We start from the raw sequence: 62723 nt of genomic DNA, 5'->3' as shown, positions 1-62723 counted from the left end.
CTGGGATTACAGGTGTGATCACCCGTATACTAGGCCTGAGTGTACTTTACTAATCTAGATATTTCTTCATCAAATTGACAATAAGGCTTAATCATTACTATACTGGACATAAGGGCTCAAGCAGTAATATAGTTGACTAGCAAACATGATGCATTGAGTTCAAATTCCACTACTGTCAATAACTAAAAAGTAAACATTAATCATTATAAACTGGATATGCTGTCTCACATCTATAATCTCAGCTACTTGGGAGGTTGAGATCAGATTAGGTCTGAGGCCAGCCTGTGGGAAGTTTGTGAGTCTCCCTATCTCTACAGATGGTGTGTAGTGGTATGTGCCTGTTATTCTAGTCTAGAAGTGTAAATAGGAGGTTCACTGTCCAGGCAGACCTGGGCAAAAAGCAGGCCTGTTTAGCAAGCATGGGTCCCTCCCTGATTTCAAACTCAATTATTAGCACCATTCAAAAAAATTTAAAAGAGCCAGGAGCCGGTGGCTCACTCCTGTAATCCTAGATATTCAGGAGGTTGAGATCCAAGGATCTCAGTTCAAAGCCAGCCCTGGCAGGAAAGTCCTGAGACTCTTATCTCCAATAAAAACCACTAGGAAACCGGAAGTGACGCTGTGGCTCAAGTGGTAGAGCACTCGCCTTGAGCGCAGGGACAGCGCCCAGGCCCAGAGTTCAGGCCCCATGACCGACTCTCCCCCCGCCCCACAAAAAACCATTACAAGTGAAGATCTTATTGTGTTCTTAGTCTAGGAAGAGAGAAGTAATTGGTAAGAGTTATCTTTTTTTTTGTCTTTTCTTTTTTTTTGGTACTGGGGATCGAACCCAGGATGTTGCACTTGCTAGGCAAGCGCTTTGCCACTGAGCTACATCCCAGCCCGGTAAGTTATCTTAATACATTTGAGAAACATACGAATAGCCAAAAGTACTCAAAATCAGCAAAATACAATTACGTGTATACATAAACATATGTACAATATATCCTAGTTGGTACTTTTGTTTCTTCTATTTCTTTCCTTTTGTATCCACAATTTTTTTTTTTTTTTTTGGTCCAGTGGTGGGCCTGGGCGCTGTCCCTCAGCTCTTCAGCTCAAGGCTAGCACTCTACCACTTGAGCCACAGCGCCACTTCCGGCTTTTTTCTTTTTGCTTATGTGGTACTGAGGAATCGAACCCAGTACCTCATGCATGCAAGGCAAGCGCTCTACCACTGAGCCACCTTCCCAGCCCTCCTTTTATTTTCTTACTTTGACATTTCTCCCTCCCCCTCCCCCTCCCCCCCACCCTTGGTCAGTACTAGAGTTTTAGATTGCTAAGGCAAGGATTCTACTGCTTGAGCTTTGCAAACCTTCAACTTCAGCCCTCTCTCCCCCCTTAATTCTTTAAGGGTATTTTGGGAAATAGGAGTTGGCAGTACTTTCGTTTCAACATATGAAAAATGTGCGGCCTCTTATGGGCTCCTTGGTGGTATATATATATATTTTTTAATTTTGTCAGTCGTGGCTGGGTGCTGTCCCTGAGCTGTTTTCGCTCAAGGCCAGCACAGCGCTCTACCACTTTGAGCCACAGTGCCACTACCGGTTTTCTGGTGGTTAAGTGTAGGTAAGAGTCTCAAGGACTTTCCTGCCCAGGCTGGCTTTGAACTGTGATCCTCAGAACTCAGCCTCCTGAGTAGCTAGCATTATAGGCGTGAGCCACCAGCGCTTAGGTCTCCTAGATTTTAGATGATAAACCCACTGTAATTCAAACTGTTGTTTCCGATGGTCAATGCATTTTTTTTCTTTTTAGAAATATAGTCATGATGGAGTTTGTAATTTTTTTGGGTCCGTCCTGGGGCTTGAACTCTGGGCCTGGGGGCTGTCCTTGAGCCTCTGTTTATCAGGGAACCTCTGGATAATCTAGAAGAATTAAAGAGCTAGAGTTGCTTGAGCTGACACATAAAGACTAAGTTGAGAGGAGCTACCGAAGTTAGGGTGTGAAAGACAGCCGTGCTTCTCTCCTCCCTCGGTGGAGGGCGCGGCGCGCTCAGAGGCGTCGGGAGCACACGTGACGTCTGGATCGCAGCGTTGGCGCCATCACGGAGGAAAGCGGGGCGCGAGAAGCTCCAGGGCGCGAGCACCGAGCGTTCCGGGTCTCGGGAAGGCTTTCACCTTTCCTCGAGAGCTACCCGAAGTCCCCAGGCCGTGCTGGCAGGCTGACCGCCGCAGTCAGGGAGCGGCCGGGTCCGGGGGGCGTGGCTCCGCCGGCCCCGCGCCACCAAGGCCAGCGCCATCAAGGCCAGCGCCCAGGGCGAGCCCCGGAGTCAAAGTCCCCGCCCCGGCTAGTCGCGGGGCCGCCGCGTTTCCGCCCCTTCCGCAGACGGGGCCCGAGCGTCGGCGGCCGCGGGTCACCCCCAGGCCGGCAGACACGCTCGCTCAGCGGGCATCGCTCACAGACCCGTCCCCTCGCCCTCCGGCCGCAGTGGCCTGTGGGAAACGCCGTCGAGTCTCGCGGGCTTTTGTCTCCGTGCGGTGGCTGCGGCCGCACGGCATGCCGGGAGATGTAGTAGGCGGCTCGCGCGGTCCTCCGTCAGAGCGGCGAACCCGGAGGAGTGCGGTGGTCGGGTCAGGTCGGCGGATCGCGTGGCTTGCCGCGGACTGCGGTGGGAGGCGCCTCGTTGCCCTCGCCGCAGTCGGCTCTGGGAAGCGTGGCCGAGCGGCGTGGAGAGCGCCGCGGCGCGGAGGGCCGCCCCTCGCGGGGGCTCTGGGAAGTGTAGTCGGAGGCCTGCGGCCTGGGGGCGGTTCTCGCAGGAGTCTGGTGCTGGGCCCCGGAACGCTGCGCGCGCGGGCGGCGCTGTGAGGGGACGCTCGTGGCCGGCGCTGCCAGAGCGGCCCCGGCGGCGCTCGCGCCCGCGAGTGGTCGAATCGCGGGCCCGCTGGCGGGTCCGCGGCGCCCTGCCAACGCCGCCTGACGTCCTCTCCCGCCCCAGATCGAGTCATGGCTCCGGTAAGCGTGCCTTTCCCTCTCGGAAGTGCAGGTTTCGGGAGCTGGGGCCGGCCAGGCGCTCCTCAGAGACCCCTCCCCGAGGGTCGTGGCCCGGCTGCTGCCCGGCCTCTCCCTCCCGGGCTTGGGGCTTGCTCGTTCCCACGCAGCGCCCTTCGCGCCCCTCGCGCCCCGACCCCAGTGTCGGCACCGCTGAAGAACTTCGCAGAGTGCGCGCGGCCCGGGCCCGCGGCGCCCGCGTCCCAGACTCCCGGCGGCTCTCCAGAAGCATGCTTTTAACCTGCTTTCCAGGTTCTTCAAGCTCGTGCCCCAGACTGCCTGGGGATGCAACCGTTGCGGGCAAAAGTTTTGACCTCGCAGGACTCATTTTTCAGACATGACATAAATTTCCTTAGCAAGAAAACCCAAAATATTGGTTGGAATACTGCTTATCTTAGGTTAGTGTTTCCCAGAGACCAGCATAAAGGCTTCAAACCATTCTTCAGTTTCCTTTCTCTGTTCTACCATTTGAGTTCTTCTGGGAAATCTAATTTTCACTTTTGCAGATGTTTAGGAAATCACTTCCTTTGTTATAATTTTTTTTTTTGGGGGGGGGGTCCGGTCGTGGGGCCTGAACTCTGGGCCTGGGCACTGTCCCTCAGCTCTTCAGCTCAGGGCTAGCACTCTACCACTTGAGCCATAGCGCCACTTCCACTTTTTTCTTTTTGCTTATGTGGTGCTGAGGAATCGAGCCCAGGGCCTCAGGCATGCAAGGCAAGCACTCTACCACTGAGCCACCTTCCCAGCCCCTCTTTATTTTTTTTTTTTTTAGTGGGTTGTGGGGTTTGAACTTTGGGCCTGGGCACTGTCCCTGCACTCTTCAGCTCAAGGTGAGCACTCTATCACTTGAGCCACAGCGCCATTTCCCTTTGTTATAATTTTTAAGATTGTAAAACATAACTGTGGCACATCTTATGGGGTTTACTATTAGTTGGGACATTTTACATTGCTCTTTTTCTTTCTTTTTTTTGGTGCTGGTACTGGGACTTGAACTCTCCTTGTGGGTACTGTCCCTCCAGCTTTTGTTGGTTAATTGGGGATAAGGGTCTCACAGACATTCCTTCCAGGAACCTTGATCCTCAGATCTCAGCCTGTTGAGTAGCTAGGATTAAAAGTGTGAGCCACGGCACCTGCCTGGTTGTGTGGCTCATTGAAGTATTCAAAACCATGTTGTGAAGTAGAATTTTGTTTTATTATTTCCAGTAACCCTGAGGCAAAGAGCTTTAGGTTCCATTCGGAGAAACATTATGTTTCTTTCTTGAGAAGCATGTGCACTTTATGTATTGTTTGTTGCTCGTCTTTTTTATTGTGATATTTCTAAAATTGTCACTATGATTTGTTGGAGGTTGTGTTAGGGTATCATTACTGATCCCCCTAATACAGCCAGTTATTACCACAAAGAAATGTTGGCCAAACCATAGACCCATATTAAGGAAAATTTGCAATGTTTACTAAACACAATTTGCACTGTTTACTAACTACAAAGGAATGGTGTCTAGTATTCAAAAAATGTAAGTTATTAAGAATTTTTCCAGTTATATAGGTGTGCTAGGCAGTTAATAAAATATGCATAAGTTTTAGATTGTTTAATAATTTTTTGTTGTTGTTTGTTTGGTTTGGTGTTTGTAGGTCGTGGGGCTTGAACTCTGGGCCTGCGTGCTGTCCCTCAGCTCTTCAGCTCAAGGCTAGCGCTCCACCACTTGAGCCACAGTGCCAGTTCTGGATATTTTGTTTATTTTTTGTCTGACATGGGCTTGAACTCTGGGCCTAGGTGCTATCCCTGAGCTCTTCAACTCAAGTCAAACTCTCTGGTCATTTCTGGTTTTCAGGTGGTTAATTGGAGATAAGAGTCTCACAGACTTTCCTGCCCAAGCTGGCTTTGAACTGTGATCCTCAGATCTTAGCCTCCTGAGTAGCTAGGATTACAGGTGTGAGCCAGCAGCACCTGGCTAAAATTTATTTTTGTGATATTTATTTTCCTTATTTGAAATAAAATATAAATAACAAAATAATATAGAATAAAAAAAGAAGAATTTTCCCAACCAGAACAGGAAGTCTGTGTTGTTCTCATCTATAGCCCTAAGTTGTGAACAACTGCATGTCATTTCTGGGCAAATAATCCATATCCTTTTCTACTTCTCCTCTGTTGTGAAATAGAACAAAACAAAAACCTAGGATCTTCAGGGTATCAGAATTACTCAGAATTCTGGAAACTCTTATTACCCCCACATCTACACACTGTCTACTTTCCATGGTGAGGCTCTAGTCATTCCTTAATCAGGCATTGTGAGGCATGGGGACTGGTTGTACAGATGCCTGTATGTTATTTCAGGGTTCAGTGACATTCAGAGATGTGGCCATAGATTTCTCCCAGGAGGAGTGGAAATGGCTTCAGCCTGCTCAGAGAGATTTGTACAGATCTGTGATGCTGGAAAATTATGGCCATCTGGTTTCACTGGGTAAGTATTCCTCATCTCCTTCAAGTCATAATTAGAGCCTTAGTATGGGCCTTTCGAACTCAGGGCCCGTGTGCTGTTCCTGAGCTTTTTTGCTCATGGCTAGCACACATTCTCTCTCTCTCTCTCTCTCTCTCTCTCTCTCTCTCTCTCATATAAAATATATATATATATATATATATATTGTTGTTGTTGTTGTTTTGTTGTTGGTTGTGCGGCCTGAACTTTGAGCCTGGGTGCTGTCCCTCAGCTCTTCAGCTCAAGGCTAGCACTCTACCACTGAGCCACCTTCCCAGCCCATTTTTGTTTTTCAATTTTAAGAGCCTCAAGGACTTTCCTGCTTAGGCGGGCTTTGAATTGAGGTCCTCAGATCTCCTCTCCAGTAGCCAGGATTACAGAGAGAAGGCACTGGTGACCAGTTATAGTCTTGATTATCTGGGTGAACATTCACAAAGGATATATGAATTTCTTTCTTTCTTTCTTTCTTTTTTTTGTCCGTTGTGGGGCTTGAACTCTGGGCCTGGGTACTATCACTCAGCTCTTCAGCTCAAGACAAGCACTTGAGCCACAGCGCCACTTCCAGCCTTTTCTGTTTATGTGGTGCTGAGCAATCAAACCCAGGGCCTCCTGCATGCAAGGCAAGCACTCTACCATTGAGCCACTCTCCCGGACCCATGAATCTCTTAATCTTATTTTTAAAAGATGGTGAATTAATCTTTGGGCATTTTTCCGTACTTCTACTTGTAATTTATTTTAATAGCCTTTCTTAGGATTTAAAGACTGATTTTGAACTCTTTTTCATTTCTTGTAAGCAGGTCTCTGCATTTCTAAGCCAGATGTGGTTTCCTTATTGGAGCAAGGGAAAGAGCCCTGGCTTGGGAAGGGAGGTGTGAACAGAGATCTCTTTTCAGGTAAGTGAAATACAGGCTGAGAGAGACAGTTGTTCCTTCCCTGCCACCCCACTCCCACCCCTCACCCTACCTTGAGACTTTTTTTTTGTTGTTATGGGCTTGAACTCTGGGCCTGAGTGCTATCCCTGAGCTCTTCAGTTCAAGGCGAGTGCTCTACCACTTAAGCCACAGCACCACTTCTGGTTTTCTGGTGGTTTATTGGAGATAAGAATCTCATGGACTTTCCGGCCAAGGCTGGCTTTGAACCATGATCCTCAGATTTCAGCCTCCTGAGTAGCTAGGATTACAGGTGTGAGCCACTGGCGTCCAGCTAAATGTATATTCTTATGAAAGTTCTACAACCTTTATAGTTTGTCAAAGGTTGAATTACAGAAATTGTGCAATATGTGACAAGAGAGACACTTCTTAGCTGCCCTTGGCCTATCCCTAGGCCTGTCTGCCTGTCTTTTTTTTTTTTTTTTAGGTCCGGTCGTGGGGCCTGAACTCTAGATCTGGGCACTGTCCCTCAGCTCTTCAGCTCAAAGCTAGCGCTCTACGGGTCCCCCACTCCTTCCTACTTTCCTTCTTTTTTGTCAGTTGTGGGGCCTGAACTCTGGGCCTGGGCACTGTCCCTCAGCTCAAGGTGAGCATTTTTACCTCTGAGCCACTTTCCCATCCACTTTGTCTTTTTTTTAATGTATCAGACCTGGGTGCTATCCTGTGCTTTTTTGTTCAAGGTTGGCACTCTGTCACTTGAACCACAGCTCCGCCTCTGGCTTTTTGGTGGTTAATTGGAGGTAAGTGTCTCATAGACTTTCCTACACAGTTTGACATTGTGGATCTCAAGCCCAGCTTGAAAGTAAAACTGTCTCAGACAAAAAGAAGAAATGGCCAGGCGCTGGTGGCTCACGCCTGTCATCCTAGCTACTCAGGAGGGTGAGATATTAGGACTGTGGTTCAAAGCCAGCCCAGGTAGGAAAGTCTGTGAGACTCTTATCTCCAGTAAAACCCCAGGAAACTGGAAGTGATTCTGTGGCTCAAGTGGTAGGGTGCTAGTCTTGAGCTGAAGAGCTGAGGGACAGCGCCCAGGCCCAGAGTTCAAGCCCCCCAACTGCCAAAGAAAAAAAAAGAAATGATTTGGTGCTACTGGCTCATGCCTGTATATGTTGTTACTTAGGAAGCTGAAATCTAAGGATTGCAGCTTAAAGCTAGCTGAGGCAGGAAAGCCCATGAGACTTTTGTCACTAATTAATCATGAAAGAGTCAGAGTGGAGTTGTGGCTCAAGTGGTAGAGTGCTAGCCTTCAGCAAAAAAGCTCAGAGACAGCACCCTGGCCCTGAGTTCAAGCACCAGGACTGGCACCAAGAAAAGAAAAGGTGAAATGGCTTTTAGTTTACTCAATACACGAAAATTTCTTACTTAAAAAAATTGTATCTTTCAGTGTCAGATGGGAAGATCAAAGAGTTTTCTCCAAAAAATGCCATTCTTGAAGGTGACTCATCCAAGTATTTGATAATGGAAAGAATTTTAAGCCAAGGCCCTATTTGTTCCAACTTAAAGAGAAGCTGGAAGTGCAAAAATGGTACCCAGATGCTACAGAGAGACCAGGGGTTTATCAGGCAAGTGACAGTCTCTCATCAAGAATTCCTAGGTCAACATATGAGTATCAGTGATACAGAGAGGCCCTATGGATGCCATGAATGTGGAAAAAGTTTCAATCGGCGCTTCTCCCTTGTGTTACATCAGAGAACTCACACTGGAGAGAAACCATATGTGTGTAAGGAGTGTGGCAAGACCTTTAGCCAGATCTCAAATCTTGTGAAACATCAGATGATACATACTGGAAAGAAGCCCCATGAATGTAAGGACTGTAATAAGACATTCAGTTATCTTTCATTCCTTATTGAGCACCAGAGAACACACACTGGAGAGAAACCTTTTGAATGTGCTCAATGTGGAAAGGCCTTTAGTCGTGCCTCAAATCTTACTCGACATCAGAGAATTCACCTAGGCAAGAAACAATATATGTGTAGGAAATGTGGGAGAGCCTGTAGCAGTGGCTCAGAACTCATCCGACATCAGATTACTCATACTGGAGAGAAACCTTATGAATGCAGTGAATGTGGGAAGGCATTCCGCCGTTCCTCACATCTTACTCGACACCAAGGCATCCATACAACCAAAACCCCCTATGAATGTGATGAGTGTAGCAAAGCATTCCGTTGTCACTCATTCCTCATTAAACACCAGAGAATTCATGCTGGAGAAAAGCTCTATGAATGTGATGATTGTGGTAAAGTTTTCAGTTGGCACGCATCCCTTACTCAACATAGGAAAATTCATACTGGAGAGAAGCCCTATGCATGTGTAGAATGTGATAAAGCCTTTAGTAGAAGCTTTTCTCTCATTCTACATCAGATAACTCATACTGGAGAGAAACCCTATGTATGTAAGATATGTAATAAATCATTCAGCTGGAACTCAAACCTTGTTAAACACCAGAGAATGCACTCTTTAGAGAACCCCTATAAATATGAAAATTCACTTAATTACCACCCATTGTTTAATGAACAGCAATGATTCTCTCTGTAAGGAAGGCCTAAAAATTTATGGATAAGTACAAACCTAAAATCTCCAAAATAATGCCTTACTTTTACTTCAGAGAACTTTTGGGAAAGAGCCTTATATGAATGTGTTGAACATGAAGGAGTGCGGCCCAGACCTATTTTACATCATGGAAAAAAACTCCAGGAATATGTATGAAAGCTATTAGTAGCTGCTCATTCTTTATCAATATCCAAGGAAGAGATCAGTATTGAGAAGATTTTTCATTTAAAAGGAGTCCTTGCTCTCTCTATTTTTTTTTTTTGGGGGGGGGGTCCCGTCGTGGGGCCTGAACTCTGGGCCTGGGCGCTGTCCCTCAGCTCTTCAGCTCAAGGCTAGCACTCTACCACTTGAGCCACAGTGCCACTTCTGGCTTTTTTCTTTTTGCTTACGTGGTGCTGAGAAATCAGGGCCTCAGGCATGCAAGGCAAGCGCTCTACCACTGAGCCATCTTCCCAACCCTTGCTCTATATCTGTAAATTCCTTCCAGGAAAGTCAGTATGCAATAGATATGAAGAAGCTTTTAGTTAGAGACCAGCCCTCATTCTGCATCTGTTGGCCTAGCCAGAATAGAATGCTTGATAAGGAAGAGCTTACTAAGGGGTACTCTGTCTGCATATCAGAAATTTTTTTTTTTTTTTTTTTTTTTTGTCGGTCGTGGGGCTTGAACTCTGGGCCTGGGCGCTGTCCCTCAGCTCTTCAGCTCAAGACGAGCGCTCTACCACTTGAGCTACAGCGCCACTTCCGGTTTTCTGGTGGTTTATTGGAGATAGGAGTCTCACGGTCTCTCCTGCCCGGGCTGGCTTTGAACCGCGATCCTCAGATCTCAGCCTCCTGAGTAGCTAGGATTACAGGCGTGAGCCACCAGCGCCCGGCTCAGAAAATTTATAGTGAAACAAAGTGACACAAACAAAGTCACTTGAGAATTTATTTGCCAGATACTATTTATTCTAAATTCTCTTGAAGGAGACAAAGCAACTTTTAAGTTAATGAATTGTGACTTTTCACAATACTCCAAAAGTTTATGAGGTAATTATATTAGGGAAACATATCATTGTGATGAGTTAACTGAATTTTCATATTTCTATGCATTTATTCAGAGCAGAAACTGTGGGCAAGGGTCTGATTTCCAGAGGAGATGGGATATTTTTAGGTGAATTCATAAAAGAAAGTTATGAATAAATCTGTTGGCTTATAGTAAACTAATTTTGAACTTGCTGGTTTCTTCCGCAGCATATTTTAATCTGAAAATGTATCTACCACATTATTGACATCAACTGTGCATAATGCTGTGCTTTTAGAAATATTCTATAAGGTAGGTGCTGGTGGCTCAGTCCTATAATCCTAGCTACTTAGGAGGCTGAAGTCTGAGGATTATGGTTTGAAGTCAGCTTGGGCTGAAAAGTCTCCATGAGACTCCTGTTTTCAATTATCTACTCAAAAACTGGAAGTGGCAGGCAGGCTGCTGGTGGCTCACACCTGTAATACTAGCTACTCAGGAAGCTGAGATCTGAGGATCGTGGTTCAAAGTCAGCCCTGGCAGAAAAGTCTGTGAGACTCTTACCTTCAATTAACCACCTGACAATTGGAAGTGGCACTGTGGCCTTGAGCTGAAGAGGTTAGGGACAGCATCCAGGCCCAGAGTTCAAACCCCATGACCAACAAAACAAGCAAACAAAGTGGACGTGGCATGGTGACTCCAAGTAGTAGAGTGCTAGCCTTGAACAAAAGAGCTCAGCAATATTGGTTAGGTCCTGAGTTCAAGACCATGACCGAAAAAAGTATTCTATTAATATTTTTAGTTATGGTTTGAGCCCGAGTTTTGCTAACTTGTTCAATTTTGAATTGACATTATCTTAGTCTAAAATAAAGGCAAGATACATAACAAAATGCCGATGCAGTTTCCTGAGTTTTATTCATTTTCCAATGAGAAGAGGTTTTTTTAAATCCAATGCATATTTAAAACTGGCCAATATCATCTTCCCAGCTGGCATAACTCACCCTAAAGTAAGTTTGCTTTCATCAGGAGAGCAAATTTATAGAAAGAATTACAGAATTAGGAATAACTTGGGCTTTAATATTATAGTAGCTGTATTGAGGATCATGTCTATAGTAAATATTACTAAATACTTTGTAAGTGTTTTTTTTTTTTTTTTTTTTTGGTCAGTCATGGGGCTTGAAATCTGGGGCTTGGGTGCTGTCCTTGCGCTCTTCAGCTCAAGGCGAGCGCTGTACCGTTTGAGCCACAGCACCACTTCAGGTTTTCTAGTGCTTTATTGGGGATAAAGTCTCACGGACTTTCCTGCCTGGCTTGGCTTTGAATCGTGATCGTCAGATCTCAGCCTCCTGAGTAGCTAGGATTACAGGCGTGAGCCACTGGTGCCTGGCTTTTTACATGTGTTTTTGTACATGGTGGAAACTAGAAATCAGTTCCAAAGAGCTTTATTTATGTGTTACAGGGTTCTAATTGCATTACTGGAAGAGTTGTAGTTCAAGTCAGCATTACATATGCTACTTTACCTTTACTAAGTATCGTTTAGAAGAAGTAGATTAATTGTAAAATAGTATATAGTCTTCCCCAAACATTGATGAGAAGCATACCTTGATATAGATGGGTGTCTAGTAGTCTAGTCTAGATGGGTGTCTAGTAGTCTAAGGTAGTAGTAAAATCAGAGTACTCTGAAGTGTCAGAAATACTAGAAAGATGGCTCTAGGTATACTCTTGAACCTTGTAAAGAAAATCAAATAACTGATAACATGAACATTCTCACTTAAGTTGATACCTCTTTAAGGGCATACCAGATACTTTGTATTTTCTGGTCCAGATCTTGTTCTTCCTTCCTGCACTGAATAGAATCTGGCTTGTATCAATTACTAGTCCTGCATTCACAGGTAATGCATTCCAAGATTCCTGGTGCGCCTGGAATAGCATACACTACTGAGCCCTATTTACAAGCACAGTAATACCTTCACAACTCATCAACACTGAGTTGGTATAGGTGGACTGTACACACTGATAAGCTAGAGAGATGGCTCTTCGTGTTCTGGAGGGGATAGACAGGCAGAGCAGGGCCTCATCGGGTTCTTAGAACAGTGTGCCACTTAAAGCAGGTTGCTTATAGTTTTCCATTTACTGTTTCTGGGCCACAGTTGATAGTAAGTTATGGGGCGCACAGGTGAGATAGAGAAGGCCCAGTATTTCAGGCTGTACGGTGGGTCAGTATTCATCTGTAGACCTGCCTACGGGGCAGGGTGGACTTCTGATGGAAGTCTGGTGAAGGATACATTTGCTCACGTGGGGCAAGTGCTCTATCCCATGCCCAGAGGAAGCGCGGCGCGAAGGCACGCGGAAAACTGAAACTCAAAATTACCAAAGTGAAAAAGAGCACTGTGTGTGTGGTGATGCCAGCTTGTGATTGGATGCCTGCCCCGGAGCGGGGAGGGAGAGTATGCGTGTGCCTGCGTGTGTGCTTAGTCCAAGGCGCCTCCTAGTTCCCTGCGTGAGTCGGGCGAGCACCGACCCCAAAACCAACCTGCGCCCGCGCGCACGCTCACCCTGAGCGAGGCGGCGGCGCGGCTGGGACTACATTCCCCACAGTGCACCGCGGAGGCCGCCCGGCCCCGTGCCGTCAGGCCTCGTGCCGTCTCCAGAGGTGGGGGCGGGGCTCCCTGCGAGTGGACCGCGTCCGCCGCGGCGCCTCGGTCGGTGCGTTCGGGTGGCGCGTGCCCGCGGCCGCCCCGTGGCCCTGGCCGCCCCTCACCCCTCGCGTCCCGGCGTTGCCTCGGTAGGTCGTCTGCGTGCCGCCCGCCCGGCCTGTGGGCTCGCTGCGGTGCCGCGCGGGGGACGGCCGAGAAGCGCCGGCGGCGTGAGGCCGGCAGGAGCCAGGCACCGGCCGCGCCGCCGGCCGCCTCCGGTGCTTGGGCTCCGCGCGGGCGTCTTCCCAGCCTCGGCTGGAGGGGCCGTGTGTGGAGTCCCGGCCGCGGCCTGCGTCGGTTCCCTGGCGCGCCGCCTGCGCTGTGATCCGGTGCGAGGGGGACAGGGGGACTGCCATCTCGTGACCGGTCAGTACTCAGATGCCGAGGCCGGCGTGCGGGCTGGAGGCTGAGATCTGAGGATCACGGTTCGAAGCCAGCCCTGGACAGGAAGGCTCGTGAGACCCCTAGCTCCGTTTAACCCACAAAAAGCCAGAAATGGCGTTGGGGCCCAAAGTACCAGAGCCCTAGCCTGGAGCCGCTCACCCTGAGGCCGGTGCTCAGGCCGGAGACAAGCCCAGGACCGCACGCAGAATCAGTGCTTTGCTGCTTCTGGAAGCGAAGCGGTGTTTCCCCCAAGTAGATCTTCTCATCAATGCTTTCAGTTAAGAGCACGCAGATTTGCGTGTTGTTTTTATTAAGTCCTTAGTCTCCTTGCGCGCGCGTGTGTGTGCGTGAAACTCTTGAAACTCTGAAACTCTTGCTTGAGTTTCTGCTCACTACTGGTTCTTTACCATTTGAGCTGTATCTCCAGTCCATTTTTAAAAATTCAGATTAACTGAGGGATATCTTTGTTGGCCCTCTTTTATTTTTTGAGGCAGTGCATAAGTTTAATTTGTATAATTTTAATTTTTTCCTCAACACTAGTTTTCTTTAGTGCATTTTGATAACATATGTCACTTAACATCTAGTGTGACTTTTTTTTTTTCTTTCTTGGTCATGGAACTTGAACTCAGGGCTTGGGCACTGTCCATGAGCTCTTTTTGCTCAGGGCTAGTGCTCTACCACTTTGAGCCAGAGCACCACTCCCAGTTTTTGAGTCGTTAATTGGAGGGAAGAGTCTCAAGGGGACTTTTCTGCCCAGGCTGGCTTGCAACGGTGATTCTTCAATCTTAACCACCTGCGTAGCTAGGATTACAGGCATGGGCCAACAGCACCCAGCTCTCTAACTTTTTTTTTGGTCTGGTCATGTGCCTGAACTCTGGGCCTGGGCGCTGTCCCTCAGCTCTTCACTCAAGGCTAGCACTCTACCACTTGAGCCACATACTCAGCCCTTTTTGCTTCAGTTATTTTTCAGGTAGGGTCATGTTTTTTTTTTGCCTGGGTAATCCTCAGACTAGTTGGAATTAGAGTTTTATACTATAATTCCTGGTTTATTTGTTGAGATGAGTTTTTGCTGACTTTTTGCTCTGTCTAGCCCTTAGCTGTCTCTTCTTCCCAGTATCTGAGATTATTGGCATGTACCCCTAAGCCAGTCCTGGTTTATTTGTTGAGATGAGTTTTTGCTGACTTTTTGCTCTGTCTAGCCCTTAGCTGTCTCTTCTTCCCAGTATCTGAGATTATTGGCATGTACCCCTAAGCCAGTCCCTCCATAACCCCTTTAAACCACCTCAGCATTAACTGTTCACTGTACCAGACCTACTTCTCTTACGTTTTGTTACATGTGTTTCTCTATCTTGTAGAGTCTCCTGAAAGGTGAATTTCACATACTCCTGCTTTTTTTTTTTTTTGGTCAGTCATGGGGCCTGAACTCTGGGTCTGGGCACTGTCCCTCAGCTCTTCAGCTCAAGGTTACCATTTGAGCCATAGCAGTACTTCTGGCTTTTTCTGCTTCTGTGGTGCTGAGGAATCGAACCCAGGGCCTCATGCATGCTAAGTAAGCACTCTACCACTGAGCCACTTTCCCAGTTCCACTCCTGCTTCTTTTTGAAAACTGGTTCTTTGTTCTTTATTTCTTTTCTTAGCACGTATTTTGAGCCCTTGGCATTTTCCAATCACAAGGGCAGAGATTTTAGATGTACATCGTAAATTAAGATCTGCTTATCAAGATTTAATATAAGCACTATCAACAAATTCTGCTCAGGACAATACTTAAATCCATGTGAATCAAATCTTCTGGAAACAAAGGAGGCAGAGTTATCAGTATTAAATCACCAACATGTGGGGCTGGGAAGGTGGCTCAGTGGTAGAGCGCTTGCCTTGCATGCCTGAGGCCCTGGGTTCGATTCCTCAGCACCACATAAACAAAAAGTAAAAAGCCGGAAGTAGCGCTGTGGCTCAAGTGGTAGAGTGCTAGCCTTGATCTGAAGAGCTGAGGGACAGTCCCCAGGCCCAGAGTTCAGGCCCACGACTGGACCCCCCCCCCCAAAAAAAAAAAAGGCTAAATCACCAACATGTATGAGAGATTTAATAACTGAATTTTTAGTGAAGTCAATGAGAAGAAAGAAATACATGTTAACATATTGCCTTAAGTTACATTTGTAAAAACAGTCAAGTCACTCCGGGCACTGGTGGCTCATACCTGGAATCCTAGCTACTCAGGAGACCGAGATCTGAGAATCACATTTGAAGCCAGCGTGGGTAGGAAAGTCCGTGAGATTTTTTTTTTTTTTTTGGGTCCGGTTGTGGGCCTGAACTCTGGGTCTGGGCGCTGTCCCTCAGCTCAAAGCTAGCACTCTACCACTTGAGCCACAGAGCCACTTCCGGCTTTTTTCTTTTCGCTTATGTGGTGCTTTGGAATCGAACCCAGAGCCTCATGCATGCAAGGCAAGTGCTCTACCACTGAGCCACCTTCCCAGCCCCTCCCCCCCTCCATGAGATTCTTATCTCCAGTTAACCACTCAGAAAAAGCCAGAAGTGGCTGGTGCTGTGGCTCAAGTGGTAGAGTGCTAACCTTGAGCACCATGAGGCTTTGGGATAGTGCCCAGGCCCTGAATTCAAGCCCTAGGACTAGCAAAAAAAAAAAAAAAAAAAAAAAGAGTCCCACAGGGACTTTCCTGTGCTGACTGGCTTTGAGTCAGCCGCCTGAGTAGCTAGGATTACAACTATGAGCCACTGGTGCCCGGCTAAAAGCGTTTTTTAAGGGAAAAGAATTTTGTCATTGCTAACATTTCTCTTCTGCTGGCAGCAACTCCTAATTTATTTTGCAGTACTCTTTCTTTTTTTTTTTTTTTAATTTTTTTTGGTCCGGTTGTGGGGCCTGAACTCTGGGCCTGAGCACTGTCCCTCAGCCCTTCAGCTCAAGGCTAGTGCTCTACCACTTGAGCCACAGTGCCACTTCTGGCTTTTTTCTTTTTGCTTATGTGGTGCTGAGGAATTGAACCCAGGGCCTCAGGCATGCAAGGCAAGCGCTCTACCACTGAGCCAACTTCCCAGCCCCTGCAGTACTCTTTCTAACATGTATCTTGTTAGCTGTGGCTTTTCAGTCTCCAGCTGCAGATATGTTACAGAGTCCCTTTGACTGTGTAGGATATGTATTGCTGACTTGGAACTCACTTTCCAGGGCATCATCTTGACTTCTTTCTGTTTAGTACCTAACTGCTGCTTCGTCTTCTGTGTCCAGAATTTTGATGAAAGTTGATATAGCTAAATCAAAACTTTTTTTTTTTTTTTTTTTTTTTTTTTGCCAGTCCTGGGGCTTGAACGCAGGACCTGGGCACTGTCCCTGAGCTTCCTTTGCACAAGGCATTCTACCACAAGAGCCACAGAGCCCCTTCCAAGTTTTTCTGTTTATTGGTACTGAGGAATTGAACCCAGGGTTTCGTGCATGCTAGGCAAGCATTCTACCACTAAGCCACATTCCCAGCCCCAAAAGAATTTTATGATGAATACTTACAAAGCCCCTCATATAGACCCTACCATTAATATTTTTCTATGCCATTTTTTATTTTTAGATAAGGTCTTGTTGAGTAGCCCAGACTGGCAGCATACTTAGGGTCCTCATTTTCTTCCTGCCTCAGCCTCCTGGGTACTGACTGAGATCACAGTCATGTGCCGCCATGCTTAGTCCATCTGTCTATTTTTTTCCCTCATCAATCCATTGTGTTTTTTTGCATTTCAGTGTGAATAGAAGATATCAGTATACTTTCTACTGGAAATTTCTAGCAGATACAGTTTATATAACTCCTGTATTTTGGGAGTTTGAGTCATTGTAGATTTACTTATGGAATCCTTCTGTTGTTCCTCTCTGTAATTGGTATCTTGTGTTTTAGCTTGCTGGTATGAGAGACTGACAATTTGGAGAGCCCCTCAGCACACTTTCCTCATATCCCTTTCTTTCGTTGCTTCTCAGGACTCTCCTGCCATTCAAGGAAGGCATGGAACCTGTGTTGCTGTCTGCCTATTCCCAGGTATATTGGACTGTTTTCCTTGTTACCCAGCTAGATATTCCTTTTCACTTCTATTGTATCAGAACTTCAGCAGTTGTATCTCAAACAGCCCTGTTTTGTTTGCTTTATTTGTAGTGTAGTTTTATTTTCCTCAATTCAAAAGAAATATAGGTTTAGCAGTAATATAGGCAAGTAAAGTGGGTGTACTTAAGGGTTTTGATGACCTGTGTTTTAGCCACACAAAGGCATTAAGCCCATAGCTGTTCACCCCACCCTTGGATGATGAGAAAGCTAGAAATTCTGGTATCTGTCAGGGACCTCTGTGATGGTGGCTGTGTGAACTGTGCTTCCTATGGGGATATCTGTCTGGAGGAGCATGGTGAGAACTTAGGTAATTACTAAGGGTCACTATACCAAGACACACAGTTCTGAGGAAGATAGGGTCCTGGTTGCAGCGCCTTCTGGGAATACCCAGGTGGGAAATATTGCCTCTGCCTCCTTCTTGAGAGGGTACTTCCTGCAGGCTTGGACAGGAAAGTAGGGAAACAAGTTGAGAGAGAGCTAATGTGACATGGCTTGTGCGTGGAAGCTCAGCCCACAGCAGGAAGCTCTGTTACACGACCTGTGTAACAGTGGCATATTGTGAGCAAGTGTTTGGGGTGTGCGTTTAACAGGAGTTAAAACTAGAGAAAACTACATTTATCTTAAAACATAAAATGATGACTTGTAATTTTCCATATAAGTATGAAATCTGGATTTGTGAAGTTTTGAGAGCACCAGGGCATTTTGAAGAATTCAAAGTAGCTTAAGTAGAACTGAGGGAGGTGTGGGCACTCTGGATCTGACCACTGCCTAAACAATGTGGGGGTGAATGAGAGGTCTGAAGAAGTCACAGAGACAAAGCTAAGCAAAACTGAAAACAATCAGGTTGGTAGAACTGATAGCTCATGAAGGTAGCTGAGCCAGAGCCTTCTACAAAGTAAGACTGAAAGCCTGTTAGAGTGCAGCGTACCAAGGGGGAGAGAGTTTTTCAGGAAGGAGACATGCAGCTGAGAAGTTACCCCAAACTGGCTGAAAAATGAGTTAAAATGACGCTGGGCACCAGTGGCTCACGCCTGTAATCCTAGCTACTCAGGAGGCTGAGATCTGAGGATCACTGTTCAAAGCCAGCCTGGTAGGGAAAGTCTGTGAGACTCCTATCTCCAATAAGCCACTAGAAAACTGGAAGAGGCACTGTGGCTCAAGTGGTAGAATACTCGCCTTGAACTGAAGAGCTGAGGGACAGCGCCCAGGCCCAAAGTTCAAGCCCCATGACCGACAAAAAATAAATAAATAAATAAAATAGTTAATATGAAAGAGAAATCACTTCTTCTTTGATTATGGACCATTTCAAAGATACATAAAAGTAGGAAAAAATTGGGTATATCCAAGTGGAAAAATCTACATGACATGATCTAAAATGGACTAGGGACTAATATTTAAAGTACAAAGTGTCTCTTGATAAACACTAAATTCAGAAACAAATCAACTTATTTTTAGGTTGTGTTAAACTTGTGTTCATCTGAGATAAAAATGCAAAGAACAAATAAGTAGTGCAACTCAGAGCTTATTTCCAGCAAAAGAATAGCACAAAAGAGATTTCTGAACAATTATTGAAATTATGATTCATAGCTGGGTACATGCCTCTGATCTCAGCACTCAGGAAACACTCAGAATCATGACTTTAATGACAGCTTAAACAACACGTGAGATCCCATGAGAAAAAAAAAATGCTATCTCTTTACTACAGTGTGGTTCTGTTTGGTAGCATAATGTAATCCTCTGAAGTAGCTAGTATCGTATAGCTAGGAAAACTTGACTTGGTGAAGTTAATTTAAATGAGCATTTTTTTCAACTCCAAATCTTAAAAAAATCTTTATTGTAAAGGTGATGAACAGGGGGTTACAGTTGCATAAATAAGGTAATGAGTACATTTCTTTTTTTGGGGGGGGGTCCGGTCATGGGACCTGAACTCTGGGCCTGGGCGCTGTCCCTCAGCTGTTCAGCTCAAGGCTAGTGCTCTACCACTTGAGCCACAGCGCCACTTCTGGCTTTTTTCTTTTTGCTTATGTGGTGCTGAGGAATCGAATCCAGGGCCTCAGGCATGCAAGGCAAGCGCTCTACCACTGAGCCACCTTCCCAGCCCATGAGTACATTTCTTTCTCCTTTTTTTTTTTTTTTGGTTGGTTGTAGGGCTTGAACTCTGGGCCTGTGCACTGTCCTTTAGCTCTTCAGATCAAGGTGAGTGGTCTACCACTTGAGCCACAATGCCACTCTGGTTTTCTGGTGGTTAATTGGATATAAGAGTCTTTAGATTTTCCTGCCCGGGCTAGCTTTGACCTGTGATCCTCAGATCTCAGTCTCCTGAGTAGATAGAGCCACCAGCGCTTGGCATATTTCTTTTTAAACACTGTAATCCCCTCCCTCATTTTCTTCCTCTTACCCCTCTCTAAACTGCCCTCCTCAAGTTGTATAGTTCATTTCCAACATAGTATCAAGTGAATATAGTAGTTGCATTAGTTCATCCTTTGTCCTGCTTTTTCTGTGATTCCCTTTCCCTTCTACAGATTGGATAAACTTATATACAAGACAAAGAGTACATAAAACTGAAACGGGGGGGGGGGGAAGGGAAGGAAATAACTGAATACAGGACATAATAAGAACCACTTTTTTCCAATTCTTGGAGTTCATGTTGATACTTCATTATGTATGGGTCTATGCACTTAGCAATTGGCTATCGAAATCCCCTGTTAACAATATCATAGAAGGGGAGGTTTGGGGCGGGGGAGGAGAGGGAAAGTAAGAGAAAAGTAAGGGAGAGGGTAACAAATTCAACAAGAAATGTACTCCCTACCTTATGTAACTGTAACACTTCTATACATTACCTTGACAATAAAATAAAGAAAGAAAGAATATAATAGAAATATTGTACTTATATCAAATGAGGGAAACTGTGCAACCTACTTTTAATTGGGCCTGGTTTACTTCACTTAATGTAATTTTCTCCAGGTTTTCCATTTCCTTATCAATGAGGCAATGTCATTCTAATGCAAGCATAGAACTCCATTTTGTATATATATCACATCTTGATCCATTCATCTACTGAGGGGCAGCTGGGTTGGTTCCATATCTTAGCTATGGTAAATAATGCTATAATGAAAATGGTTGTGCTGGTAGCTTTATAATGGCCTTGTTTGAGGTCATTTTGGTAAATGCCAAGGAGTGAGATTGCTGGGTCTATGTTTAGTCCCTTTATTTTTTGGCCAGTCCTGGGGCTTGAACTCGGGGCCTGGGCACTGTCCCTTCTTTTTTGCTCAAGGCTAGCCTTCTACCACTTGAGCCACAGAGCCACTTCTGGCTTTTTCTGTTTATGTTGTACTGAGAATTGAACCCAGGGTTTCTTTTTTTTCTTTTTTGTTAGATTTATTTATTTGCCAGTCGTGGGTCCTGAACTCTGGGCCTTGGCGCTGTCCCTCAGCTCTTCATCTCAAGGCTAGTGCTCTACCCCTTGAGCCTCAGCACCACTTTTCTGCTTATGTGGTGCTGAGGAATCAAATGCAGGACCTCATGCATGCAAGGCAAGCACTCTACCACTGAGCCACCTTCCCAGCCCCGTGAACCCAGGGTTTCATACATGGTAGGCAAGCACTGTACATTAAACCACATTCCTAGCCAGGGCTAGCACTCTTTTTTTTTTTTTTTCTTTTGTGTCTGGTCATGGGGCTTGAACTCTGGGCCTGGGCGCTGTCCCTCAGCTCTTCAGCTCTGTCCCTTCTTTTTTGCTCAAGGCTAGCACTCTACCACTTGAGCCACAGCGCCACTCTGGCTTTTTTTTTGTTTTTGCTTATGTGGTGCTGAGGAATTGAACACAGGGCCTCAGGCATGTAAGGCAAGCACTCTACCACTGAGCCACCTTCCCAGCCCATGGGCTAGCACTCTTGAACCACAGCTCCACTTTGTCTTCTTTGAGAGTTAAGTGGAGATACAAACCTTACAGATTTTCCTGTTCAGTCAGGCTTTCAACTGCAGTCCTCAATCTGCCTCCTGAGTTGCTTGGATTATAGACATCAGCCACCAGCATCTGGCTTTGGTTTTTTTTTTTTTTTATTTTTTTTTAATATTAAGGCATAATTGACCTGTATTTCTCCTTCTGTTTTTCTGCCACGAACAAGATTCTTATTTCAACATGTTATAATCACGTGAATTAAGTTTTGGTGTGAGATTCTTCCTTCTGTACATGTTTGGCATAAACTTGATTTAAATGAAATGCTTCTCATAGTTCCTTAACCTAAAGCACTCATGGACCTTGTTTTTGGAAAATATATACCTAGGAGTCATTCATTTTCAACTTAAAAGTCCTTAAACATAAACATGACACAAGTCATGGACCAGATTCTGGTCCATGGCTGCAAGCCCACCCTCTTTTCTGTTGGGGATCATGAATGGAAAGGCAAAAGTATGTATGTGGCTAAGTGCAAACTTGTTTGATATTTTAGACATTAGTGACCTTCAGGGATGTGCTGGTGGATTTTACCAAGGAAGAATGGAAGCTTCTGGATGCTGCTCAGCAGTTCATATATAAAGATGTGATGTTGGAGAATTACAAGAACCTGGTTTTCTTGGGTAAGACTGACCTTTGTTTTGAAGAAGTCACCGTAGTGACCTTCACTGGTACAGAGCCTGAGACCTGTGTCAAATGGTGGACTTTTTGTTTAGTGACCTGATTTTGTTAGGGCATAGAGCAGGGTTGTATTCTCTGCTTTTGTGGAAAAATTAGTTTCACTTTGTGTTTTCTTTCTTTCTTTTCTTTTCTTTTCTTTCTTTTTTTTTTTTTTTTGGGTCTGGTCGTGGGGCCTGAACTCTGGGCCTGGGTGCTGTCCCTCAGGCTCTTCAGCTCAAGGCTAGCGCTCTACCACTTGAGCCACAGCGCCACTTCCGGCTTTTTTCTTTTTGCTTATGTGGTGCTAAGGAATTGAACCCAGGGCCTCATGCATGCAAGAAGCGCTGGACCATAGTCAGTTTTCAGAGTAGCCACAAGACATGTGCAGTGGTGAAGATGAGCTGAACCTAGAACTCCTGTTTATTTCTGCTCTGAAGCCCTCCCACTCTTACACAGTCCTTTGTCTCTCATATGAACAGGGTTTCAGCTTCCTAAACCAGATTTGATTCATTGTTTGGAGAAAGGGGAAGAGCCCTGGCTGGTGGAGAGAAGGATTTACCGTGAGACCCAACCAGGTAAGGACCAGATGGGAGCTGTCAGACAGTGATCCATGTGGCCCTCCAGGGGCTGGAACCTCTTGAGATAAGGTCATGACTCTCTAGGTCCTTGTTTCTGAGAGGGGTTCAGGGTAATCTACTTTCTGTTTCTCTTCACTAGTCTTTTTTTCTGCAGTCTTAGCACACTTGGTTTGCATTTGGAGAAAAAGGTATCTTATTTCTTCATTAAAATTCGTTTTTCTTTTTTCTTTTTTTTTTTTCTTTTGGTCGGTCGTGGGGCTTGAACTCTGGGCTTAGGTGCTGTCCCTGCGCTCTTCAGCTCAAGATGAGCACTCTACTGCTTGAGCCACTGTGCCATTTCCGATTTTCTAGTGGTTGATTGGAGATAAGAGTCTCATGGATGCTGGGCGCTGGTAGCTCACGCCTGTAATCCTAGCTACTCAGGAGGCTGAGATCTATCTGAGGATCGCGGTTCAAAGCCAGCCCGGGCAGGAAAGACCGTGAGACTCCTATCTCCAATAAACCACCAGAAAACCGGAAGTGGCGCTGTAGCTCAAGTGGTAGAGTGCTCGCCTTGAGCTGAAGAGCTGAGGGACAGCGCCCAGGCCCAGAGTTCAAGCCCCACGACCGTCAAAAAAAAAAAAAAAAAAAAAAAAAGAGTCTCATGGACTTTCCTGTCCAGGCTGGCTTTGAACCGTGATCTTCAGATCTCAGCCTCCTGAGTAACTAGGATTACAGGCATGAGCCACCAGCACCCGGCTGTTTTTCTTTTGACCTATTTATGCCATGCACTTGTATGTGTATTCATTCACTTACATGACCAGGATATCTTTAAACTAATGAAGAGTAATATGAAAATACTTTAAAAATTTTAATTTATTTAATAATTCTATTTATAGCTGGGCACAGGTGGCTCACACCTGTAATCCTAGCTACTCAGGAGGCTGAGATCTGAGGATCGAGGTTCGAAGCCAACCTGGGCAGGAAAGGCCGTGAAACTCTTATCTCCAATAAACCACCAGAAAACCTGTGGTGCTGTGGCTCAAGTGGTAGAGTGCTTGCTTTGAGCTGAAGAGCTCAGGGACAGCACTCAGGCCCAGAGTTCAAGCCCCACAACCGACTAAAAAAAATTATATTTATTGTTATTATTGTTGTTATTATAAAGGTGATGTGCAGAGGGGTTACAGTTACATAAGTCAGATAATGAGTACATTTCTTTGTCAACAGTGTCACCTCTTCCTTTGCGCTCTCACAGATTTTCTCTTCTGACCATATCTATAAGTTGTATAGTTCATTTTCAACATTTTCAACTGTCTAGTGAGTACTATGGCTGCATTTGTTTACCCTTTGTTCCTCCATTTCTGTGCCCTTCTTAACCCTCCTTACAGATAAATGTACTAGAGGCACAGAGACATTGTGCTTTTGTGTTCCTCCTCTAAAGTTATCTTCCTTTGGTCTCACTGTATATGAATGACTAGAGTCCTGTGCAATTTATCATCTCTTTGTGTATTTTAGATCTGGCTTCTGCATATGAGAGAAAATGTGCGCTGTTTGTCTTTGTGAGCTTGGCTTACCTCACTTAACATGATTTGTTCTAGGTCCATCCATGTCCCTGCAAATGACATTATTCTTTCTACAGGCTGTGTTAAATCCCATTATGTATAGGTACCACATTGTTTTGATCCACTCATCTATTGTAGGGTATCTAGGCTATTTCTATAACTTGACTATTGTGAATAGTGCAGCAAGAAACATGGATATACAAGTTTTGTTTTTTTTTTTTAACTTTTTATGGCTGTGTACTGGTGGCTCATGCCTATAATCCTAGCTACTCAGGAGATCTGAGGATTGTATTTCAAAGCCAGCTCAGGCAGGAGAGTCCATACGACTCTTTTTTTTTTTTTTTGTCGGCCGTGGGGCTTGAACTCTGGGCCTGGGCGCTGTCCCTCAGCTCTTCAGCTCAAGGCGAGCGCTCTACCACTTGAGCTACAGCGCCACTTCCGGTTTTCTGGTGGTTTATTGGAGATAGGAGTCTCACGGTCTCTCCTGCCCGGGCTGGCTTTGAACCGAGATCCTCAGATCTCAACCTCCTGAGTAGCTAGGATTACAGGCGTGAGCCACCAGCGCCCGGCTACCATACGACTCTTAACTGCAGTTTACTACTAGAAAACTGGAAGTGGAGCTGTGATGCAAAGTGGTAGAGTGCTAGCATTGAACTGAAAAGCTCAGGGACAGCACCCAGGCCGAGTTCAAGTCCCATGCCAGACTAAAAAAAAAAAAAAATGTGTGTGTAAGAAATGGTTGCTGATCAGTATCATGTATCATATAAAATCACAGGAATGATGATGATTATGCTAGGTAACCACAGACCATCTGTGTGGGTGCTGAGGTAATAACTCCCTTGCTTCCTGATGGTTTAATGTGTAGAAACTTTGTGTCATGCATTAAAACTACTTAAAATATTGTATAAAACTACCTTCAGCTTATGTGCATATATGCACATATATGCACATAAATGAATTTTTTGTGTTTGGACCTGAATCCCCCCTTATCTCCTTATATATATGCAAATATTCTAACATATGAAGAAATCCAAACTCTGAAACACTTTTACTCAGAACAATTTTGGGTAAGGTATACAAAACATGTACAAGAAACTAAGTGACTTAAAACGAGAGACTTTGCCTCATGCCTCACAGTTCTGGAGACTAAAAATTCAAAGTCAAGGTGTCAGTGGGTCTATGCCAGGCTTCTAGGAGAGGATCCTTCTGCCTCTTCCACCTTCTAATAATCTCAGAATGACTTGTTGGCTTGTGGGTGCATTACTCCATTCTTAGTTCTCCTTCATATGGAGTTTCTCTGATCATCTATTTCTGTGACCTTCCCCTTCCCATCCCCCCCCTTTTTTTTTAGGCTGGTTATGCTACAGCTTGAACTTGAGCTATAGTTCCACTTCTGGTTTTCTGGTGGCTAATTACAGATAAAAGTCTCTGTCTTTCTAGGCTGGCTTTGAATGGTGATCCTCAGATCTCAGCCTCCTGATTAGCTAGGATTACAGGCATGAGCTATTGGCACCCAGCTGTTTTCTCCCTTTTTTATAAGAATACCATTTATACTGAATTAGATGTTCATTCGCTGCATTCTTACCTCATCTTTACTCATTGTATGATTTTTATTTCCAAAAAGGGCACATACTAAGATACTGGGTGTTGGGACTTCAGTATATCTTCTTTCTAGGACACAGTTCAAACTCAATTATGTACCAAGACATAGTATTGTGTAAGTTGTGTTTTGTTCTAGAAATGCAATTACCATATTACATATTAAGGACACTGAAAAACAAATACATCACTTAAGCAGGGAAATTATGTGCATTAGCATACATAGAGAACAGACTCGTAGACCATCTAGGAGAATATGGGTAAGACTTCAAGTTCTGAGTTAGTTTCCTGCAGTGTTTATCTTACCGTTGTTAATATTGATGTTTGTACTAGTCAGCTTTCCATCACCACAGCAAAATGCCTGAGATAATTGTCCTATGAAGAGAAAAGGGTTATAATACTCTGTAACCAGTGGGCCCGTGAATTTGGCCACTGGTAAGATAGTGCCTCCTGGTGAGACCATGTGGCAGAGCAAAATGTGGCTTGGGTGCTATCCTTTAACCTTTTCGCTCAAGGCTGGGGCTCTACCATTTGAGCAACAGCTCCACTTCTGGCATTTTTGTGGGTAACTGGATATAAGAGTCTCACAGACTTTCTTCCCTGGGCTGGCTTAGAGCTTCTCAGAGCTATAATCCTAGCTAGGATTATAGGCAAGAGCCACCAGCACTTGGCTAGGTTTTTTTCTTTCTAAAAAAAATCCTGCTACTTAGCCTAGGAGGGTTTTTATAAAACTTGTTTTTTTGTCAGCACTGGCATTGAGCTCAGGGCCTCAAACTTGCCTTATGTACAGGAAGCAAAGGTAAAGAGGAAGGGGCTGGATTCCAATTTTCCACTTCAGTGGCATGCCCCAAATGAATTAAATACCTCCTTGGAACTCCCTTCCCCCCTTGTTAATGCTCTTACTACCTCTCAGTAGTGCCATGGTGGAAACCAGGCCTTTAACGTGTGGATCTTTGGGAACATTCAGCATTCCAACAAGAGCAGTGTCTCAGGCCAAAGGAATCAAAGGTGACAGTAGAAAATTAGTATAAGGGTTACAATTAGTAGCTTTTTTTTTCAGGCTTGGGGCTTGAACTCTGGGCCTGGTCACTGGCCCTGAGCTCTGTAGCTCAAGGTGAGCACTCTACCACTTGAGCTATACCACCACTTCTGGTTTTTTGGTAGTTAATTGGATATAAGAGTCTCACATACTTTCCTGCCCAGGCTGGCTTTGAACCGTGATCCTTAGATCTCAGCCTCCTGAGTAGCTAGTATTACAGGCATGAGCCACTGGTGTCTGGCTATCTGTGACATTTCTTTGACCTAAATATGACAGAAACTATGATAGGCTCATTGTGTGTGCGCGTGTGTGTGGTGTGTGTGTGTGTGTGTGTGTGTGTGTGTGTGTGTGTGTGTGTGTGTGTGTGTGTGTGTGTGTGCTTGTGATTACTTTACTGACAAATACCATCATCCTTGGGTTATGATGAGCAAAATGTGTTTTAGAGTTTAGTAACTTGTCTAAATTCAGCCACAGCAATAATAAAGCTTCAGTTTGACTTCTGAGTGGTTACTCTTCTAGATTATACTGTGGCCCTTCTGAGAGGGCTGTGTGTCAGGGCCTTAGTCTTCTGCTTTGGTGGTTTGAATAGAAGGGATCACTTACATGTGATTAGACTCATAGTTTAAGGATATTAAGATTGTAGTGGTGTGAAGTGTTAGGGGACATCCTGCAACAATGTACAATTGTGTATATTAATATTTAGGAAATAGGAAGGCAGCTCTTTCTGTGGAATTCCCTTACCGCTACCCCATTGAATCTTCTGGCACCATGTGTTCCTGCTTAGAACTGTGGGTGCTTCTTTCTTATCTTGTTCCTTGTGTTTTTATAGCTCAGTGTTTCCCTTTCTCCTTTTCTACTGAACTTAAGAAACCATAACTGGGGGGCTGGGAAGGTGGCTCAGTGGATAGAGTGCTTGCCTTGCATGCATGAGGCCCTGGGTTCGATTCCTCAGCACCACATAAGCAGAAAAAGCTGGAAGTGGTGCTGTGGCTCAAGTGGTAGAGCACTAGCCTTGAGCTGAAGAGCTGAGGGACAGTGCCCAGGCCTAGAGTTCAGGCACCATGACTGGCAAAAAAAAAAAAAAAAAGAAAGAAACCATAACAGGAAGCAGGTGTAAATATGTTTTATGTTCTTTAGCCTTATAAACAACCCAGTATTCATACTTTCTTTAGTTACACAAAAGCTTTTCATTTCTTTCAGATTCAGAAATTAAATCAATTTCCAGTACGAAGACTTCTGGAGATAAACAAACCTGTAATATTAAAGTTAAAGGAACTACAAGGGATGATCTGTGGTATTTCTCATTGGATGATGTCTGGAAATGTGGAGACCACATAGGCAAATATCAAGAAAATCAGAAGAAACATTTGAGACGAGTGACATTTCATCAAAAGAAAGTAAGTTACCAAGAGAAGGTTTGTGAATGTAAATATGAGGGAAGCTGTCTTCTTCCTGCTCAACTCATACTGAGAAAGTATTTGAGTAATTGTGATTCACAAACCAAAAGTTTAAAACATGATTCAGAATTGAGTGGGCGTCAGGAGAGCTGTTCAAGCAACATTCATGAACTTGGTCAAACCTCTGAAAACATCCACCTTATTCAGTTTGCAAGAACTTACACTAGAGATACCTCCTACAAGTGCCCTGATAATGACAACTCTCACATTCTTGGTACAGCTCTTTGCATATCAAAAGGTAAACATAGAGAAAAACCCTATGAATGTAAGGAATGTGGAAAATTCTTCAGCTGGCGCTCTAATCTTACCAGGCACCAGCTTATTCACAGTGGAAAGAAGCCTTATGAATGTAAAGAATGTGGAAAATCTTTCAGCCGGAGTTCACACCTTATTGGACATCAAAAAACCCATACTGGTGAGGAGCCCTATGAATGCAAAGAGTGTGGACAGTCCTTCAGCTGGTTCTCCCACCTGGTTACCCACCAGAGGACACACACAGGAGACAAGCTGTACACATGCCATCAGTGTGGGAAGTCCTTTGTTCACAGCTCCCGGCTCATTAGGCACCAGAGGACTCATACTGGAGAGAAACCCTATGAGTGTCCTGAGTGTGGAAAGTCATTCAGGCAGAGCAGTCATCTCATTCTGCATCAAAGAACTCATATCAGAGTTCGGCCATATGAATGTAATGAATGTGGGAAGTCATACAGCCAGAGGTCTCACCTTGTTGTTCATCATAGAATTCACACTGGACTGAGGCCTTTTGAATGTAAAGATTGTGGGAAAGGCTTCAGTAGAAGCTCTCATCTTTTTTCACATCAGAGAACCCACACTGGTGAGAAACCATATGAATGTCACGATTGTGGAAAATCCTTTAGTCAGACTTCTGCCCTTATTGTTCATCAGAGAATTCATACTGGAGAGAAACCCTATGAATGTTATCAGTGTGGGAAAGCCTTCATCCGGAAGAATGACCTCATTAAGCACCAGAGGATTCATATTGGAGAGGAAGGCTATAAGTGTGATCAGTGTGGGGTTATCTTCAGCCAGCACTCTCCATTTATAGTTCACCAGATAGCTCATACTGGGGAGCAGTTATTCACATGTAGTCAGTGTGGGACAGCACTGGTTAGTAGCTTGTTAGTTAAGATACCAAACAAATAGTACCAGAGAAATCACTTACTAATATATTGAATATACAACACTCTCCAGGAACAATAGCTTTACTGTGTATTGCAGAACTTCTGGAGAAATGCTGTACAAATTGAACCTACATGAAAATGCTTTCAACCTTTTTAATTTTTTTTTTTATTTTTGGCCAGTCCTGGGGCTTGAACTCAGGGTTTAGGCACTGTTTTTTGTTTTTGTTTTTTGCTCAAGGTTAGCACTCTACCATGAGCCACAGTGCCACCTCTGGGTTTTTCGGTTTTTGTGGTACTGAGGAATAGAACCTAGGGCTTCATGCATCCTAGGCAAGCACTCTACTACTAAGCCACATTCCCAACCATGATTTCAATCTTGTTACTACACTATTGTATCTCACATAAATGATCCTGGGTTGGAAAACAACAAATTTCATTTCAGAACACAGACACACCAGGGTTGTTTTTTATTTGTTTTTTTTCCTTTTTTCCTATTTGCATGTGTATACCATTATGGGACTTGAATTTAGGGTGTGGATGCTGTCCTGTCAAGGCCAGTACTCTATCACTTGAGCAACAACTCCACTCTGGCTTTTTTGTGGATAATTAGATGTAACTTTGAGCTGGGATCTCAGAGCTCCTCACTCTTGCCTATAATCATCTAGGTTTTCTTCTTTCTAAAAAATCCTACTACTTCACCTAGGAGCATTTTTATAAAACTTATACTGGGATTTGAGCCCAGGGCCTCAAACTGTCTAGTTAGGAACTCTTACCTGCCACTTGAGCCACACCACCAGCTCTTTTCAGGTATGGCATCATGTTTTTGCCAGGAGTCAGCATCAGATGTAACCCTACCTATGACCTGCATAGCTTGGACCCTGCATGCACCACCACACCTGACTTCTTGAATTGATTGAGATGAAGTCTTACTAACATTCTTCTGTAGCCGAACTCAAAATATCCTCCTGATTGCTATCTTCTGAGTAGCTGGGATTATAGATGGGATGCTTGTGCATCATAAGAGCATTCTAGACCAAGCCCTAACTGCTACAATCTGACAAAAACTTGAACAGATTGAGAAAATATCTAGCCTCATTATTCTCTCCAGAAACATAAACAAATTGGTCTACCATTGTAAGTAGAATTGTTGCTGAGAACTATAAAAAAATGTAGTTGGGGTTGGGAAGGTGGCTCAGTGGTAGAATGCTTGCCTTGCATTCATGAGGTCCTGGGTTCGATTCCTCAGCACCATATAAGCAGAAAAAGCCAGAAGGGGCACTGTGGCTGAAGTGGTAGAGTGCTATCCTTGAGCTGAAGAGCTGTTTGACAGCGCCCAGGCCCAGAGTTCAGGCCCCACGACTGACAAAAAAAAAAAAAAAAAAAAAAGGTTGGAGTTACTATACCAAGAGATTGAAAGTAATATTCCAGTGAGTTTTTAATGCTATTGTTTACTTGACTGCTAGTCTTTTGGGACACTGAGTAAAGTTTTTGTGCTTTATATGAATTTATGTATTCTAGCTATATTTTGGATAGCAGCATAGAAAATGCTGTTAAAGAACATTTACAGCCAGCTCCAATGGCTCTTGCCTGCAATCCTAACTATTCAGGAGACTGAGATCTGAGGATCATGGTTCAAAGCCAGCTTATGCAGAAAAGTCCATGAGACTCATTTCCAATAAAACACCAGAAACTGGAAAGTGGCACTATGGCTCAAGTGGTAGAGTACTACCCTTGAGCTGAAGAGCTGAGAGACAGTGCCCTGGCCAGAGTTCAAGCCCCAAGACCAACAAAAAAAAAAGACACATTATCCATTAAAAATGTACCTACTTTCATGTAGTCAAGTGTTAAATAGAAAGTATCGTTAAAGGACAGAAATTATTTTTTAAATGATGGGAAATATGTGTGAGTTTTATGGTCTCATTGGTTTTGCTGAGATAATTGTAAGAAATTTGAAAGTAGTCAAAACCAAGATGTAGTTTTTTATTCTATGAAGGAAGTGTAACACCAACTGCCAGCAAACTTTCCTATTCCAAGTTGTGGCTGGAGACATGGTGGCACCGGGTCATGACAATTCAAATACAGTAATTTGGATGTTAGGACTTAGTATAACATTTGGAGTTTGGACACAACAGGAAGGGGGTCTCTGAATGAGAGTAGGAGGAGTGCCTTGCAGCATTTACAAGTGTGCTGTTAGATAATGACACCCTTGCCCAAGGAACCCTCCATTTCACGGTAGTATTTTATAAAGGAAGGTGGTGACTAGGAGCATGAACATGAACTCGACTAGGTTGAAGTCTCACCTCTGTCTGTAACTATCTAATTGGTCTTGAGCATGCTGTTTAGCTTCTCTATGCCTGATTTCTGACTTACAGTCTGTTATATGGGATAGAATGATAGTACATACATTGTGATTATGATGAATCTTAAATGAGACATACGTAATTGTGGTCAGTATTAAACAAGAAAACATAGTTTAGAATTGCCTGACCTATTCCAATTCTTTTTGTTTTGGGATTGGTTTTTACATTTGGAGTTAGGGTCTCTGTGTGGATAAGGATGCCGTGGAGGTTGTAATCCTGCCTCAGCCTCCAGAATGCTAGAATTACACTACTCACACATTCTACTAAAAAAAAAATCATTACTAGCTGTGAGTCTCATTGTGATGATTCACCCATTGTCTGGAATCTTATATCTTATTGAATTTTCACTTTTTTTTGTGTGTCAGTTGTGGGGTTTGAACTCTTGGCCTGGGAGCTGTCCCTGAGCTCTTTAGCTCAAGGCAAGTGCTCTACTACTTGAACCACAGCACCATTTCTGGTTTTCTGGTGGTTAATTGGAAGTAAGAGTTTCACAAGCTGGGCAATGGTGGCTCACACCTGTAATCCTAGCTACTTGGGGCTGAGATCTGAGGATCTCAGTTTATTTCATTTATTTATTTATTTGTTTGTTTAAAAACTAGCACTCTACCATTTTAGCTATAGCACCATGTCTAGATATTTCTGTGTATGTGGTACTACTGAGGAATCGAACCCAGGGCCTCATGCATGCAAAGCATGCGCTCTACCACTGATCCACCTTCCCAGCCCCTGAGGATCTCAGTTTAAAGTCAGCCTGGGCAGGAAAAGTCCATGGGGCTTATCTCCAGTAAACCACCAGAAAACGGGAAGTGGCTCTGTGGCTCAGGTGATATAGCACTCGCCTGAGTGACAGCACCCAGGCCCAGAGTTCAAGTCCTAGGACTGACAAAAAAATTAATAAAAAGTCTTACAGACTTCCTTCCCAGGCTGGCTTTGAACTGCCATCCTCAGATCTCAGCCTCCTAAGTAGCTAGGATTCCAGATGTGAGCCACCAGTGTGTGGCTTGAATTCTCAATTTCCTTTCAGTTGTATTTTTTTTCCCTTTGTCTAAATCAGAACTTACCCTGGGAAAGTCATTTTTGGGAATCAGTAAATAACTTCATATTGCATGCTAAATTTTGTTTGTACAAAGGTCTTCCTTTTTAGGCAAAAGACCCTACTCTTCAAATTATTTTACTTGTTTATGACTCTAAAATTTTTTCAGAAAGGGCTGGGAAGGTGGCTCAGTGGTAGAGTGCTTGCCTTGCATGTCTGAGGCCCTGGGTTCGATTCCTCAGCACCACATAAGCAAAAAGAAAAAAAAGCTGGAAGTGCCGCTGTGGCTCAAGTGGTAGAGCACTAGCCTTGAGCTGAAGAGCTGAGGGCTAGCGCCCAGGCCCAGAGTTGAGGCCCCACTACCGGACCCAGAAAAAATTTTTTTTCAGAAAAAGATCTGTTATAATGTTCTGTTTTGTTCTATAGATGAATGTTGTGTGTAGTATAAATTGTCAAAATCAAGATGGAGTTGTTTTTTTCAATCCTCACTAAAAATTAAGACCGTGCCAGGTGCAGGTGGCTAACATCTGTAATTTTAGCTACTCTGAAGGCTGAAAGGTAAGCATCATGATTCAAACCAGCCTGGGCAGGAAAGTCTGTGAGATTCTTATCTCCACTGAACTACCCCCCCCAAAAAAAACAAACAAGTGGAGCTTTGGCTTGAGAGGTACAGCGCTAGCCTTGAGCAAAAGAAGCTCAGAGACAGCACCCAGGCTCTAGGACTGACACACTCACAAGAGAGAGAGAGAAGAGGTTAGAATGTAGAGCTTTCACCATGACTGCTTGAGTGAGGAACTATCACAGAAGATTGCCAAATAAGCGTACATGAAACACATTGCAACCTTATATAAATAATACTTGTAGGAGGTACATTAGCCCAGCAACTATCTGTTCAACTAACTGAGAGGGATTATAATCAACAAGTGGCAGATTTACCAAAATTGCATACATTTTAAGTATCAACAGTATAATTTGGGCTGGGAAGGTAGCTCAGTGGTTTGGTGCTTGCCTTGCATGCATGAGGCCCTGGGTTTGATTCCTCAGCACCACATAAGCAGAAAAAGCCGGAAGTGGTGCTGTGACTCAAATGGTAGAGCACTAGCTTTGAGCTGAAGAGCTGAAGGACAGCACCTAGGCCCAGAATTCGAAGGCCATGCTTCCACAAATGACAAACTTGTAGCAAATAGAAAATAAAAGGAATGATTTATGAGTACCAAGTAAGGTAAAACCTCAACAGGAAGGGTCACGTCATTGTGTATCACAAGAATCATTCTAATAACACCTATTAGTTTGGAAAGAGTTTCCTTTATAAATAAGAGGACTAAGGATGTGGCTCAGTGCTAGAGAAGTTGTGTAGCATGATAGAGTATGAGGCCCTGTGTTTTATCCCTAACACCACAAAGAATAAGCATTTGTAAGGGAAACTTTCAGATATTCCGGATTTTATGAGATTAACTATCAACAATATTAGCATACAAATTGTTTTTGCTGTGTTACTGAGTAAATGTAATGACCCGTATAACAGAAATACTTTAGACCTATAGAGATAATTTAGATATCTTTCTGTGTGTCATAATATAACTTTGCATAGTTAGTCATTTAACTTGTAAAAGTCATACATGAGGGAGGGGGACCAAGATGGTGACAGGGCAGTAGGGAATCACCACAGCTCTCTCCAACCAAAAAGAGAGTTTGAGTTCCAACGCTTAATTTCCCCAAGAGACCACCACCACCAACAACAAAAAGACGAACACCCAGAGAAAAACAGGAGATGGGAAAAAAAAAAAAAGAAAAGAATTTCAGAAGAAAAGCACGAAGACCCCTCCCCCAACCTTTACTGGCTGCGCTGCAGCACGCCAAGCTGTGGTCAGCCCAGCCTGGTGGGGGCTGCCAGAGTCCCAGAGACACAGGGTCATCTGCAGATCACCTGAGCAGAAGATGACCGAGGTACCAGTGTTGGACCTGCTGATAGCCACGAACAGAGAAACCTCTGAGCCGGGAGCCTGCACAAAGATCCAACCCCTACCCCTCATTATCCTAGCAGAGAGGTGCCACCCCACCAAATCCACTCAGCGGGAACCCCAGAAACACGGGTAGCCCATAGAACGCCAGAGCAAGAAGACCTGCAAGGTCTTCTGAGCGCAAACAGACAAACCCCAGTGCTTAGAACCTGCGCGGAGCTCCCCCTCCCCCCTGGGCTGGAGGCCGGAGGCTCATCTTGTGGTGCCTCCCGAACAGCATCAACAAAGGCAGAGACAGGAGAAAAATGCAGAGCCACCACCACCTGGCCCAGCCCACAACCATCTCAACTAAACTCTGATTGCAGCAGCAACCGGCAACCTACATCACACCAAAACAAGTAGCTCCAAGATGAGTACCCCACAGGGGACAGTATATTCCTCAAGGGAGACCAGAGCTGGTGGGAACACCCAGACCCTGACTCAGACCCCTACCCCAACACCTTGACTACAGGACCCATTAAAACTGGGAACTGTTTGAGAGCTCCACCAGCCTGTGGAGTACACCCAGCTGGCCAGGCTAGAGCAAGAGCGCCCCTGGAAGGGAGCTTAAACGCCTGGAAGGGAACTTAAATGCCCAAGCCAGGAACAGCGCCCCTGGCTCACAACAGACAACATTGGAAGAAACTTGAACTGTGTACTCCAGGCTGCTTAACCCAGGCGGGATACACAGCAGCACAGGTCAAACTGGCGTGCCCCAGGCAGGGGGCCAGGACCAGGTCTGGGGACCAGTGCTTGAGCAACACAGCCAACTCCTCCCAACTGAAGTCAGAAGCTGAGCATACGCCTCCATAGAGGGGGGAAAACAAAATTGCACCCCCTGTGAATCAAGCCTATGACAGTAAAAGACCTGGGTGTCCAAGCCAAGAGAACCAGAAGCCCAAACCCCACCAGAACCCAACCCATATATCCCAGGCAGGGAATTGGACAGCTCAGGCCACCAGCCCCTGATAATAGGAGCTCAGGCTGGTAAGATGGCTCAGCGGTAGAATCCTTGTCTTTTGTGCATGAGGCCCTTGATCTGATTCCTCAGCACCACATAAGCAGAAAGGGCCAGAAGTGTTGCTGTGGCTCAAAGGTTGGGCGCCAGCCTTGAGCTGAAGAGCTGAGGGACAGCGCCCACAACTGGCAAAACCAAAAACAAAAAACCCATCAGGAGCCCATAGCAGAAACACTTCTAGACAAATTATAGTAAAAATGATAGATCTGAATAATAAGGAAACAACCTTGCATGCAGCAAAATGAAGAAGGAGCTATACTACAATGGGAAAAAAAATTAGAACCACTGCAGATCTCTCCATACAAACACTGAATGCAAGAAAGGCCTGGGAAAGTACCATGCGACCCCTAAGAACCAATAACTGCCAACCCAGACTGATATACCCAGCAAAGCTAGCATTCACATTCGATGGAGAACTGAAAATGTTTAATAGTAAAGAAAAACTAAATGAATCTATAAACATTAAGCCAGCATTTTATAAAGAATACTAAGAGGGGGAACACAAGCTGAAGAAAGCAACCAGGAATGGGGACTAGCACCAGACAGGCATTAATAGAAGTCTGAGCAAGCACAGGAGGAAAGGAAAGAAGAAAAACATAGGAAAACATGGAATGACAGGGATCACAATGCATCTCTCTATACTATCTCTTAATATTAACAGTCTTAATTCACCAATCAAAAGAAAAAGAACTATAGATCAGAAAACATGACCCATCCTTCTGTTGCCTTCAGGAGACCCACCTCTCAGCCAAACATACAAACAAACTCAGAGTGCAGGGTTGGAAAAGCATCTACCAATCAAATGCCCCCAGTAAGAAAGCAGGAGTAGCAATCTCATTGATTTCATTAAAATCAATACAAAAAGACAAGGAAGGACACTACATATTAATACAGGGAGCAATCCAAGAGGAGGATTTTACCATCATCAACTTATATTCCCCAAACATTGGAGGATCCAAATATGTTAACCAAATACTCTCAAACTTATAGAATAAAATAGATCCCAATATGATAATACTAGGAGACTTTAACACTCCACTCTCACCAAAGGACAGGTCTACCAACCAGAGGATTGGCAAAGAAGCTACTGAATTAAGTGAGGCCATACTTCAAGCGGAACTAACTGACATTTACTGAGTTTTTCACCCTAAAACAACACAGTACACATTCTTCTAAGCAGCTCATGTTGTTTTTCCAAAGTGTCTTTATTACTTGAAATGAGAAAAGTAATGATTTATGAATGTGTAATTCCTGTGATGTTTTCTGGTCTCAGGATTTCTGGTTTGAAGAAAAATGATTTAGAGAAGAGATGAGAAACCTTGCATAAAAAGATATATATTGTGGCTGAGAAGGTGGCTCAGTGGTAGAGCACTTGCCTTGCATGCATGAGGCCCTGGGTTCGATTCCTCAGCACCACATAAGCAAAAAGAAAAAAGCCAGAAGTGGTGCTGTGGCTCAAGTGGTAGAGTGCTAGCCTTGAGCTGAAGAGCTGAGGGACAGCACCCAGGCCCAGAGTTTAGGCCCCATGACCAGACCCCCCGCCCCCCCCAAACAAAAAGATATATTTGTAGCCGGGTACCAGTGGCTCACGCCTGTAACTAGCTACTCAGGAGACTGAGATCTGAGGATCACAGTTCAAAGCCAGCCCGGGCAGCAAAGTCCGTGAAACTCTTATATCCAATATACCACTAGAAACTGGAAGTGGTGCTGTGGCTCAAGCGGTAGAGTACTAGCCTTGAGCTGAAGAGTGCAGGGACAGCGCCCAAGTCCAGAGTTCAAGCCCCATGACTGACAAAAAAAAAAAAAGGTATATATTGTAACTTTGGGAAACATAGGGAAAGTGCATTTTGTCAGCCAGCTGCCAGTGATATGAAGATTGTAGTTCAAAGCCATCCTGGGCAGGAAAGTCCATGAGACTCTTAACAAGCAGCCAAAAGTGCCCAAGTGGTAGAGCAAACCTTGACCAAATGCTCAGGGACAGTGCTCAGGCTCTTACTTCAAGCCCCATGAATGGAACACAATAAAGTATATTTTGTCCTCAATATACCAAGGTAGGTAGCTTAAAGTAAGACACAAATCTTTATTTTTAAATTTTTTTGCATATCTCATTGCTCTGTCATCTCTTTTTCATTGTGAAAATACTGTACAGAGGGGTTACAATTACACGGGCAAGATAATGAGTACATTTCTTATCAAGCATTGTAGCCTCCTCCTTTGTTTCCCCTTCCCATCCCTTCCCATCCTCCCCTCACCCCCCACCTAATCCTTCCCCCCCCCAAAGTTGTAAAGTTCGTTTTTCCACATAAGGACTTGTACATGTTATTGTTGCAATGGATCCACTGTATCCCTATTTAAACGATTTGTTTTTTCCCTTCTCCACAAATTATACAACCTCAATACAGTGAAAGCAGGGGTTATACCATGGGGGAGGGACATACAAAGCAACAAAGAAATAATCTTATAAATGTGTTAGAAACAAATCTTTGTTTAATACTACCCTAGGTTAGGTAGGTTTTAGTTTGCTATGTCATCTAATGCAATGCACATGCAACCTTATCTAGTAGAAGCCAGAGTGCTAATATAATTTTAAAGATAGAAGTCAAATACTGCGTGTGAGAGAAAATTGCTAGATTAGTGCTTTATGTTAAGTGGGAAATAGGTAAATATAGGAATCATTATACAACCATTTAAATCAATAAACTTTTATCATTGGCTTGTAAGACTTTCTAGTCCCGGTCTCCTTTTCCAGCACTAGAAAAGGAAAAGATATGAAGGTTATATTTGTGAAATACACTTACTTCTTTTTTTTGGGGGGGTGTGTGTCTGGTCGCGGGGCCTGAACTCAGGGCCTGGGCTCTGTCCCTCAGCTCTTCAGCTCAAAGCTAGCGCTCTACCACTTGAGCCACAGCGCCACTTCTGGCTTTTCCTGCTGTTGTGGTGCTGAGGAATCGAACCCAGCGCCTCATGCCCGCAAGGCAGCGCTCCAGCCCTAGCCACTGCCAGCGGTGTCCACGAAGGCTCCTTCCCCGGGGCTGCGTTTGGGGAGCGGTGGCCCTCGGCTTCCTTCCTTTGCTGGAAGGGCGCTCGCAGTGCGTGCGCGTGCACGCGCGCGCCGGGGGTGTTGGTCCGTGAGGCCGAAGCGTGTGGCCACGTTCACGGGGATCAGCGGTGCCAGTTCGGGGCCGTGTCGAGCTCTAAGCTCCGGGTCCTCTCGACGCTTCAACTCGCACAGCGACGCCAGAGGAACGGCCGGGTCCCTCCGGCCCCGTGTTGAACGCGGGCTTGGGCGCTGTCGCTGGCCTGCCACTCACCGCGGAGCTCCACTTGACTCCCGGTCGCCCGGAGGTGGGCCCGGGACTCCGGTCGCCCGGAGGTGGGGTCGGGACTCCGGTCGCCCGCCCGGAGGTGGGGTGAGGACTCCGGTTTCCTGGAGGTGGGGTCGGGACTCCGGTCGCCCGGAGGTGGGGTCGGGACTCCGGTTACCCGGAGGTGGGCCCGGGACTCCGGTCGCCCGGAGGTGGGGTGAGGACCGTGCTTCCCGAGCTGGCCTCCGACTCGTGGCTGGGTTAGGGCGGCGCGGGCATGGGAGGTTTGCAGGGGCTCTGGCCCCTGAGAGCTCGAGGCCGCGTTGCCCTCAGCGCTTCAGACGGCCGAGGCCTCAGAGCTGCCGCTTGCCGGGCAGGCAGCCGGGCCTCGGAGCCCGCCTAGGCGGCCGGGCGCTCTCCTCCCGCAGGGGTTTCGACGGCGCGGTGGGGTTGTGGCCCCGGGCCCCGCGTTCGGCCGGACCCCGCCGGGTGGATACTTTGTAGCCATCCCGAGCAGGCTGGGGGCGCCCGCGGGCATCCGCCGGAAGGGAGCTGGCCAGCGTGGGGCCTCGCGGGGCGCGGGGCGGGGCCTCGCGGGGCGCGGGGCGGGGCCTCGCGGGGGGCGGGGCGGGGCCTCGCGGGGGGCGGGGCCTCGCGGACGCTAGAGGTGTGGCGCGTGGCGCCGGCTGAGAACTGAGCTTACGTGAGCTGGCGTCAGGATCTCGGCGAACGTCGGAGCCGCACACCGACAGGTACGGGTGGCCTGTTCCGCGCGAGCAGCCCCGCGGTGCCTCGCAGGCTCGGGCCGCGGCCCCAGCCCATCCTTCCGCGGGGTTCCCACCGCGCCCCGACCGGCGCGTCGCTGGAGGACGTGTGGGTCCTCAGAGGGCCCCTTCCCCGTCAGGGGTCGGCGGAGGCCCCGTCCTTCCCGGCCGGCGCGGGGCGCGGGGGGACCGGACCGCGGGGCGGACGGGTAGGCAGAGCCGCTGCGGGCAGAGCCGCTGCCGGAGCGCACCGGCCGGGCCCGCCGCCTGCGGAGTGGGTGTCCGGCCCCACTCCAGAGCTCAGGCCCCGAAGGGGCTCGGAGGAGGCCGGCGCCGGCCCCGAGCGCCCGCGGCCCGGCCTCGCCCGCGGAGCCGGCCGGCGGGCCGGCGGGGCCGCCGAGGGGCGCGTGCGGCAGTGGGCGGGCGCCGCTCACCAGGCCTTTGCTTGGCCTGCGAATTCGATTCCTAAAGACGTGTACCGTGAAGGGGGTGAAGAGGTTGCAGCCCCCAAGAGCGCCTGTGTCCCCTGGGCTCCAGACAGAACCCAGAGGAGGGGAAGGGTCCGGAGACGGGAGGAGCGAGCAGGGCAGAGGGCAGAGGAGGGGCCTGAAAGCAGGCAGCACCGGGCGGGCCTCTGCGCGGCCAGCTGTTCGGAGCAGGGCTGGGGTGAAATCGGGGGGCACATCGACCACCCCGCCTCGTACCCGGCCAGCTCCTGTCACCTTCGAGTGTCCCTGGGTGGACGGTCAGGCGTTACCCCGAGGACCAGTGCCGGGACACGGGTCTGTGCTAGCGCCGTCTGCTTGCTGTGTGTTGGCAGAGCGGGCTGCCTGGTACCGGATGCAGAACTTCCTGAGGCTGCTGAGGAGGCACGGGGCTTCCTGTCCGCCCCCAGCAGAGCTGGTAACCCTTGCGGCGAAGCTGTGCTGGGACCTTCGGGATGACCCCACGCATCTGCGACCCCTGGTGGCAGCTGTTCTCGCCAGCCAACTTCGTCCGCACCTTCTGGACAATGGGGCCGTGGTCCTGGCTTGTGCCCGTGTCTTGGTTCAGCAGGAGCAGCTGCAGGCAGCCTGCCAGCTTCTGGAGGTAGGACGGGGCGGGAGGGGTTGCAGACGGGGATAGAGAAACCGGCAGACAGCTCATGTAATAGCCAGGTGTGATGTTTGTCAAACATTGCGTGTCGAATCGGTCCCCATTGCTTCGACCATTGTTCTTTCTCTTGCTGTATGGCTAGAGGTAAATCATGGGATTTTTCTGCGCCTCAATTTCCCGCCTGTAAGGTGCAGCTGAGAACTTGGATTATCTGTTTCTTTGAGTGTGTGTGTGTGTGTGTGTGTGTGTGTGTGTGTGTGTGTGTGTGTGTGTGTCCCCATCATGGGGCTTGAACTCTGGGCTTGAGCGTTGTCCCTCAGCTCTTCAGCTCAAGGCGAGTGCTCTACTGCTTGAGACACAGCACCACTTTCATTTCTAGTGGTTTATTGGAGATAAGAGTCTCACAGAGTTTCCTGCCCAAGCTGGCTTTGAACCGCTATCCTCAGATCTCAGCCTCCTGAGTAGCTAGGATGACAGGTGTGAGCCACTGGTGCCCTGCTTCTTTGAATGTTTTATATGCATGTGTGTGTGAGGACTTGTCTATTCATGACTGACATGAAGTGTCTGCCACAGCTTCTGTAGTAAATGGCTGGTCTAAGGTCTGGTGGGGATCAATGTATCTTTACTACTTGAGTACAATGGCACATTGTGGATAAATGTGTTTGAACTCAGGTGTCTGGTCTTTCCACTACTCTACTCAAGGTGGGTTGGTGTGGGTGGGTAGAGGTCTCTACATGCTCCAGGGTAGGCAGGGGTAATTAGCACTCAGCAAGCTCTTCCCACAGGAGTGCCGGGTTTCAGGCGGCAGTCAGGAGCTGGTGCAGCTCTGGAATGACATCCACTACTGCCTGGCCATGAGGAGGCTAGGCGTAGCCACCCTAAGCCCTGTGCAGAAGTTCCGATGCAGAAAGAGGTACCTCTTCATTGTATTCCACAGAAAAACTTTCTCTGCTGGTTCCCTGGGCCCCTGAGAAGTAGATCTCCCATCCAAACCCTGAAATGAGGGGACAGTGGGAGGAGGTCTCAATAAGCAGATTGTCACACTGTTAATGAGCAGTAGGACCTACTGTGCTTCCATCATTACACCGCACTCTTCCTGCCACTTCTGTTAGGTGGTAGCTGGAAAAAGAGGCTCCTCTGCAGGGAGACTGAGGCAGAGCCCATTGGTGGGCATCCCACTGGACTGGCTGGGCTAGGAGCACATGGACATGGTTGATTGACTTGGAGGGCAAGTGGGAGCTGCGTCACATGTCTTAGGTTATCAGCGAATTCCCATGTCTCTGCTCCAGATTGCCCTTGTGGCTGCTGGACCCTTTAAAGAGCGGCGTGAGAACGTTGACAGTTCAGGAGAGTTACGTGTCCCTTGTTTAACCGCATGCTTGGCAAATGATAGGTGCCGAATATCTTAATGATCATCTGTAATTAGACATTGTGTTAATATTCATCCCCATTATGACCATTTATGGATATAAACGTGATCGGGGAGTGTGGTGGACCAGCAGGGGACATCCCTGGAAACAGGAACAAAGAAAGTCACCATGGGTAAGGGTGGGAGGTTTGGAGCTAAGAGGAGAGGAAAGGGCTGTGCCATCTGTAGAACAGAGGACTGTGACAGGAGAGCCATGATGAAGAGACTGGGTCATGAGGAGGCAGATGCAGAGCATGCAGGAGTTGCAAACCAGGAGGGACCAAGGTGGCTGAGATGTTTGTCAGCATCATTAGGGCCCAGAGACAGGGTTGCTAGAGTCCTGTGGTCACTACGTATGGGGATGTTATGTTCCTGTGAGAGAGGCTGTGGGTCTCACAAGGTGGAGACAGAGAAAGGGACCACTAGGAGGAGGCTTGTGGGACAGAAGGACATGCTCATCATCTTCCTCAGAAGACCAGGTCCTAATCAGAGCGCAGATGCTTCTGTTCTGTAGAGCTTCCTCCACTATCCCCCTTCCCCCAGGAACCCACCACCCCCTACCCTATGCCCCAAGAGCCCCAAGAGCCGGAACTTTCCTCAAGAAGTTCGTCAGACTCTGAAGGACTTTGCCTCAGGTGTGAGCACCAACCCCAGCAAGGCAGAGCGGGTAAGAACAAGTGGCTTTCCTCATGTCCTCCCCCTCTATGGCTCCTTCTTCCTCTACTTGGCTCTGCCTCTCTCCTGGGGCTCCTGTACCTTTCTCCACATTTCTCTTTCTTCTTTCTCCCACACACACATCTTTTGTTGGTGTGCCTCCCGGGGGGCTGGTGCTGTTTGAATTTTGCTCTCTAAGGTTTGTTTTCTTCTCATGTGAAAATCATCCATTTCTCACCCTGAAATCTATAGAGGCCCTTAGTTCTTTGACCTGGAATTCTTAGCCAGTGAGTGCTGTAGGAAAGAAGATCTCTGATGAGGGGCAATGTAGGCCTTCAGCCTGGCCCTTTTCCTGGCTTAGGGAATGGAATGCTTAGGCTTTAGCACTTCAGGGTTGGGATCAACTTAGGAGGTAAGGCCTGTGTGTCCTGTTCATGGAGACCCTGCTTTCTCTGCCTTAGGACATGCTCAGGAGACAATCCTTTCTCCAGTGTACTAATGCACGGATGGCCATGTCTGCCCTCCTTGCACAGGACAACCTGGAATCATATTCACTTATTTTTTTTTGGTGCATCTGAGCTGTTTCAGCCACCTGTGTGCAAATTATCCCTTGTAACTCGGGGTCAGAAGTCTTCTTGTTTTGGTGCAGGAGACTTTGGCTTTGGAGACAGGCTTGACAGCTAAGCAAGTACACAACTGGTTTGCCAACTACCGGCGACGCCAAAGATACCTTCTCCAGCGCGTGGATCCAGCCCAGCAGGCCATTTCAGAAGTTTGCAGCACAAAGGAGTGGGACCCTACCCTCCTGCAGCCCTCATGCAATCCCTGTGGTGACTCAGAATTGGTGGGCAGGCCTCAGTGGTCAGGTTAGCTGCCAGGACATCTGGCCTCCTTGTACTTGGGGCTGATTTATGACAGGATCCGTCTGGCACAGGAGTGGCCATGATGGGCCAGTAGTTCCCTTGTATTTCAGGTTACCATATGTTTGGGTGCCATTCTGAAAGTGAGGCCTCATGTGGACAGAAGGAAAGGGATAGTGAATAGATCTGAGAAGTGAGCCAAGCTCCAGGATTGTAATACTGGACTGTTGATGCAGACCAGAGTCTGACCCAAGGGACAGAGAACAGTGTTGGGATGACATGAGACCATGTCTATTTCTAACCAGCAGGGCTGCACTTAGTTGTTGGGCAGGGGACTGGAACACGCAGCCTCATGTGCTCTTTCTTCTCTGATCTGCTTTCAGCAGGACGTGAGGAAGGTAGGAATCTACGGTCTCCTACTCAAGCTTCGTGGCGTCCACTGCCCCTTGCCCTGGGCTTTCCTGGAGTCAACTCAATCTCAAAGCCACTGGCTGCCAGGTATGGCCTTACATTTAGACCATAGGACCATCTTACCTACTTAGCCTCCACTTCCTTGAGTGGAGACAGAGTGTTGAGTGGGCCTGGGTATGCTAGGTCCTAATGCTAGGACACCTGCCAGTGACATAGCAGGGAAACCAAGGAGCCCACATCAAGGTCCTAGATGGGAAACTTCCGTATGACCTTATGCTTTGTCCCTGAAATCTGACTAAAATATGGCCTGACCTCATGTGTAATTTTTTAATGACATAAAATACTTAGAAAAAAATGGAAAAATATTCAGTCCAGACTTACCATCTAAAGACAAATCCAATATCATTGGGTAGTGTTTTGCCAGGTTTGTATCTTGTGGGGTTGCAGCATTGGGTACCTCTCAAACCCTTGTGTGTCATTGTTGTCCAAGCCTCTCCCTGTTCTCTGTGCTCACTTGTGAGGAGGGATCAACCTGATAGTGATAGGAGGACAGGAAGTGTGCCTGGTCCAGTGCCAGTCACCTCAGGCCTAGTGTTGGGGTCGGTCCAGCTCACAGTTGTCCGCTCATCATCTGTGCCCACTTCACCCCCTTCCTTTTCTGCACAGGCTCATGACACAGCATCTCTTGGTGTTGGCATGTCTGGCTCATAACGCGGGTCTGGTACCATCCAGGTGTATGGCACCAGGGAGGTTCCTTTGAACTCTGTCCTGTGAAATGGGGTTCATGGTAGGCCGTGTGTGCTGCTGGGAAGGTCGAGGGAAGGTTGAACAAAATCCTAGAAGCACATCATGAACATTTGTGGAATGCTAATTCCTTAAACTATTAATCAGTTACTTCCTAATAGTACTTTAAAGTTAACTATTGTTTATACATGATTAATGTGTCTTGCTAATCATTTTCAGTTTTTAACATTTCTTGGGCAGTCATTGTGGATAAAGGGCTGAGGTATTGTAGGCTTCAAGTAAATGGCTTTAGTAAGTCTCCATGGTCCATAGCTATCAATGGTCAGTCTTTGCACCAACCTCAGGGGGAAGGGTCCGGGCAGCATGATGAGTGACATTCTGGGTGCCACAGTCTTCAGTGGCTGAATCAGGAGGGGAACTCAAAAACCCCGAGTTTGTTGTCTCTGCCTGCCATAGGACATTGTTTTCCACATACCTCAGATCTCTCCAAGAAGGCGAAAGGTACCGGACGGGGCCTGATCATGACCCTGCCACCCTCAGTCCCGTCGGCCTCAGCCCCAGCTTCGGCTCTCTGACTGTGGACAGCAACATGCCGGGTCCTCCTATGGCTGCCTCTGAGTCATGGATGATGTCCTTTGCACTGCCATCCTCCAAGGAAGTCTGCTTCCAGCCTGGGCAGCAAGCCCATAGCTGCAGGCTGGACTCCAGGATGCACCTACTAGGTTCCACCATGTCCGTGCCCATTGCCTCTGTTGGTGATCCTTGCCCTGCAGGTGGGTGTAGTTTTCATAGACTATGAGATTAAGCATCATTACAGTACAACTACTCCAGTGTTTTGTGGTAGTATCAGGCGAGGCCATGAATTTTTGCTTGAATCTGTGTGGTTTGATGAGACCCAGAAGCAGTGCAGAAGAAAGACAGATTCTTCCAATACACATCTGGATTTTGTAAGTTGTAATTTGAAGAAAAATACACACAAATGAAAAATGAGACAGAAAAGAGTTGAAGTGATAGGGAACAGCTGCCTCTCTGTGACTCTGCTGAAGTCACCTTACTGTGCCACCTGGCCTCGAGGAGGGTAAGCTCCTTAGACCACTTTCTCTTTTATCCTCAACTCAGAATGAAATGTCCTATTTTAGTTTGTTTCTGAAGTTTATTTGTAACTAAAAGTTTAAATATTGTTTATATATTTGTTTGTGCCTCTCCAATACATCAGACTCTTATAAGGCACTGTGGAGTTACCTGAATTTTTTAGTATTCTGTGGGTATAACTTTTCAGCTTTTTTTTTTTTTTTGCCAGTCCTAGGTTTAAACTTAGGACTTGGGCACTGTCCCAGAGCTGCTTTTGCTCAAGGCTAGCACTCTACCACTTGAACCACAGCACCACATCCAGCCTTTTGTGTTTATGTGGTACTGAGGAATTAAACCCAGGGCTTCATGCATGCTAGTCCGGCAAATACTCTACTACTAAGCCACATTTCCAGCCCTCAGCTTTTGTTTTCTTGGAGTTGTGAATTGCCTTTTCTTTTTTCTTTTTCAGGCCCCCAGTCGTGGGGCCTGAACTCTGGGCCTAGGCGCTGTCACTCAGCTCTTCAGCTCAAGGCTAGCACTCTACCATTTGAGCCACAGCGCCACTTCTGGCTTTATTCTTTTTGCTTATGTGGTGCTGAGGAATCGAACCCAGGGCCTCATGCATGCAAGGCAAGTGCTCTACCACTGAGCCACCTTCCCAGCCGCCTTTTATTTTTTCTTATGCCATCTGCTCTTATACTCTAGTAATATCTTCTAGTGTATTCAGTATCCCATTTGAAACTCACAGCTGGAGCCCCTCCTCCTGTTGACAAGCAAATGATGGCTTCCTAGATCTGGGGTAAAGCCATCATGTTCAATGCCCCCTTAATTGCTCTCTGAGTTTGTTTCCAGATTACTGTCAGTTTTTTCTCTCTTGACTCTCTTATTTTGTTAAAAAACACCTTCAGTTAGCTTTGCAAGATGGTTTTTGTGAGATAAAGGTTCTAAATCCTTTCGTGTTCTAAAAATGTCTTTAATTTTCCCTTACCTTTTAGTAACAATTTGGCAGGGACAGAAATTTGAAGACATTGTTAATTTTTTGTAGCATTTAGTGATGAATCACATGTTTATTATTGAGCAGATAACCTCTGTTTCTTTTTTGTTGTTGTTGGTGGTGGTGGGGCTTGAACTCTGGGCTTGGGCACTGTCTCTTCAGCTCAAGGCGAGTGCTCTACCACTTGAGCCACAGCACCGCTTCTGGTTTTCTGGTGGCTTATTGGAGATAAGAGCGTCATGGGCTTTTCTGCCCAGGCTGGCTTTGAACCCTGATCCTCAGATCTCAGCCTCCTGAGTAACTAGGATGACAGGCTTGAGCCACCAGCACCCAACTAACCTATATATCTTACCTTGGAGTTTTGAGGTTATTTTTTTACCTGGTGTTCTAAAACATACTGATGGCCTTAGATAGGGGTCTCTTTAGATCATTTTCCAGTTAAGCTTTTTGGTTTAAAGAGAAAGTTGTGGGGTTGGGAATGTGGCTTAGTGGTAGAATGCTTTCCTAGCATGCATGAAGCCCTGGGTTCGATTCTTTAGTGCCTCATAAACAGAAAAAGCCAGAAGTGGTGCTGTGATCAAGTGGTAGAGCACCAGCCTTGAGCAAAAGCAGCTCAGGGACAGCGCCCAGGCCCTGAGTTCAAGCCCAGGCATTGGCATAAAAAGAAATAGTACATTTGGGGGAAAATTTGTCTAAGCTTATGATTTTTTTTGGTAATATTCCTTGTCATAAATCCTGAGTCTCATGGACTCTGTAGGCATTTGCCATGTGGCTGTTTTTCCTCACTCTGCAGAACTGCAGACATTGAATGTGGTGCTTCTGATTTTGTTTTTCTCCAGGAGAGAATTTATGATTTACTGTTTTATTACCTGTGATCTTGAATGTCCAAGTTGATACCAGAGCTTTGTTTTCTCTACTCAGAATCCCTTTAAGTCTTGTGTGGATGAGGAGTCAGCAGAAGTAGAGGGAGAGTCACACACTGGGTAGTCAGGAAGGGGCCTTTGACATCAGAAGGTCCTGTGCATCCATCTACCAGGTTAGGTGGTCATTCTGGTGGCTAGAAGGGAGCAAAGCATGACTCTCACCATGGTCTGTCTATGTTTCTTTGTTTGAGGCTAGGCTTTTTAAAGTCCATGCCACCCATGGACTTAGTTTAGACAGAAACAGGCCTCTTCTGTCCTACACATGTGCCTACTCAGACCTGAATGACTCTGTTGTAGGCTCTGGCACTGGCTGTCAGGAGTTCTGGAGTTGCAAAACACAGGTTGAAATGAGCATTGCCTGACTTTCATGTGATCTCTGAAGACTCAAAGGTTGTTACTGTTGCCGTTCCGACAGTTCTTTGCTCTGGAGGGTTTAGATCCAAGAACAGTGCCCGATGACTGACTTGAGGCCGTAGTTTCATGCGTGTCACGCTCCTCCTTCCCAGCAGGTTGTGTGTGTGTGTGTGTGTGCGTGTGTGTGTTTTACCTGCAGGATATACTGATACACGTCGTGACAATCCCCAGGTCATGTACTCAGAAGAAGGCCCTGGTTCAAGTGGTGGGCAGGCAGAGGGGCGCCGCTTCCTGGTGACACAGCCTCCACTGCAGGCCTGTGAGTGTCTCATCTCCCCCAGGTGAGGCTGGAGGTCTGGAGACATTCTCTGCAGGCTATGAGGTGGGGTAGAGCTGATTTATAGACTTATCACCTTGGTCTATGCAGATCTGACCTTTTCTTTCTGGTCCTCAAAAACTGTAACAGTCCCTTCATCCTGCTTCTTCTTAAAGCAGAGTGGTTTGCCTAGACATCACAGCAGATGCGGGCATCCCATCCTTTGGATTGTGCTCAGTCACTCAATGTTACCTTGGGCCCCATTAGCCAATTTCTGGTGTTTCTTCCCCACAGGCTATGGAATTACCTTCCAAATTGTAGTTTGGATGAGGCTTGGGAGGAGTTCAAATAGCCCAGGAGAGGTTCTATAGCCCAGGTGACAATGTCGATATTTTGGATGTTCAGAGGTACAGAGCTGACTAAACCACATGAGGGAATGCAGAGACAGTGGATGGTCGATGGGTTGGTTCAGGGTCCTTGGGTGGAGAGATGATAATGGAGGCCCCCATGCTGCAGAACGGGACCAGGAGACTGCAGGTTGAAGAAAGGGATGGGACAGTACGATGGTATGGTCTTTTTTTTGAAGAGGACACATGTCCTATTTATGCTAGGGAGTCAGCAGGACAATGTCCTCAGGATGTGGGATCCTCTTAATTTGGGAACTAAAGGTCATATGATTCAAGTGGGTGCCCAGTAATGGAAGAAACATAAAGGAGTATGTAACATAGGAGAAACATTCCCCACATCAATGCTTTGCTTGTTGAGATAACAGAGTTGTAAAAGAATCCAAACCACACAGATTCAGTCGCTTTTGCATTCACAGTCACAGTCAGATGGGGTGTATCCACTGTGGTTTATCCATATGGCTACGTTGACATTTTCTCTTTTCCCCATGCCTCCTGCCTGTAGTCCCCTGATGTGATGGCTGTGAACGCTTTCGTGTGTGCCAGTCCTGAGGTTTGAACTCCTGCCTCAACACTTTCCCTGAGTTTTTTTTCTCAAGGCTGGTGCTCAACCACCTGAGCCACAGCTCCACTTAAAAACTTTTTGGTGTCTAATTGGAGATGAGTCTTCTAGACTTCCCTGCCTGGTCTGGCTTTGAACTGTGGTCCTCAGACTTTAGCCTCCTGAATACCTAGGATTACAGGCATGAACCACTGGTAGCTGGTTGAATCCTTCTTCAAACATCTTACTTGCAAGTGTGTAGGTTGAACAAGCCACAGTTTTCTCTGTGTGATTTTCACGTATACTGTGAAGCCACAGAGTCTGGTGGAGGTTGTGAATGTACTTATTGCCTTCACCCAACAGGACTCTGCCACCACAGAACCACAGATCTGCTTCTGTCAGTGAAGACTAGTTGTAGTGGGACTGGGGGCATGATTCAAGTGGTAAAGCACCTGTATAGAAAAGATGAGGCCTTTAGATCAGTTACCAGTGTTGTCAAAATTATTACCCGAAGCTGGGTGCCAGTGGCTAATGCCTGTAATCCTTGCTATTCAGGAGGCTGGCAGGAAAGTCTATAAGACTCATCTCTAGTTAACCACCTAAAAACCGGAAGTAGAGCCATGGGTCAAAGTGGTAGAGTGTTAGCCTTGAGCAAAAAAGCCTCAGCAACTGTATCCAGGCCCTGCATTGAAGCTCCAGGACCAGTTTATGTACACACAAAAAAAGAGAAGTGGAACCGTGGCTCAAGTTGTAGAGCACTAGCATCGAGAAAAAAAAAGGTAATAGTTCAAGGACAGCACCCAATCCCTGGGTTCAAATTTTAGGACTGGCACAAAAAATACAAACTGTATTGTATAGAGCATTATGTGGATAGAATTCTATACTTAGTACTCAGGTTTTTTCTTTTGCTTCCATTTTCTCTGGCTCCGTTTCGTGTAACTTTTGAGATTCCCTTTGTTGTTGAGTATATCAATAATTCATTTTATTGCTGAGACTTAATCACCAGTGTGGGTGGGTGGCCTTGTAGGGCGTTCTCTTGTGGCTGGCATTCCGTGTCTGTGGTTTGGTGAAATCTCATAGAAGGTCTTCACGGACGTTCCTGCACATAGTTCCTCTTGGTAGCCTCCTTCATTTCCCATGGAGCACTCCTAGGAGTGTAATGGTCAGGTCATGTGATAGTGTGTATGTGTTGGCATTGACCACTGTGCCTGTCTAGTCTCTGCTGTCCCTCCTGTTTTCCCTGACTCGGTCCAGATAGACTCTCAACTCAGACCCATCCCTTCTTTGCCATCTCCTGCTGTGAACCACATTCCCCTCCTAGCTAACCGTCAACACAGAAAGAGCGTTCATTGGAATTGAACCCCTCAACTGGCTTATGATTTGTAGGTATATGACTTGGGGGTCTTGGCACCTTGAGCCATAACCTGTCCTGATGTGCAGATTAGAATTGTGTATGGATTAATCCCCTGATATGTAGCTTGTTCTGACCCTGTACCTTTCTTAGCTCTGCAGAGTTTGTGCCTGTGTCTACCATGGAGCTGAGCCATCCCCTGCCCTCCAGCCAGGTAAGACCTGCTTGTTTTTCTCCTAACCCTGATACACAGCTAATGGCTGAGGAGGGCTTAATTAGTGCTTTTTTAAATGAAGGAAACAGTGAAGAGGAGTAAATATGACTCATGGTGGGACATAAGTAGCCTCAGACTGGGCAGGGGTTCTCCTGAGGCCAGAGAGTCTTGGAGCCTGGCGGAACACATGTCCACGTGTACTGCTGTGTTGTTTTTCAGGTGCAGTGGTCTCGCAACAAGGTCTCTTGTGATGCTGTCTGGGGAGCCAGAATGCTCCTTGAGTTTTCAGGGGGCAGCCTGGGCCAAGGCAGCCCTGGGGGTCCAAGCCAGCGCCAGAGAAGGAGATGTGGATTGCCCAGCTGTTCAACACAAGTTGCAGAGCTTTTTCCTGAATAAAATGAGAGGTTCTTCATGGATCATGAAGGGTTTTTTCCCCTGAAACTGCAAGGCTTCTTTGAATAGTTTAGTTGGTAATTGTCTATATAGAAGGAAGCATCTGGCACATATTCATGGGGTCAAGTTGAAGGAATGTCTGTTCTGTTTGTGAAGTGATAAATCATACTTAAGCTACTGATAAGTTCTGTCAGCAAGGATTCCAGAGAATAGAATGTCCCTTCCTACTTCTCTGTGCACAAGGCCTTCCCCATCCATTTGTTATCACTGTAAGGTATGGGGAGACTTCTCGTGTTGCTGTGTTTAGGAGTATTTCCCTTGAGTACCGAGAGGAAAATGTTTTCAGGAGCTTGTCCCGGAAGGTTGGGCTCGAGTGGATTTCTGTGCCAGGTGGCACTTCATTGTGACTGCAAAAGGACTGTTTTATTCAACTATATTAAAGTTCAGTGTTTTGTATGTGTCCCACTTTCCACTTAATTATGCATCTTGACATCCGTCCAAATCTAGCATGTAAATTCATGCCTGACTCTCAGTCCTGTGCTAGTGTTTCATTATGGGGTTGTGTTGATTGACTTCTCCGCTACTCTAGTGATGGTCATTGACTATTTCCAGTGTCTGTTTCATAAACAGCATCAGACTAAGCATCCATTTTTCTCTTCCCTTTGCTCTTTGCTTGGTTATTTCTTCATGCTAAATTCCTAGAAGCTGAATTTCTTGGTGGTTGTAAAAGCTAAGGAGTAGACTGTAATTCTGTGTGTCTGTGACCAGCCATCTGCCCATCTGCCTAGCTGTCCATGGCAGAGGAGAGCCGTGCGTGGGTTGGGTATGCTCAACATCAGACCCCAGTCTTCCTTTCAGACACTCCCAAGCTGGTCCTTTCCATTGGTTGTGCATGTGCGATGTGGAACCATTAATGGAAGACCTGAAGGTGGAGTCAGGACATGGAGAATCTTGACTGTCATAGAAAAGGGAATTTTGGCTGCACTGCAGTGGCTCACACAGGTAATCCTAGCTACCCAGGAGGCTGATATCTGAGGATTGTGGGTTGAAGCTAACCCAGGCAGCAAAGTCTGTGAGATTCTTATTTCTACCAAACTACCAAAAAAAGCCAGAACTGGAGCTGTGGCTCAAGTGGTAGCGTGATACTCCTGAATAGAACTGGCACCAAAGAAGAAAAGAAATTTTGGAGAGTGGGTTAGAAATGGTGCAGCTAAAGGAACAGAACCTTGGAACGCAGTGTCTGAAGGCCCTCACGCCGGTCCCCCGCCGCCCAGTGAGTCCATGAAGGGGAGGAGAATATGGACTCATCCTCCTAGAGCCACATCAGAGTGAATACTGAGTGCCTTTGTTGGGGACAGCCACCCATCTACCTGCTGGAGGAAGACTGGGCCTCAGATCCCCACCCAGCTGCCCCCCTTCATGACTTCTAGGGTGGTGGCAGCAACTTCTGTACCTTCAGCTGCCATGAGTATGCATACTATAGTTGTGCCAGGAAATCTTCCTGCTGTTGCCTACGGCCTTTCTTGTGTCCAACAGGGCCTAGATATGCAGAAATTCGGAAGTCAGTGATGGAGTTGGCCACAGACAAGCTGTTTGAGGATCTCCAAGACAATTTTATCCTTCATATTCTGGGCAAAGCCATAGGCTCTGCGAGTTCTAAATACCTGATTTAGCTAGCTGTATCATGTCTGTCTTTGGGAAAGTGGACAAGTCTGCTTGGAGCTGACACTTGTGTGGGATGGCCTGCTTAGCTGGGACACCTACCTACGCAGTGATCAGAGCCCTGTTTGTCCCACTCTGTCCCTGTGGGACAGGACCTATGCCCTCAAGAGCTTGACAATAGGTCCTACCTTCACCTCTCCCTTTTCTGGATTTGTCCCCTGCCAAAAGAGGTGTATGGATGTCCATTCTGATGAACCTTAACCATTTTAAAGGACATCTTGGAACGATGAGACTTCTTTTATTTATTTTTTTTTTGGGGTCTGGTTGTGAGGCCTGAACTCGGCCTGGGCGCTGTCCCTCAGCTCTTCAGCTCAAGGCTAGCGGTCTACCACTTGAGCCACAGTGCTACTTCCGGCTTTTTTTTCTGCTTATGTGGTGCTGAGGAATTGAACCCAGGGCCTCATGCAAGAAAGGCAAGCGCTCTACCACTGAGCCACCTTCCCAGCCCTGTGCCTGTTATTTTTAAGGTAGGGTCTTGCTTTACACCCAGCCTGGATTGTGATCTTCCCACCTGTACTTCCCTATACATTGCTGAGGACAACAGGCACATAACACTATTCCAACCATTTGCTCAACCTGTGGCAACATTAACAGGTGTGAGTCATCATCACCAGCCATTAGTTGAGATGAAGCATTGTGAACTTTTATGCCCAGTGTGGCCTTTAACCATCATCCCCTTATCTATACTCCAGGCAGCTAGGGTTACAGATTTGAGCCACTGTACCCTGGTATGGACTATCTTGAGTGAATTTTTGTGTAAGGCATAAAGTTTGTGTCTGTATTTATTTTTTCCTATATGAGTTTGATATGGTCCATTCTCCATAATTGTTCTGTAGTCATTTGTGCAGCCAAGATAGAATCTGAGTTTCAGGGTTTAGGAATAAATTAGATATATATGATTTCCCTGTGTGCCATGAAGAATTGCTCCATTGAAGCATCTCAGTCTGGGGTCTTAGGAAACAGCACCCAGTGACCTACTTTCTCCTTGTAGACCCCACCTCCTACTTTCTGCCACTTCTGAAGTGGTCTTGTGTCTTTCATTTGCATTTACCTTATGGCTAATGATCTTGCACATGTTATTTTTGGAGAGGGTTTCATTGTTTGGCCTTGAACTCATGATCTTGAGGGTTTACCAGAGGCTGCAACCAACCTCTGTAGGTCCCATGACAGGGTATGAATCAACTTGATTGCAGGGTCTTGCTGCTAGAGTATGTGAAGGCATGCATGAAACCACTGGTGTTGGAGGGTAACTGAATGCACAGAGAGGCTCACCATATCCAGATCCCAGGAGACATGGAGGTGGAGGCTCACAGTACGTGGCTCTGAGAAGATACTGTCCATCTGGAGTGCAAACTTGCACAAGGGCATCCATGAGAATCCAGCCTCTACCGGTACTCACTGAGCCCTAGGCAAATAGTGTAGATAAGCCAGAGTCTGGGGTTTTGATGTTCCTGACTTGAGATAATAACCCGAGGCACATCTGAGTGTCAGACACTCCTCATAACCTTTGGGGCAACATAAGCACAGGCCTCACATGATCAACATGAGAGCTGTCTATATAGAGTGGGTGTCCCAAGCATGCAGTGAGCCCTGGAGCCTCAGAGGCTAAGTGAAGAAGGTGTCAGCAAAGGACACTGTGACGTTTGGGCTGGACAGGAAGAAGCCTGAAGATTAGTAGGTTCTATAGAGGGTAACAAATCCATAAGCCATCAAAGAAAAGTCAGATAAATTGAAATGTTTCAAAGGAAATCAGTACAAACCTCCCTAAGATTCCAAAGATAAGCTGCAAAACTGTCCAGAGACAAAGAGATTCAATAGATCAAGAATAGACCACTGAATGATGTGAGAGGCACACAATCCAAAGATGTCAACAAGGAAGGAAAATGTAACTAATTGTTGAAGCTCTGTAAATTATGCTAGGTGTTAGGAAAATACACAGTAGGTCTGAGTTCATCTACCATTTCCATATTCTGAACTGCATTGTAGATTTGGGTATGGGACCCAGGAGCCTCACACATGCTGGGCCTGGTACTTTATTAATGAGTTTTGTGTTGAGTTCATTTCCACATTCTCAGTTCAGAGAGTTGTTGGCATGCATTGTGGGTAGAGGCACACAAAATTAGGAAGCCACTGTAGGAGAATTCGTCAAAATAACAGATGTCTTATACTATGACCCTGTCATTTCACTTCTAGGTATTTCTGTAGTAGTTGTGCTCTTCCCTGTGCTAAATGACCGATGTAGAATGTTCTCCAATGTTTCAATGAGAAGGCAGGCAAGAGAATATCTGTGGAATATTTTCCATTCAGAGCCATACTGGGGCTCTTGATGCCGTCCCAGGTCCTAGGGTGCCTTCTGCTGTTTATATCGGAAATGCCAGCTGTGACATGTAAACACCATGTGTGGGATAGTGTGGAAATAGGCATCCATGTTTTTTTTCTTTAACCCCCCCCTCCCTTTTTTGTGCTGGTTATAGGGATTGAATTTCGGGCTTTGGCGCTGTTCCTTAGCTTTTTAACTTAGGATGGAATTGTACAACTTGAGGCACAGTCCCCTTTCTGGCCTCATTTTGTCTTAAGTGGTTTTTGTTTTTGTTTTTGTCTCTGTGTTTTCTAGCATGAGTTTCATTAAGATCTCCTTACTGTTTCCGGAGTATTATTTGGGCAAGCAGGGATGAGGTTAGAGTGGGTGAAGGAAGGAGGCAGGGAGGGAGAGGAAGAGTACAAACTATTCTTTTTTCATTTGTGTTTGCAGTTTATGAGGGAGCATGAAAGTCCACATAGACCAACCTTGGGTGGAAGCTTTGTGAAGATGGCACGTGTCTCTGAATTCCTGGCCTCCAGTCGCCGTGGCCGTTTGCTGACTCCCTGGTTTAATTTTTTTTTTTTTTGTCTGCTGTGGGACTTAACTCTGGGCCTGGACGCTGTCCGTGTGCTCTTCAGCTCAAGGCTAACACTCTTACCGCTTGAGCCACAGCACCATTTCCAGTTATCTGGTAGTTTACTGGAGATGAGTATCATGGACTTTTCTGCCCAGGGTGGCTTTGAACCGAGATCCTCAGATCTCAGCCCCCTGAGTAGCAAGGATTACAGGCATGGGTCACTGGCACCCGGCCTGGTTTAAAAGTTTTGAAGGAAAGATTGGTCGATGGAGTCAGGAGAAGACTGAATGTTTTAATTTAAATTCATCCGTCACCAACAGGATTGCTCTACAGGTCTAGGTCTAAGGGAGACTCGTGGAGAAGAAATGTTTTCCCGGTTTCTACCAGGAAAGTGGAATAATCAATAAACAATAATCAATAAACATCCACAGAAACCCAGCTCGTGTTTCCTTGTTTTGCTCCCTGGTCTGGGCTGCCCTCTCCTTCCCTCTTCCTCCCTTTCCCTCCCTCTTTCCCCTCTTGCCCTCCCCTATCTCCACACCTCGCATCAGTGTCCCGGAAGTGGGGCTCAGGCCTGGCCAGGCCGGGCAGCGGGTGGCAGGCAGGCAGAGGAGCAGGAGACTACCAGGGGGGGACCCAGACGGGAGGGCAGGCATGGGCGGCCGGGATGGCAGGCCTCAGTGGCAGGGAGGGCAGGCCTCATCGGCGCTGCTTGAACCCAGGTTCGTGCCTGGGTCTCCATGTCAGAGCACAAGAAGAGTGGAGCAAGAGTGGAAGTGAGGGTCCAGGGGCTGGGCTTGTGGGAGGACGCGGGGTCTTGAGGAGGGCAGTGCACACACTAGAACACCATCTGGTGAGAACCTGAACCCCGAGTACTGAAGAGCATGGTGTGCACACCTAGAGCACCATCTGGTGGGAATCAGTGGTCACTGCACCCCGGGTCCTGAGGAGAGACGCATAGTACACACACCTAGAGCACCATCTGGTGGGAACAAGTTGTCACTGTACCCTCTGGTCCTGAGAAGAGGAGCTTGGTGCACATACCTAGAGCACCATCTGGTGGGAATCAGTGGTCACTGCATCCTCTAGTCCTGAGGAGAGGAGCATGGTACACACACCTAGAGCACCCTCTGGTGGGAATCGGTGGTCACTGCACCCCAAGTATTGAGGAGAGGAGGACAGTACACACACCTAGAGTGTCATCTGGTGGGAATCTGGGGTCACTGCACCCTGGGTCTTGAAGAGAGGAGATTGGTGTGCACATGCACAGCACCATCTGGTGGGAATTAGTGGTCACTGCACCCCAGGTCCTGAGAAGAACATGGTGTGCACATGTACAGCACCCTCTGGTGGGAATCAGTGATCACTGCCTATCTGGTCCTGAAAAGAGGAGCATGGTGCACACACCTAGAGCAACCTCTGGTGGGAATCAGTGGTCACTGCACCCTCTAGTCCTGAGGAGAGGAGCATGGTGTGCACACCTAGAGCACCCTCTGGTGGGAATCAGTGGTCACTGCACCCCCTAGTCCTGAGAAAGGGAGCATGGTGCACACACCTAGAGCACCCTCTGGTGGGAATCAGTGGTCACTGCATATCTGGTCCTGAAAAGAGGAGCACGGTGCGTACACCTAGAGCACCCTCTGGTGGGAATCGGTGGTCACTGCACCCTCTGGTCCTGAGGAGAGGAGCATGGTGCGCACACCTAGAGCACCCTCTGGTGGGAATCGGTGGTCACTGCACCCTCTCGGTTTGTGGGAAGAGCAGAGCAGGAGAGGGGTGGGGTTAGGACGAGGAAGTGAGCTGCTCAGGGGTGGGGTTTGTGGAGCAGAGCAGGAGAGGGGCGGGGTTAGGGAGAGGAAGTCAGCGGCGCAGGGCCGTGTTTGCGGAGCCGAGCAGGAGAGGGGCGGGGTTAGAGAGAGGAAGTCAGCGGCGCAGGGCTGGGTCTGTGGGGGCCAAGCAGGAGAGGGGTGGGGTTAGAGAGAGGAAGTCAGTGGCGCAGGGCGTGGTTTGCGGAGCCAAGTAGGAGAGGGGCGGGGTTAGGGAGAGGAAGTGAGCAGCGCAGGGCGGGGTCTGTGGAGCCGAGCAGTAGAGGGGCGGGGTTAGGGAGAGGAAGTCAGCGGCGCAGGGCGGGGTCTGTGGGGCCGACCAGGAGAGGGGCGGGGTTAGGGAGAGGAAGTGGGCGGCGCAGGGCGGGGTCTGTGGGGCCGAGCAGGAGAGGGGCGGGGTTAGGGAGAGGAAGTCAGCGGCGCAGGGCGGGGTCTGTGGGGCCGACCAGGAGAGGGGCGGGGTTAGGGAGAGGAAGTGGGCGGCGCAGGGCGGGGTCTGTGGAGCCGAGCAGGAGAGGGGCGGGGTTAGGGAGACGAAGTGATCGCCGCAGGGCAGGGCCTGCGGAGCAGAGCAGGAGAGGGGCGGGGTTAGTGAGAGGAAGTCAGCGGCGCAGGGCGGGGTCTGTGGAGCCGAGCAGGAGAGGGGCGGGGTTAGGGACAGGAAGTGAGCGGCACAGGGCGGGGTCTGTGGAATAGAGCAGGACAGGAAGTGAGCGGCGCTTATGGGATCCAGCTATCGGAGGGGCCTGGCAGAGGGGTTCCTGAGGCGGGAGAGGCTGGGCTGAGGGACCAGCGGAGGGGACGGCGAGGGTCTCCTCAGGCCGGTGCAGGGACTCCTCAGGCCGGCGCGGGGTCTCCTCAGGCCAGCGCGGGGTCTCAGGCCGGCGCGGGGTCTCCTCAGGCCGGCGTGGCTCCGCTGAGGGGCTGGCGGAGAGGCAGAGAGCCTGGAGAGCTGAGGGGCCTGCAGAGAGCTGACACCTGTGGGAAGGAGAAAACAAAAGCCTTGTAGGTTGCAGCTGCTCCTAGATCTGACAGAGCTCAGGACGCAGTAGTTGCAGACCCATTAGTAAAACTCCTTTGTGATCTTTCTCTGTGCCTGGAGGACTCTCTCACTGGCAGGGTTATTAGGAGTAAACCATCACTGCCTCGGGCCTGGCCTGAGATCTATCTCCTTAGGAGCTGGGTCTGGTAGCAGAAGGTGGGAGCAGACAGTGTGGTTGAGATGGCTTTTTCTTTTTCTTCTCAGCCATACTCCAGATCCCGCTCAGCAGCGGAGGGCCTGCAGGACGCCGATTCTTTGTTCTCCCGAGACTGCCCTTGACCTCAGGTGCTGCAGTGAGAGAATGGGACGAGTTCAGAAGCTTGGAGTGGTGAGTGCCGGGTCTGACCCACACTTGGTAGGCCCCTCACCAGGCTGGTCCCATGCCTGGCCCCACACCAGGCAGGCCCCACACCAGGGAGCCCCATATCAGGCCCCACACCAGGCAGGCCCCACACCAGGGAGCCCCATACCAGGCCCCACACCAGGCAGGCCCCACACCAGGCCACACGCCAGGCCCCATACCAGGCCCCACACCAGGCAGGCCTCACACCAGGCAGGCCCCACTCCAGGCCCCATACCAGGACCCACACCATGCCCCACTCCAGGTCACACACTAGGCCCCACGCCAGGCCTCATGCCAGGGTCCATGCCAGGCCCCATACCAAGCAGACCTCACACCAAGCCCCACACCAAGCAGGACCCACACCAGGCCCCACACCAGGCAGGCCCCATGCCGGGCTTCACACCAGGCAGGTCCCATACCAGGCCCCAAGCCAGGCCCCACACCAGGCAAGCCTCATACCATGCTCCACACCAGGTAACATACTTGGCCCCACGCCAGGCCCCATACCAGGCCCCACACTAGGCAGGCCCCACACTAGGCAGGCCCCATACCAGGCCCCACACTAGACCCCATGCCAGGCCCCACATCAAGCAGGCCCCACACCAGGCAGGTCCCACGCTAGGCCGGCCCCAAACCAGGCCCCATGCCAGGCCCCACACCAGACCCCATGCCAGGCCTCACATCAAGCAGGCCCCACACCAGACCCCATGCCAGGTCCCACACCAGGCAGGCCCCACACCAGGCAAGTCCCACGCCAGGCCCCATGCCAGGCCCAACATCAAGCAGGCCCCACACCAGACCCCACACCAGGCCCTACTCCAGGCCCCACACCAGGCAGGCCCCACACCAGACAGGCCCTGTAGCAGGCCCCACGCCAGGCCCCACACCAGGCAGGCCCCACACCAGGGAGGCCCCATGCCAGGCCCCACACCAGACAGTCTCCACACCAAGCATGCCCCACACCAGGCAGGCCTTACACCAAGCAGGCCCCACGCCAGGCAGGCCCTACACCAGCCAGGCCCCACACCAGGCAGGCCCCACCACCGGCAGGCCCCACACCAGGCAGGTCCCACACCATGCCCCACGCCAGGCCGCACACCAGGCCCCATACCAGGCAGGCCCCACACCAGGAAGGCTCCACACCTAGAGCGCCCTCTGGCCAGAATCAGTGCTCACTGCACCCTCAGGTTTTGTGGGCGGAGCAGAGCTTGAGAAAGGTGGGCAAGAGCCCAGAAGTGAGCAGCCCAGGGGCGGGGCTTGTGGACTGGCAGAGCACTAGAGGGGAGGGGCAAGATCCTGGAAGTGAGGCAGAGCTTGTGGAGGGTCAAAGCTTGAGAGGGATGGGGCAAGCGTGCAAAAGAGCAGATCAATGGGGGCTTGTGGAGGGACAGAGCATGAGAAGGGAGGGGCAAGAGCTTGGAAGTGAGCGGTCCAAGGGAGGGTCTTGTGGAAAAGCAGAGCACAGGAGGGGTGTGGCAAGGGAGCAGAAGTGAGGGGTTCAGGGGAGGGGCTAGTGGGAGGCCCTGGGGTCCTAGGAGGATGATGTGCACACCTAGAGCACCATGTGGTGAGAATCAGTGGTCACTGCACCCCCTGGACCTGAGAAGAGGAGGACAGTGTACACACCCAGAGCGCCCTCTGGTGGGAATCAGTGTTCACTGCACCCTCTGGTCCTGAGGAGGACGGTGCACACAGCTAGAGTGCCCTCTGGTGGGAAGCAGTGGTCACTGCACCCCCTGGTGGTGAGGAGGACAGTGTGCATACCTAGAGCGCCCTCTGGTGGGAAGCAGCCCTCACTGCACCCAGTGTCCTCCATGGACGGTGCACCTGCCTAGAGCACCTTCTGCCTAGAGCAGGGAAGTGTGCAGCCCAGGGGCAGGGCTTGTGGAAAAGCAGAGCACTGGAGCATTTTGTGTACATGTTAGGGTGCATGTAAGGCTCACTTAGAGTACACGTTAGGGTACTTGTTAGGGTACATGTTAATGTTTACCACAAATTTTAGGGTTGAGGTACATAGGGTGTTAGAGTTAGGGTACATGCTGGCGTATGGATGTCAGTCAGGGTACATGTTAGGGTGTGAGTATGGGCCAGAGTTAGGGTGTGTGATGAGGTATATGTTAGGGAATATTTTAGGGTACATGTATGTGTCAGGACTAGGGCCTGTGTCAGGTTACACATTTGGAGTACACATAAGGTTACCTGTATGGTTTAGACAATGTATTAGAGTTTAGAGTATTTATTAGGGGATGTGCTACGTTTAGGGTACATGTTAAGTTACAGTTTGTTAGGGTACATTCAGAGTACACGTACAGTTTATAGAATATGTGAATTGGTACTTGTTACCATATGGGATCTTGTCCAGAGCATGTTTAGTGTATTACAGTATATTGGGAATCTGTTAGGTTTAACATACATGTTAAAGTAATGGCACGTATTAGGGTATGTGTTTGAGTCCATGTTAGGGTATGTGTTAGAGTTAGGGTACTTGATAGGGGATTTGTTAGGGTTACGGTACATGTTAGAGTGTGTGTTAGGGCACATATTATGGTATGTATTAGAGTTAGCATACTTCACAGGGGATTTGTTAGGGTGAAGGTTCATGTTAAGACTATAACAAATGTGAGGCTATATGTTAGGGAACATTGAGGGTACATGTTAGGGTGCATGTAAGGATACTTGTGTGGTTTACAGTACTTGTTAGGGGATGTTAAGGTGCATGTTAGGGTACATGTTAGGGTTAAGGTACATGTTAGGATATGTTTGAGTCACGTGTTAGGGTACATTTATTTTTTAGAGTACGTGTCAAGGTATTTGGGGTATATATAAAGGTCAGAGTTAGAGTATGTTAGGTACATTCAGGGTACGTGTATGCTTTATAGAGTATGTGTTAGGGTATTTGTTAGAGTATGTGTGTCTAGAGTATGTTTAATGTGTTAGAGTACTATTGGGAAATCTGTTAGGGTTGAAAGACTTGTTAAAGTCAGGGCACATTGGGTTACTTTTGGGTACAAGTTTGAGTGTATTTAAGGGTATTTGCATGGTTTTGAATAAGTGTTAGGGTCCTTGTTAGGGTATGAGTTAGTGTTTAGAGTACATGTTAGCAAACAGGGTATGTTTTGTCACATGTTCGGATACATGTATGACTTGAAGTACATGTTAGAATACTTGTTAGGATACATGTAAATGTTTAGAGTGTGTGTTAGAGTATGTGTTTGGGTATGTGTTAAGGTTACAGTTATGGTTTGGGTTAGGCAACATGTTAGGAAGTATGTTGGGATAAGTTTAGGGTACTTGTTAGGGTATATGTAAGCTTTACAGTACATGATAATGGTTAGGGTCTGTGTTAATCAGTAGGGTATATGTTAGAGTATTTGTTAGTGTTTGGCTTAGGGTTAAGGTTATGTATTAGGGTATGTTTGGGCATGTATTACAGTGCATGTAAGAGTAGTTGTTACCACACATTTTAGTGTTTAGAGTATATGTTATGTCTTGTGTTTGAGTTAGGATGAAGTTTATGGTATATGTCAGGGTTTGTGTTAGAGTTTGGGTATTTTTAGGGTTAAGGTATATGCTATAGTGTATATTAGG

General features: G+C 47.4%; 2 protein-coding genes across 15 annotated transcripts; both read left to right on the top strand.

Moving 5' to 3' along the window:
* Positions 1-2552: 2552 nt before the first annotated feature.
* LOC138821863 (zinc finger protein 140-like) lies at positions 2553-10191 on the top strand. 4 transcript variants are annotated; one of them, XR_011370241.1, is made up of 5 exons: positions 2553-2988; positions 5357-5483; positions 6293-6391; positions 6855-7013; positions 7108-7167. XR_011370241.1 is itself a non-coding variant. In XM_070014336.1 (5 exons), exons 1-4 carry the CDS (start codon positions 2980-2982, stop codon positions 7125-7127), a joined length of 255 nt encoding a protein of 84 aa, XP_069870437.1. In that variant the 5' UTR covers positions 2553-2979; the 3' UTR covers positions 7128-7167; positions 7812-7888. The 4 variants fall into 4 exon arrangements, 3 of the variants coding, with proteins under 3 accessions (XP_069870437.1, XP_069870435.1, XP_069870434.1); XM_070014336.1 differs by lacking the exon at positions 6855-7013 and adding an exon at positions 7812-7888; XM_070014334.1 differs by lacking the exons at positions 6855-7013; positions 7108-7167 and adding an exon at positions 7812-10191 and having other exon boundaries at positions 2576-2988; positions 6296-6391.
* A 17552-nt stretch (positions 10192-27743) lies between these two features.
* On the top strand, positions 27744-56347 carry LOC138821864 (anomalous homeobox protein-like). Of its 11 annotated transcripts, none has more exons than XR_011370242.1 (9): positions 27744-27908; positions 40411-40679; positions 41471-41598; positions 42637-42760; positions 43397-43613; positions 43991-44105; positions 50870-50930; positions 51150-51400; positions 55798-55878. XR_011370242.1 is itself a non-coding variant. In XM_070014342.1 (9 exons), exons 1-8 carry the CDS (start codon positions 27833-27835, stop codon positions 50905-50907), a joined length of 1284 nt encoding a protein of 427 aa, XP_069870443.1. In that variant the 5' UTR covers positions 27744-27832; the 3' UTR covers positions 50908-50930; positions 55798-55879. The 11 variants fall into 11 exon arrangements, 10 of the variants coding, with proteins under 10 accessions (XP_069870443.1, XP_069870442.1, XP_069870441.1 ...); XM_070014342.1 differs by lacking the exon at positions 51150-51400 and adding an exon at positions 45219-45535 and having other exon boundaries at positions 55798-55879; XM_070014341.1 differs by lacking the exon at positions 55798-55878 and adding an exon at positions 45219-45535 and having other exon boundaries at positions 51150-51233.
* The last annotated feature ends 6376 nt before the right edge of the window (positions 56348-62723 follow it).

This window comes from Dipodomys merriami, unplaced genomic scaffold (genome assembly GCF_024711535.1).
Source record: "Dipodomys merriami isolate MVZ:Mamm:240054 unplaced genomic scaffold, mDipMer1.0.p SCAF_943, whole genome shotgun sequence".
NCBI lineage: Eukaryota > Metazoa > Chordata > Mammalia > Rodentia > Heteromyidae > Dipodomys > Dipodomys merriami.
The sequence above is the reverse complement of the archived record's forward strand: the minus strand, read 5'-3'. Positions and strand labels throughout refer to the sequence as shown.

Excerpts from the sequence above, each read along its gene's own strand:
- LOC138821863 (XM_070014333.1), top strand. Across the intron at positions 5,484-6,292 it reads TGGCCATCTGGTTTCACTGG|CAGGTCTCTGCATTTCTAAG; the intron begins GTAAGTATTCCT and ends ATTTCTTGTAAG. Across the intron at positions 6,392-7,811 it reads GAACAGAGATCTCTTTTCAG|TGTCAGATGGGAAGATCAAA; the intron begins GTAAGTGAAATA and ends TGTATCTTTCAG.
- LOC138821864 (XM_070014337.1), top strand. The coding sequence starts at position 27,833 with ATGTGGAGACCACATAGGCAAATATCAAGAAAATCAGAAGAAACATTT. Across the intron at positions 40,680-41,470 it reads CAGCCTGCCAGCTTCTGGAG|GAGTGCCGGGTTTCAGGCGG; the intron begins GTAGGACGGGGC and ends CTCTTCCCACAG. Across the intron at positions 44,106-50,869 it reads TCAAAGCCACTGGCTGCCAG|CTCTGCAGAGTTTGTGCCTG; the intron begins GTATGGCCTTAC and ends TACCTTTCTTAG.